Source organism: Rhinoraja longicauda, chromosome 28 (assembly GCF_053455715.1).
Source record: "Rhinoraja longicauda isolate Sanriku21f chromosome 28, sRhiLon1.1, whole genome shotgun sequence".
Taxonomy (NCBI): Eukaryota; Metazoa; Chordata; class Chondrichthyes; order Rajiformes; family Arhynchobatidae; genus Rhinoraja; species Rhinoraja longicauda.
In genome coordinates, this window is record NC_135980.1 from 26,865,365 (window position 1) to 26,925,467 (window position 60,103).

Here is a 60,103-nt window from a genome sequence, read left to right on the forward strand (position 1 = left end):
TTGAAACTTTTTTTTACGCAAATGACCTTCCTGAAACACCTGCGTCCCTGCGTCCCTGCTTTGGGAAACATTTAAAGCGTTTGTGAGAGGATGTATTATTGCTTTTCAAGCGTCTCAAAATAAAAGGAAGCGGGCTGAACAACATGACCTAGAAAGTCAGATAAAACAGTTAGACATAACAAATGCCATCGCTCCCTCTATTGAAATACATAATAAAATTGCAGCTCTCAAATATAAATTAAATTATATCCTCTCAGCTCATATTTTAAGGCTTTTTCAATATACTAAACAAAAGCATTTTGAATTTGGAGATAAACCACAGAAATTGCTAGCACGTCAACTCCGTAAATTAGAAGATGATTCTACAATTCATAAAATTAGATCAGAAAATGGAGATTTGCTTAAACTACCTAAGGATATTAATCAGAGATTTTTGCAATTTTATCAGTCATTATATTCATCAAAAATAACAGATACTTCTGCGCAGATGCAAAACGTTTTGCAGGAATGTAACCTTCCTGGTTTGAATGTGAGTGATAGAAATTTACTGGGCGCAGAAATAACTATGAAAGACGTTGAAGAGACCATTAAATCCATGAAAAATGGGAAGACTCCTGGCCCTGATGGCTTAAATAATGAATTTTATAAAAAATTCAGTGATTTGATCTCTCCACGTTTGCAAACTGTATATAGTCACGCCTTTAAACAACAGAGATTACCACAAACTCTGACTGAATCAACAATAATCCTTATTCCTAAAAAAGATAAGGATTCTGAAGACCCTGGTTCGTATAGGGCGATAGCTCTTTTAAATACTGATCAGAAGATATTAGCGAAAATCTTAGCTCAGAGATTAAGTCTATTTATAGATAAATTGATACACCCCGATCAATCAGGCTTTATAGCCAAACGATATTCATTTTTCAACTTGAGACGCTTGTTCAATATAATTTATTCAAATAGACTATTAAATGAAGATTTAGCAATCATTTCGCTAGATGCTGAAAAAGCATTTGATCAAGTAGAATGGCCCTATCTTTTCTCAGTGATGGAAAAATTTCAACTAGGTGAAAATTTTTGTTCATGGGTGAAACTTTTATATACATCCCCAACAGCTAGAATATTAACTAATCAAATGTTGTCATCTAAATTTCATTTATCTAGGGGTTGTAGACAAGGATGTCCACTATCACCACTTCTATTTGCCCTTATTATAGAACCACTTGCTGAGAGTATTAGATCAAATTCAGATATTCATGGCTATAACACTAAACATACAACCAATAAAATTTCTTTATATGCGGATGATGTATTAATATATATTACAAAGCCAGAAATTAGCATTCCGAATTTATTAAATCTCATAACTCAATTTGGTTCATTTTCAGGTTATAGAATTAACTGGTACAAAAGTGAAATTATGCCAATAATGGAGCATAATCCGGCCATACTTCAACAATTTCCTTTTAAAATTGCCTATGAAAAGTTTAAATATCTTGGAATTTACGTGACTAGGAAATATACTTCTTTATTTAAATTAAATTTTCCTCCTTTACTCACTAAATTACACAGAAATATCCAATTTTGGAAAACACTTCCTATATCATTAGTTGGTCGTAGTAATGCTATAAAGATGATCTTTCTTCCACAGCTACTATATTTATTTCAAGCACTTCCGATCTATCTTCCAAAAAAGTTTTTTTTTTAAATGGATTCAATTGTTACTAATTTTATTTGGGACTACAAGACTCATAGAATAAATAAAAGACATCTATGTAAGTCTAAAATTAATGGAGGAATTGCTTTACCTAATTTTTTATTTTATTATTGGGCGGTTAATATTAAAAATATAACCTGCTGGTTGGATGATTCTGATCAACAACCGGATTGGTTAAAGATGGAGAAAGAGGATTGTTTACCATTCGATATTGGTGCGATCCTCTTAGCTCCAATAAATTTAAATAAAAAAACATATGGAGGTAATCCCATTATACACAGTGTTATCCGTACCTGGAAACAATTAAAGCTTACGTTAAAATTGAGTAAATTATCTGTTTTCCTTCCTATTGCGAATAATCCTTCTTTTAAACCGTCTGTCTTAGATAGAGGCTTTGCTCAATGGAAAAGTTATGGAATTAAAAGGGTGGGAGATCTTTATCATAAGGGAACTTTTCTTTCTTTTCAGGATTTACAGCAGAAGTACGGATTACATGTTAATAATTATTTTAGATATTTACAACTTAGAGATTATGTAAAATCACACATGCAAGAATATAAGTTTAGAGGTCCAGAAACACTTGATGTATGCCTGAATCGACATTATAATTCAAATAAATTAATATCCTTTATTTATAATACTCTCCTTGACACTGACATTCCGTCATCAGAATCTTATAGACGAGCATGGGAGGACGAATTGAATCAATTTATAAGGCAAGATATATGGGATGAAAGTTTACAACATATACATCAATGTTCATTGAATACTAGACATTCCTTAATACAATTTAAAATAATACATAGATTACATTATTCGAAGACGAAATTAAATAGGATTTTTCCTAGTATGTCTCCTATTTGTGATAAATGTCAATTTCAAGAAGCTAATTTAACTCATATTTTCGTAACTTGTATAAAAATGCAAAACTTCTGGTTGGAGATTTTAAAAATAGTTTCTAAAGTTATTAATAAAAAATTAGATATGGATCCAAAATTAATTATATTAGGATTATCAGAACATACTACAAATTTTACAGCAAGTCAGGTACATTTTCTTGATTACAGTTTAATAACTGCGAAAAAATTAATACTTAAATTTTGGAAAAAACCAATAACCCCCACAATTAAAATGTGGACTACGGAAATGACAGAGACCCTGCATTTGGAAAAAATAAGGTTTGCCTTAATCGACAAACCTGAGTTGTTTTTAAAAATATGGTCTCCATTTATTGAATTTTTAGAAAAGTAAATGGGTTTGGCACAGGACTAAAATAAAAAATTTATATTAAAAGTTGAAACTTGAGTTAGGGGTTGGATGTACAACTGTGGTTATTGTCTCCCGGATCTACTCCCTTTAATTTTTATTGTTATATCTTTTTTTTTTAACCCTCTTATTCTCTCTCCCCAAGTCTATAGTTTTTTAAAATTTTTTACTTTCTCTCTTCAAAAATTTAAAAATTGAAGCTATGTAAGAACTTTGTAACAAATGTGTTTTTTTTATTTCTACTTGTACATATGCTTTTCAAAACTCTCAACCTGGGATATTTTACTGTGTTTAAGTCTACCACCGTTCTATCCCAGAGGAATTGAACTCGTTTGGTGTTCTGTTTCAACAAAATGTTCATTGTTAATTAAGTGACCATGCCGGCAGATTGCAGCTAATTGGATGCCCCATTCTCACCTGAGGTGCCCAGGCCGCGGCGCCCGCCAAGTTCAGCGGGACCCCCTTATCCGGGGTTACATCCACTCCCGAGTGGTGTTGGAGAGGGACCACCCTGGGGGGTTTCCGGGACCGCTGGGCACCGCGGGGGATTGGATGTATCCTGGATGGGGATTGTAATATAATTGTATAATAGTTTCAATTGGTATATTTGTTTGTATAGTATTCTGGTGGTGGGTTCTGTTTTGGTTTTATTGTATTGTATATATTATTTTAATATTTGAATACACATTTTTGATTTAAAAAAAAAAGCTTGTTACCAACCTGGGCCTGGCCAAGATGGCCGTCCGCGAGTCACGGCGCCAGGCGGAAGAGGGCTCTGCTCGAGCCAGCTGCCTGCCCCTTCTCCAGGGTTACGTCTGCGCCCGGGTGGTGTTAGGGAGACTACGCACTGTCCACGAGCACCCTGGGGGATTTCCGGGACCGCTGGGCACCGCGGTGGGTTGAATGTCAGAGAGTTGTGAATCTGTGGAATTCTCTGCCTCAGAAGGCAGTGGAGGCCAATTCTCTGAATGGCCTCCTCCTGCACCTATTGTCTATTGTCCAGTGAATGCATCCGTGACAAGTCTATTTAGTATATTTGTTTGTCTTATATTATGGTGGTGGGTTCTGTTTTGTTTTATTGTATTGTAAATATTATTTTTAATAATTGAATAATTTTTTTGATTAAACAAAAAAAAAAGTTAGTCGGGACCCGAGAACCCCCCGAAGGCTCGTCGGTCGGTCGGTCGGTCGGCCGGTGTAACCGGGGAGGAAGCTGGAGACGTCGGACGTGAGGGGCAAGGGGCCGGTGGGAGGGTGAACCGGGGGGTAATACCTCCAGCACCTTCAAGAATCGACTGCAGGAGGCGCCCAAGGGACACAGAGATGGCGAGGAGAGGAGAGGAGAGGAGAGGAGAGGAGAGGAGAGGAGAGGAGAGGAGAGGAGAGGAGAGGAGAGGAGAGGAGAGGAGAGGAGAGGAGAGGAGAGGAGAGGAGAGGAGAGGAGAGGAGAGGAGAGGAGAGGAGAGGAGAGGAGAGGCGAGGAGAGGCGAGGAGAGGCGAGGGACATCGGTTCAGGGGGAACCGCTCCAGTACATCGAGCACGCGGACCGACCGGACTTTGGACTTTGAATGATGGCGCGCCTGCATGTGTAATATTTGCAAAAGGAATTTCACTGTGCAGTTGCATACAAATAAAGCAACAGTGAACTATTGAGCGGAGATCAACCAGCTCATAACTCCAGCCCACGAGAAATGAAAGCATTCATTGTCCATCTGAACAACATTTTACTCTATGGAACAGGGATACATGAGCCTGTATTGGTTTGTAATCACTCTGCTCCGTAGAGTGAATGGTTGAGGTTACTGTTAATTTGGACCCAGGTGGCCACCGAGAATGAAGACCCAACGAGCTGCCGTGGCCCGTGAAGGAGGGTCCTGGCGGACCGCTGCCTACATGGGGGGGAGCTCAGCCCTGGAGACCGGAGAGCTGAGGAGGAGGGAGCCGCTGGACGTGAGGAGTGGGCCGGTGGGAGAGGGAGCAGGGTATTGTCTCCAGTGAGCCTCAAGGTCGGCTGCAGGAGGCGCTCCCACCCTGGGACACGGGGGGGGGGGGTCCTGGGGTTTACCCGAACTGGGGGTGCTCCAATACTCCAGTTTAATTTAGAGATCCAGTGCAGAAACAGGCCCTTTGGCTGACCTTCAATAGACAATAGGTGCAGGAGTAGCACTGCCATTCAATGTGATCATGGCTGATCATTCTCAATCAGTACCCCGTTCCTGTCTTCTCACCATACCCCCTGACCCCGCTATCCTTAAGATCTCTATCTAGCTCTCTCTTGAATGCATTCAGAGAATTGGCCTCCACTGCCTTCTGAGGCAGAGAATTCCACAGATTCACAACTCTCTGATTGAAAAAGTTTTTTCTCATCTCAGTTCTAAATGGCCTACCCCTTATTCTTAAACTGTGGCCCCTTGTTCTGGACTCCCCCAACATTGGGAACATGTTTCCTGCCTCTAACGTGTCCAACCCCTTAATAATCTTATACGTTTCGATAAGATCTTCGAAACCCGTGCACACACACACGATCCTACACACAATTTACAAATTTTACCGAAGCCTGCACGTCTTTGGAGTGTGGGAGGAAACCGAAACACCCGGAGCAAACCCATGCGGTCACTGGGAGAACGTACAGACTCCGTACAGACAGTGCCTGTTGTCAGGATCGAACCCGGGACTCTGGTGCTGAAAGGCAGCAACTCTACCGCTGCGCCACCGTGTCGGCCGGGCAGTGGACTGGACATTGGACTGCTTCGTTCTTCTTTGTAAATGGCGCCACATTATGGCGGCAGTGCAGTGCAGTCGTGACAATATAGAAGTAGTCAGCCATTACTCAGTCTAGCTTGATTTCATTCGGAAAATACCACTTTGCAACACAATCGATGAGTAATTGGAGAGGTGACGCTTAGTGATTAGATGGATTGAGGTCCAGGAAGAGTTTAGTTCTGCCAGCGCCCCAGTGGGGGTTTCCTCATCTCATGACTGGGTACATCTGCCCCCTGCTCTAATCAGTAATAAACACCAGCTATTCTGAGTAATGACAGAGTGGAGGATGAACAAGATGGAGCCTGTCATTTTCAAGTGACTCCCACAAGGGTGAATATTAAAAAGGTATTGGAGAGATTGGGTAAACTCGTAATGAAGAAATCATTCAGATATTCTGGGAGGCAGCGGTAAAGTTGCTGCCTTGCAGTGCAAGAGACCCGGGTTCGATCCTGACTCCGGGTGCTGTCTCTACAGAGTGTGTACGTTCTCCCTGTGACCGCGTGGGCTTTCTCTCACACTCCAAAGACGTACAGGTTTGTAGGTTAATTGGTGTGGGTAAAATTGTAACCAGTGTGTAGGATAGTGCTGGTCGGGCCGAATGGCCTGGTTCTGCACTGTATCTCTAAACTAAACTAAACTCTCGGTAGATAAGATGCATAGATATTTTATTGTCACATGTACAGTAAAGGTACAGTGAAATTCTTGTTTTTTTTGTTGCATACACAGTACACAAGAGTCGCCAGAAGGTACCACAGTTCCCTTATCCCTGTAAATTTCCCCGGTGTGGGACGAATAAAGGAATGTATTATTATTAAATATTGTTGCTCCCGTCTTGGTAATGCTCTTTGTAATTAAGGTATGTACCACTTTTATAACAATGATCTTTGATCGTCTGTATTGTCACTTTCAAGGTTGTCATTGAAGCAATCCATCTGGTCTCAGTGGGGACCTTTCTACAGGGACTGAAGAAGGGTCCCACCCAAAACGTCGCCTACTCTTTTTCTCCAGAGGTGCTGCCTGACCCACTGAGTTACTCTAGCATTTGGTATAAACTAGCAATCTCTGCTCCATCCTCTTTATTCCATGCATTCCCAGTTCTCTGCATCATGAGTTTCAGAGCCTGTTTCCAACTCTATGACTATCTACGTCTCTAGTGACTACTCCACCACCAAAAAGACAAGAACAGAAGACACATAAAGAACATCGTACCTACAGGTGCCTCTTGAAATCATTCACCGGTCCCTTATCCGACACAAGGATGCTGTAGTACCATTATTCCTTTCTTCTCCCATCCCATTTTTGCTACCTCAGTCATTGACAGCGGGTCGACCGTGGTCCCAAGTTTGTTGGTCTCTGCAATTGCCATTGAGAGGTGTGCTCCAAAACTCAAACTTTTTAAATGTGTTGTCTGCAGTGAGTTGTGTTGTTGAACGTCGTTCCCTCCTCATTCCTGGCCCAGTACTCGACTTTATGTCCGAATCACAAACAAACTCACGGGATAGCACTTTCCCCAATTTACACACGGATGTCCTGTTCAATACGAGACCTGGGAGAACTGGTGACGTTATAACATCAACAGTTCACCCCCACCCCTTCATCACTGGCAGCAGCACCGACAATGACCGCAATGGGATCCACCCATTCCGGAAATCCTGGGGGTTAAATGGGATTTAGTGTTGTGTGGTGAATCCGCAGGAGTTGACGGGAATGCGGTTAGGGTCAAATGGAATAAAGAGGATAAGTATTTTGGGGCATGCTGGGCATTTTCAAAACATAGATGAACGGTTCTTGATTAGTACGGGTGTTAAAGGTTTTGGGGAGAAGGCAGGAGAATGGGGTTGAGAAGGAAAGATAAATCAGCCAAGATTGAATGGCGGAGTAGATTCAATGGGCCAAATGGCCTAATTCTGCTCCTATGAGTTGTGAAGTGGATGGTGTCGGAGCGTGGCCACTGTTTGACCTTTGTGTGCTGGTCAGATCATCCAATACAATCGCCCAATCTTAAATCTCCATTCCAATTGTAACAGTATTTTGCATTATGGCGTTTGTCTCTGCACTGTGTGTTGTACTAGTGACCAGCTTAATTGTACTCATGTGCAGTATATCCGAATTAAGTGGATATCACGCACGCAAAAGCTTTTCACTGTACCTCAGTACATGAGACAATAACAAGCAAGTCATGAATATTTGGTGGTCAGCACAGATTCGGGGCGGGAGCTTTGTTGTCTTGTCAGAAGTGCAAAAACTTTAGCCACAACTTCAGAATCGTGTACAGGCAGAGATGAATTCATTTTGGCACCCTGGGCAGCACGGATGTTGTATGCCGAAGGGCCTTTATCCTCTGGTGTACTGTTCTTTGTTAAGATGTATTTGGAAACAGGTTAAAATCGCATTTAGAATGGAAGCAGGGACTACTGCTCGCCTCAAAACACTCAATAGACAATAGGTGCAGGAGGAGGCCATTCGGCCCTTCGAGCCAGCACCGCTATTCAATGTGATCATGGATGATCATTCTCAATCAGTACCCCGTTCCTGCCTTTTCCCCATACCCCCTGACTCCGCTATCCTTAGGAGCTCTATCTAGCTCTCTCTTGAATGCATTCAGAGAATTGGCCTCCGCTGCCTTCTGAGGCAGAGAATTCCACAGATTCACAACTCTCTGACTGAAAAAGTTATTCCTCATCTCAGTTCTAAATGGCCTACTCCTTATTCTTAAACTGTGGCCCCTTGTTCTGGACTCCCCACCATTGGGAACACGTTTCCTCCCTTTATTAACACCAACAACAGACTAACTGCTGATGCATCCGTAGCTGCTGATGGGATCGACGCAAGTACATGTGCCACAGCGAGTGAGAGAAACAGATTTTGTGCACATTTGCTTTAATTTTTTTGTACAGTATATCCAGATTATAAATTTCACATGTTAGAAACTGTCACTCTTTCCAACTCGTTCACTTTCAAAGGTGATGGTTTTGCAAGTGCCACCTCTGGTGCACCTGCTGGGATGGCGAGGTCAGGGGCGAGTCACATCACCACTCCGTGTGCTACATGCACGGTGATCGAGTCAAGTGAAGCAATACCACAAAACTCCACTACTGATAAATAACACAACACAATGGTAAAGCTAAGTAAAGAAACGGCACGGAACAGGGGTCTGAACAAGCACTTTCAGTACAATACTGCAAATCAAAAGCTGTAGGAGATTCAATATTATGGTGGTGTCCCTCTCTGTTCCAAATTCAGGTTCGTGCTGTGATTTCTTGTTCCCTCACCCCTCAACCAAGGTGGCTCTCGGATTCGGCAACCCTTCCCCACCCCCGTCCCACATACACACAGGGCCACCTACTCCCTCCTGCTTTAATGCATCTGTCAGAGTTTACCTTGGGCACTTGGTATTAGAGACAGAGTGGTGGGATTTGAAGGACAACGAGTTCCCCGGGAAACCAACTTGTGGCGGAGAAAGCTACCACTGGTGGTGAGACTGTAAGCACGTGTTTCGTAAACGGTTTCACCGCAAAACGTCCCGGGTGTGCAGCATGAACCTCGGGCAGACGCACGCTCTTGGCCAGCCTGGTCCGACTGCTGGGAAAAAAAACTCGATCGTTTCTCTCTTCCACGTCCTTCGTTTTGTTCTCTCCCGCGATGGTGTGGAGCACGAGGGAGTGAGGGTGGCCATTGCTGGGTTAACACTGGTTTTGGCGGCGTTAAACTGAACCCCGCCGTTCACACTGCAGAAGCCTGTTGCACCCAATGCCCGGGCGGACACCGACCGGCTGGACATCTGCGACTTCCCAAATTCCTAACCCCAAACTTTCTTGCGTCCAAGTCAGATACTTACCTGAGGCCAAAGTGTGCAACAGTGAACGCCAGGGATTATTACCGCAATGTGGGTTGCAGGGAAGAAAAGCTAACACTGGGTGATGGGAATAGGGACTGCCCTAATCCATCGTGAGAAACATTGATATCTAAATAGGAGAATTCTTTAAGACACACTTTTAAAAATTTAGAAAATGAAACAAGTGCATTATAGATCTCCTATAAAATAGTCCATCCTCTGACATCAAAGGGATTAAATGTATACAACTGGATCCAACCAGAAACACCAACAACTTATGGATCCAGACACATTATTGGATATCTTAAATTATCCAAATGGAGCAGTGTATTCTGCTGTCACACGGTGGGGTGCAGGTCTATTAAATTACCAGAGTTCCACACACACACTGTTACCAGGTTTCCGGGCACAGCGAGTTCCACGTACACCAAGTTACCTGGCATGGTAAGTTATCTGATGAGCTACTAGATTACTAGGTACCAGGTTACCGTGCACACTAAGTTCCCAGTTACCGCAAGTGGTCCGGTCACCATGTACAGTAGGTCGCCAGGGCTACTCAGTATAGTGAGTTACTAGGTTACCAGATACATCGAGTCTCCAGGTTACTGGGTATAGTGATTTACCGGGTTACCATGTATAGCAAGTCACCAGGTATAATGGCTCCAGCACAGTCCTTGTCTGGATAGTTTTTATTATAAACATTCTGCATTTTCAGATCTTTTGACTTCTTGTGGCCTCCTGCCTCTCTCAACCTGTGCTGTGAAGACCATCCTCCACCCTGCAGCAACTCCAACATCACTAGCCCAACATTAACCTGAAACAAAAAGAAGAATCAAATGGGGATTATTTGACAAGTAAACCGTTGCTGGAGGGACGAGGGGAAGAGACGCCAGCACCTCCTCGGTGATTTAGGTGCGAAGCTACACCAAACACAATCTAAACAGCTTAAAAATGAAAACAGCACAGAGCAGAAATTCCGACAAGACAGCTCAGTGTTATACTCTTCACAACTCAAATTCTAAAATTGGTTTTATGATTCATTGTGTAGGAAGTGCTGATGCTGGTCTACACTGAAGATAGACACAAAATGCTGGAGCAACCCAGCGGGACAGGCAGCATCTTTGGAGAGAAGGAATGGGTGACGTTTCGGGTCGAGACCTTTTTGGACTGAGAGTCAGAGGGGAGGGAGACTAGAGATATGGAAGGGTAAGGTAGAGAGCTGGAGAGCAGGAGGAATCACAGAGGGGGAGAGAAGGTGCAGCTTTAGTTATTTCAATATTAGTGGGGCCTGCCTTCCACACACTGGGCGAGGAACTGGGGCAGTGCCACTACCCCCACCCTCCCATCCACCACCTCCTCTCATGGTGGGAGCTGGGGTACAGGACCTCAAGGTAATGTCTTGGAATATGGTTCATCTCCTTTCCACATGATATGGGCTGCATTTCTACTTGGAGAGGACAGGTCTGGAGGGATACGAGCCAAATGCAGGCAGGTGGGACTAGTGAAGCTGGGACATGTTGGCAGGCTTGGGCAGGTTGGGCCGAAGGGCCTGTTTCCACGCTGTACGACTCTATGACTTCACCAAATAAGTGGATGGCAGGCTCCACCAACATTAAAATAATTAGTTGCACCTTCTGTGTGTTAACCCAACATTCAAAGACAACATTCTATGACTCTAAATGCACTTCACGTAATGCAGTGAATCACTGGAAGCAGCGCCGGGATGGAAAGCTTGCTCCGATTCCCCTCTGCCATCATCAGGCAAGTGGCAGAATGTAAGGTTATGCCAACGTTTTCACTCCCTCCATTAGAATAGAACAATGAATGAATCCAATAGAGAATTAAAGAGAAGTTTCTCCACTCAGAGAAGTGTAAGAAAATAACTGCAGATGCTGGTACAAATCGAAGGTATTTATTCACAAAATGTTGGAGTAACTCAGCAGGTCAGGCAGCATCTCAGGACTGAAGAAGGGTCTCGACCCGAAACGTCGCCCATTCCTTCTCTCCTGAGATGCTGCCTGACCTGTTGAGTTACTCCAGCTTTTTGTGAATAAATAGTTTAATTTAGCTATCGTTACACCAATGGATTCACAAAACAAGACTTGTATTTCCATGAGATCTTTAGCATTGGGATAAATAATTTATGACTCTGAGCCCCATAAAGGAGATAGTAGAGAAGGTGACAAGAAGCTTGGGAAAACTAGTCTGTTTAAAGGAGTATTCAAGCAGAGGAGTTTAGGAAGGTCTAGGAGGAAAGCCCACGCAGGTCACGGGGAGAACGTACAAACTCTGTACAGACAGCACCCGTAGTCGGTATCACAAAATGCTGGAGTAAGTCAGCAGGTCAGGCAGCATCTCAGGAGAGAAGGAATGGGTGATGTTTCGGGTCGAGACCCTTCTTCAGTCTGAAGAAGGGTCTCGACCCGAAACGTCGCCCATTCCTTCTCTCCTGAGATGCTGCCTGACCTGCTGAGTTACTCCAGCATTTTTTGAAGAAATCCACTCAGAGACGGACGAAAACATGGAATCTGCTCAGTAGAGAGTGTTGAAGTAGAAAACTGCGATGCATTTGAGGCGACTGTGGTGAAATACATTGGTGGAAATGGAACAGCATGGATCTCTGTCTGCAATGAGGTGAAGCAGGACAGGAGGTAGAACATTATCACCAACATTGGCCAGAATCTATGAAACACATCTTTCCATTTCAGGTAAACAAATGGAGATGAAGAAGAGGGACTTCTCAGAGAATCCAGGCAAGGGATTGTCAACATCTCACTTGCTGATAACGTTTGGGTTTTTCTGCATCTCCTACCGCAGACAGGCTGCGACAAACGTACCTAGGACTTGGACAGCAGTTTGCTTCTGAACGCCATCATCATCCGCTTGCGGAAAGTCGCGAATTCGTTATCTCCGTCATCTGGATTTACAGGTCCACCAACTCCCAGCCCAGACCGGTCTGTCGATGTCACACCCCTGTGGAGAGAGATGCACTTTGTAAGATTCCGGGTGGAAACAAAACTACTACTCTGGATCTTAGTGTTATTCGCTGACATATCTGTACTCCAGTAATGTAACCATGTTATACTGTGATAGACACAAAATGCTGGAGTAACTCAGCGGGACAGGCAGAATATCTAGATAGAAGGAATGGGTGACGTTTCGGGTCAAGACCCTTCTTCCGACACGAAACGTCACCCTTTACTTCTATCCAGAGATGCTGCTTGTCCCGCTGAGTTACACCGGGCATTTTGTGTCTATCTTCGGCGTAAGTCAGCATCTGCAGTTCCTTCCTACACTTACACTGTGATAGACTGTCTCTAACAGTACTGCATCCTTTTCACATTTGTTCAAACTGATGGGGGATTCTGAAACTCCAATGGAAGGAATAGACAGACATTCGTACGTTAACACAATCCCACTAAGCCAGACATGTCCAAAGTCCGGCCCGGGGGCCAATCGCGGCCCGAGGTCAGATTTTATACAGCCCGCAGCTTCCGTCTTAAAATGTATTATTTATGGCCCGCCAGCACAGTCTAACAGAATGAATAAATCATACAGGTTCAAAATGAAATTCCTCTTTTCACATCATGGTGGCAGCACCACTCTGTAACTCTGTCTGGCAGTGCGAACCATGCTGTGACCCCTTGCCGCCAATTTCTGCCATGGCCACTGTAAATAAAAAGAGGAAAGTTTGTACTGAGGGCCGCCGCTTCCAGGAAAGATGGAAATTGCAGTATTTTTTCACTGAAAACCGAAACAATTGTGTTTGCCTAATTTGTCAAGAGACTGTTGCCGTATTTAAGGAATTCAATGTAAAGAGGCAAAACATGCGAATGCATACGACAGGCTAACAGGAAGCGATCGTGCTGAAAAAGTAAATCAACTCCATGCTGCCTTGGCCTCACAACAGCGGTTCTTCTCGAGGGCCCTTGAGTCAAATGAAAACATCACCAAAGCAAGCTACGAAGTGGCCACGTTAATCGCTAAACATGGCAAACCGTTTACGGAGGGTGAGTTTATTAAAGACTGTGTCATGCAAATGGTGGAGAACATTTGTCCCGAGAAGAAGCAAGAATTTGCTAATGTTTGCTTGGCTCGTAACACTGTGGCACGGAGAATTGAAGACATATCATCAGATATTAAGAGACAACTGGGTGACAGGGGGATGAATTTAGATTTTTTTCATTAGCCTGTGATGAAAGCACAGATTTATCTGACACCGCTCAGTTACTGATTTTTTTTAGAGGAGTTGACGATTATATGAACGTAGCAGAAGAGCTGCTTGACATTCAAAGCCTTAAAGGCCAAACGAGAGGAACGGATTTATTTGCTTCTGTTTGTTCAGCTGTTGATGACATCAAACTACCATGGAGTAAAGTTAGTGGGATTATTACCGACGGCGCGCCTGCTATGGCTGGTGAACGAAGTGGATTATCCACACTGATCTGTAACAAAGTTAGTGAAGAAGGAGGCAACGCTATTAAACTCCACTGCATAATTCACCAGCAGGTTCTCTGCGCGAAACATTTGAAATTTGATCATGTTATGAAACCGGTGGTAAAGACAATTAACTTCATTCGCCCTAAAGCCCTAAACCACCGCCAGTTTCAGCAGTTCCTGCTCGACATCCAGGCTGTATACGGAGATGTATTATATCACAACGATGTGAGGTGGCTGAGTCCACTGCAGCAATTTTTCTCTCTCCGAGGGGAAATTGGACAATTTTTGACTCAAAAGGGACAATCGATGCAAGAACTTGCAGATACTATATGGCTGGCAGATTTGGCTTTTTTGGTTGACATAACAAAGCATCTGAATGCGCTGAACGTTAGCCTCCAATGTCAAGGCGCAGTGGTGAGCCAGCTATATGCACACATTTAGGCCTTTGGAACCAAGCTGCAACTTTTCCAAAGACACCTGTCACAGACAGAGCCCTGCACCGCACATTTTCCAGCTTTGCGTGAGATCATGGATATCTGTGCGCAAACAAAGAGGTATGCAACAGCCATTGCATCTCTTACAACGCAGTTTAACGAACGCTATCGGGATTTAAGCTATCGTAAAAGGACATGTTGCTCTTCTGTTCCCCCTTCTCCATCGACCCTGATGATGCTCCGTCCGCAACAGCTGGAGCTCATTGAGCTTCAGTGTGACAATGAGTGGCACAGTCGACACCAGCAGCTTTCTCTTGTGAACTTTTACCGGCAGCTGGATAAAGGCCGGTTTCCAGAAATGCGAACATTTGCAAAGAAAATGCTGAGCTTGTTCGGCTCCACATGTTTGTGTGAGCAGACATGTTCAATTATGAACTTCAACCAGAACCGCTTCAGGTCAAGACTCAGTGACTCCCACCTGCGTGATATTTTACGCATCTCAACCACTGCTTTCAAACCAGACCTGGCCTACATACTGAAGTCAAGATCTCAGTATCACCCTTCTCATTAATGTCACTACCTGTTTCTTGGCCATCTGAAATGAATAAATTCTAGTTTCTGAGTATTTTGAATTTGCGTTAGATCTGATATGTCAGCTTTTTCAAATGGTAATAGCTGTCACTATGAAAAGCAAAAAAAATATTTATAAATACAGTACTGCACATGGACTTATGGCATTTATTGTATTTATCTTTTGATAAGATTAAGATTTATCTGCAACTTAAATGTTAACAGACAACATCTAATTTCCCATGATAAGTTACCTAATGCATTTCAATTGGGAGTGTTTGCCATACGGTTGTGTTTGAGTCTACATGGTTCTCAATATTGTTGTCCTCTTAAACAAAATATTTAAAAGTGAGGACTGGCTGGTTGCCCTGTTTAGGTACTCCAGACAGCTTGTTCTTTATGTTATTTGATTCTTTAGATATGAAAGAAAGGCAGAATTGTTTTTAGGTTTTTCACACCTGAATGGCTTACATTTGGGCACATGTTCATTTACAAAATGACTATTGTTGTGTCATTGCAAATAAAATAGTTATATAACTGGATTTGTATGTAACGTTTATGGTTCAAAAAGTCTTGAGACTTTGGGTATTGGCCCTTGGGTATTTTCACATTATCAAATCTGGCCCTCTTTGAAAAATGTTTGGACACCACTGCACTAAGCTGTAACATGAAACATTATCTTTTGTACGTGAAGGGAATGAAGGCAAAAATTGGCAACAAAATCATGCGAGGGATAGATTGGGTAGAAGCAGAGTCTCTTGCCCAGAGTCGGTGAATCGAGGACCAGAGGACATAGGTTCAAGGTGAAGGAGAAAAGATTTAATAGGAATCTGAGGGGTAACTTTTTCACAGAAAGGGTGGCGAGTGTATGGAACAAGCTGCCAGAGGAGATAGCTGAGGCTGGGACTATCCCAACGTTCAAGAAACAATTAGACTGGTACATGGATAGGACAGGTTTGGAGGGATATGGGCCAAATGCAGGCAGGTGGGACTAGTGAGACTGGGACATGTTGGCTGGTGTGGGCAAGTTTAGCTGAAGGGCCTGTTTCCACACTGTACCACTCTATGACTCTATAAAACCTGACCTCACTGACAGGAATGATATTTGTGCTGAGACCCCGAAGGCAATTTTCCACCTCAGGAGTTTTGGCCGAGTTTAAACCAGAACCCAAATGTGAGAGGGTAGAGTCCAATCATGTCCCGTTCAGTCCCGCCACTAGTATACCTGTTGACGGGGTCTCTGATGCCCTGTTTATCTGAGCCCAGTCCCTCTCCATCCTTCCAGCCCATCTTCTGCAGCATCTGGTACCCAAGGTTGTCTGTTGCCAGTTTGTTTCTGGTGTAATTTATATCCTCAGATTTCTGAAAGAGAAGTATTTGCTCAGAATAAATCTTTTGCACAATCAAATGCAGATCAATTTAACCAGCACTAGGGTTGCTCAAGGGGCCATTGGGCAAAATCATCATCTGGTCTCAATCTCACCAACTAAGGTTACTTGTTCACTCTGTGTTGACCTAAGCTGAATTTTGCCAAGGTGGGGGTTGAGTAGGGAATGTTTTTCAACATCTCCAGTGCAGATAGGACCAAACCTACTAGGCTGCTAATCACCACCCATTGTGTAATGAAGTGTAATATTCATGGGCTTGGTCACTGCCCATTCTGGAGTTGAAAGTACAGGAGATGGGATCGAGAATGGAAGTGTCCACTTACAGAGCCATTGAAAGGTGTCTCTTGCTGGATGAATTACACTTGCAAGGACCAATGCATTTAAAAGAAAGAGAGACTGGCTTTTACATTTTAAGATAGTCCAAAATGCTTTACATTCAATTAAATACTTTGGAACTACTGTGAAGAGGCAGCTGTCAATTTGAATAGTGTGTACTCACTTAAAGAGCAGAGTGATAATTGCCATCTTGTCTGCTTTTAAACATGATGGATAAATATCAACTCAGCATATTGGAGATGCACCCATGTCTTTATTTCTGAATAGTACTGTAGCAGATGTACTTTAACAGTGCTGTGTCCTTTTAGAATCCCACTGAGGGTATCAACATGGATTACATGCTGTCTCTGCGATGGGTTATAAACTCTCAATATTCTTCTTCAGAACCAAGAACTTGTGAATAACAGTATAACAGTATAACAGTATAACAGAGCTTTATTTGTCATTCGGTACCAAGGTACCGAACGAAACTACATAGCAGTGATACAAAAAAGAACACAAGACACATAACCCCAACACAAACGTCCATCACAGTGACTCCAAACACCCCCTCACTGTGATGGAGGCAACAAAACTTCCACTCTTCCCCACGCCCACGGACAGACAGCTCGTCCCCGACCGACCCGCACAGTCCCCGCAAGGGGATGGAAGTCCCCGCGGCCGAGTAGCACCGGGCGCTGAAACGTCTCGCGGCCGAGCCGGGCGATGGAAGGCCCCGCGACCAAGCCTTGCGCAGCTAAGTCCCGTGGCCGAGAAGCAATCCAATTAACAATAATCCCATCAAGTCTCCACTGGGTCTATAGAAGGTAATGCTGGTGGATAATGGTAGTCACAATTTCAATGCATTTCTACATGCCACTGCAATATGTTTCCTTTTTATCCAGCTCCCCTTTGAATCGACAATTGGTTGGTGATTCGTCTGCCAACTGGAAGCAATCTCTTTCCCCCATGATATCACAGATCCTCTTGCAACCTTCATTCCAAGGAGAACAATTCTGGCTTCTCCATTTTATCCACTTAACTAATGTCCTGAAAATATTTTGGTATATCTCTTCTGCACTCATCCTAAAGCATTTACCTAATTCCAAATTGTGATACCCAGCCGTGTGCAGAATGTTGCAGTTGAAGGCTGAACCACTGTTCATAACGTTTTGTCATGACTTCCTTTCTTTCATGTGCTACATCTCTATGCATACCGGTCACCGTCTTAACCTGTCTTGCCACTTTCAACAAATATACGCCTATGCCCCCAAATCTCCCCACATCTCTGCTGCACCCTGTTTAGTATTGTGCCCCCTATCACCTCTCCTTATTCTTGTTACCAAAAACATGCTTCTCATTTCTCAACGTTAAGTTTCCCTAATGTTGGGTTCCCTGGTCTGAAGAAGGGTCTCGACCCATAACGTCACCCATTCCTTCTCTGCAGAGATGCTGCCCGTCCCGCTGAGTTTCTCCAGCTTTCGGTGTCGATCATCATTAAGTTTCCCCTTTCATCTATCGGTCTATTCTACTAACCATATCTCCTTGATGTCTATAATGATCCTCCGAGATATATATCATCTGAAAATCTAAGCTGCCCTGTGCACTCAAGCATTTAATATATATAAATGAGAGTGGTGGTCCTTGCACTAACTCATGGGGAACTCTACTGTATATTTTCCTTCAACCCTAAAAACAACCTTTTATTAATACCCTATTTCTTCTAATAAGCCAATTTATTTCCATAAATAGAACCCTTTTTATTTGATGGACCTCACTTTTGATAACGTCTATTATTTGGAACCTTATCTAATGCCAAATGAATTAATTTTCCCTCATCCACCATCTGTCACTTCAGAAAAAAATCTAACAAGTTAGTTGGATACAACTTGCCTTTAACACGGACATTGGCTTTCTCTTGGCTCTTTTCACTTCTCAAAGTGAATGCCATTTCTGTCATTATTATTTCCAGAACATACCCCAACATCAAGGCTAAACTGATTGGACTGGGTTTATTGCTGTACAGGTGCTCCCCGGTTTACGATGTTTCGACTTGCGATGGTGCAGACGGCAGCAACCCTTAGCGAGCCGCCGTTCGCTTCCGGCCACGTGATCGCGTGTATTACAATGCATTCCGACTTACAACGCTTTCGGTTTCCGATGGGTTTCGCGGAACGGAAACCCGCTGAAGAGCGCCTGTATCTTTCTTTAACAAGGGGTGTAATATTTGCTACTTTTCACTCCTCAAATACTATCCTGAAAATTTATGTTTGGTAGATTGTGCCTGCTGCCCCTGTAATTACTTCCCTCAACTCCTCGAGCAACCTCAGGTGCATCCCACCTGGATCAAGCGATTTATGTGCAGCTAACCTTTGTGGTGCCTCGGTCAATTTTCTGCCCACCCCTAATCTCAACTGCATCTTCATTTGATGTAACCCTAGCAATACTGTCTTCCTTCGAGAAGCTTGTTGTAAAATATTCATTTACTGCCTCCACAAATAATTTCCTTTTATGCCTTAACGCCCAATTATTTTCCTGTTCACATCCCTACAGAATATTTTTGGATTCCTTTTTATGTTCGTTGCTAAATTTTCTTTTCTTGCTTCATGCCTCCCCGATTCCTTTCTTACTTCCTCTCTATTAAGATTCTGCAATCAGCCCAGATCTCATTTGTGATGGAAACCTGGCATCTCTTGGATGGTCTTTGTTCTATTTTACTCTCTATCTTTTTATTATCCAGAGAGTTCCTTCCCTACTCTTCACCAACGCACGATCGGGGAAGCATCTCCACTTTAAACACCTCCCATTCAATCAGTTTGTCCGGCAAATTTTAAGTCAAAATTTACTTGGGCCAGAAATTGGCCTGTCTCCTATTAACTATTTTTACTTTGGAATTATCTACATCTTTATCTGTAGCTATTCTAAATGTAACGATACCACGACTGTTGTTTTCTGAATAATCCACCACTAATATTGTTCCTCTTCGCTTGGCCTACTTCCCAGAACCAAGTCTTTAACACGTGATTTGGAATAGCATTGAGCAAGAAAGAGTCTCCTCAGCACATTAGAAAACTCTCCTGTTAATAGACAACAGGTGCAGGGGGAGGCCATTCGGCCCTTCGAGCCAGCACCACCATTCAATGTGATCATGGCTGATCATTCTCAATCAGTACCCCGTTCCTGCCTTCTCCCCATACCCCCTGACTCCGCTATCCTTAAGAGCTCTATCTAACTCTCTCTTGAATGCATTCAGAGAATTGGCCTCCACTGCCTTCTGAGGCAGAGAATTCCACAGATTCACAACTCTCTGACTGAAAAAGTTTTTCCTCATCTCAGTTCTAAATGGCCTACCCCTTATTCTTAAACTGTGGCCCCTTATTCTGGACTCCCTCAACATTGGGAACATGTTTCCTGCCTCTAACGTGTCCAACCCCATAATAATCTTATACGTTTCGATAAGATCTCCTCTCATCCTTCTAAATTCCAGTGTATACAAGCCTAGTTGCTCCAGTCTTTCAACATATGATAATCCCGCCATTCCGGGAATTAACCTAGTAAACCTATGCTGCACGCCCTCAATAGCAAGAATATCCTTCCTCAAATTTGGAGACCAAAACTGCACACAGTACTCCAGGTGCGGTCTCACGAGGGCCCTGTACAACTGCAGAAGGACCTCTTTGCTCCTATACTCAACTCCTCTTGTTATGAAGGCCAACATTCCATTGGCTTTCTTCACTGCCTGCTGTACCTGCATGCTTCCTTTCAGTGACTATTCTTCATCCTTAATATTTTTACTATCGCAGCTTATACTTAGAAAGCTGAAGATCCCCGTTGAAGTCATTGTGAAACGATGAATTTTGCTCATCTCAGCCGTTTCCATGTAACTTCGCTCCTCAATATCCTTCCCACTGGTTGAGCAGAATACACAGAACAGTCCCAGTAGTGCAATGGCACCTCAGTTGTTCCACAATTCAAAAGAGAGTATTTCCTTGATTGTTCCACAACATCCTTGCTCTAGCATTTCAAATAACCCCAGGCATCTCAAACAAAACTGTTTCTTCCCCTTTCTTCACTCATTCTGTATTGTATTGGAGAATCTCTGGAGATACCTTCCGAGTCAATGGAAAGCATTGTTGCCCATTGAGCTGAAATTAATGAGTTCAGTTCTAGACTTAGAGAGGATGGGAGAAATGTGAAAAACTTTTCAAAAACTAGTTGGGTTGGGTGCACATATGAAGCAATTACATTTTCAAAACAGCATGGGACAATGCATGCATGGTAAAAGTTTCTAAAAACAATTATTACAAAATAAATTGTAAACTTAAAATAACTCTTTGATGAATGGCCACTGTGCTGAAGGTTTAAAAGGTTAGTTATTCTTAGAGAATGCCTATATGCACGGTCATACATGATTAGTCTATAACCTTACCGGCTTTTTCTTCGGTTTGTATGTTGGTTTGTCATACCCGATTCGCTTTAGCTCTCGAACTGAAATAAAAGTGCAGATTTATAAATGTCTTTTACCTGTTGTTTTAGCAAAGATCCAGAATCCAGCCTGCATAATCTAGATCCTAGATTATATTAGAAAATCTCCAGGCAGAATTTCCTGGTACCAAAAAGTGCATGGAATTTGGATCAATTTGAATATATCAGAATATAGATATTTAACATGTATCCATTGTAATTTATATGTTGTATAATATTTTACAAGTAAATAATAATTACGTTAAAAATATATAAATCTTTTCAGAAAACAATAGACAATAGGTGCAGGAGTAGGCCATTCGGTCCTTTGAGCCAGCACTACCATTCAATGTGATCATGGCTGACCATTCTCAATCAGTACCCCGTTCTTGCCTTCTCCCCATACTCCCTAACTCCGTTATCCTTAAGAGCTCTATCTAGCTCTCTCTTGAATGCATTCAGAGAATTGGCCTCCACTGCCTTCTGAGGCAGTGAATTGCACAGATTTACAACTCTCTGACTGAAAAGGTTTTTCCTCATCTCTGTTCTAAATGGCCTACCCCTTATTCTTAGAAACATAGACATAGAACATAGAAAATAGGTGCAGGAGTAGGCCATTCGGCCCTTCGAGCCTGCACCGCCATTCAATATGATCATGGCTGATCATCCAACTCAGTATCCCGTACCTGCCTTCTCTCCAAACCCCCAGATCCCTTTAGCCACAAGGGCCACATCTAACTCCCTCTTAAATATAGCCAATGAACTGGCCTCAACTACCTTCTGTGGCAGAGAATTCCACATGCATCTTTCTACCAGGGAAGCTGATAAGGCAAATGGTGCAAACACCACATTAAGCAGTCATTCCGATTCACATGTTTATAGTGATACACATGGTTTTCTCCCTATTTTCCACTGCTTACCTGGTGATGGGGCAGCCCTGGGACGCACCTTTTTGGGAGGCAGCATGCCCACCTTCAATGTTAGTCCCTTCCTCTTTCTAGCCCGCAGGGCAGACTGTCCGGAGGATCCGGCCTCTGACGCTGGATCCACAGGAGATTCAGACTTCTCTGCCGCTGTGCTGTACTCCTTCACCTTCTCTTTATAATATTTGAAATAGGGACAGTTCTCCTCATACAGAAACCTGTAGGGACCAGAAAACCAAACCACTGTAAAACAACTTGCCCCACGCTGGTTAGTCCTTTTTCTCCTTGCTCCCATTTGGCAGAAGACACAGAAGCTTGAAAGCATTCACCGTCAGACTTGGGAACAGTCTCTTCCTCTCTGTTATCAAGCTTCTGAACAGCTCCATAAGCTGGGGTACCATCCAATTCTCCTCTACCCCAGTCCAGACAGTGGACTGTCTATGAAGCTGAAAATTACATCTTCCCCTTTGCTCCACCTATTATACCAGTTTGACTTGATTCTATTTATGTACAGTATTATCTGATCTTATTAGATAGCATGCAAAACAAAGCTTTTCACTGTACCTCGCTCGGTACATGTGACAATAATAAACCTAAACCTTCCTGTGAAACCACAGCCCTTAACGTACTCCAAAGATGTACAGGTATGTAGGTTAATTGACTGGGTAAATGTAAAAATTGTTCCTAGTGTGTGTAGGATAGTGTTAGTGTGCGGGGATCGCTGGGCGGCACGGACTCGGTGGGCCGAAGGGCCTGTTTCCGCGCTAAAAAAAAATCTAAATCTAAAAAATCTAAAACCCTATAATAGGTACTGGTTGGCTAAAAGGGAATTAGAATCCGTATTCCACCTCACCGAACATTTTCTTTTAAAATTTATGTTTAGGAATTCCATCGCAGGATGTGGATGTCCTTGGCCGGGCCTACCATCGAATGCTCATTACTAGGTGCGCGGTGGAAGGCAGTTTTGAACCACTGAACTGGAGAAAATATAAATAGTGACATTAGGCGGGGTGTTCCAACTTTTAAACCTGGTGACCACGACAGCACAGCAATTTATGTTCAAGTCACTATGGTGTGTTATTTAGAGAGGAATTTGCAGCTGGTGAAGTTCTCAATGTTTGTTGCTCTTGTCATTTGAAGGAAAAGAAATCAGGAGCTTGAGAAGTGTAAGAAAATAGCTGCAGATGCTGGTACAAATCGAAGGTATTTCTTCACAAAATGCTGGAGTAACTCAGCAGGACAGGCAGCATCTCAGGAGAGAAGGAATGGGTGACGTTTCGAGTCGAGACCCTTCTGAAGAAGGGTCTCGACCCGAAACGTCACCCATTCCTTCTCTCCTGAGATGCTGCCTGACCTGCTGAGTTACTCCAGCATTTTGTGAAGAAATAGGAGCTTGAGAAGTGCTATGGAAGGCCATCATTTCTGCGTTACGATTGCACAACCCCCAACTATCCTTCTGGTACCCAGACCAATTCGTATGTATGAGCTCAGACAGCTAAAACTGGCACATTCCTATACCCTGAGCAACACTATAGATCTCACTTTAAGTGCGCAGACACACACACACGCGCGCGGGAATGTGGTTAGATATTTCCAATGAAGAGTGGAGTGGAATGAATTCATTTTCTTTGGTATCAACCGACCTCTTGCACCGAATTCGCAACATATGGGTACTGGAAGGTATAAATTCGGTTTTGCCCTCCTGGTGTACCAATGAGCAACAAGTGGCTGCTCTCTTACCAGAACGTGGGGTTATCCCGGTTATTGTCAATGGCAATCTCTTCCAGCTCTGGGCCACATTCAGCCACAAACTTGGCTAGTTTCTCCGCAGTGGTTCTTGTCTTGATGTCACTGAGAGATTCATCTGCAGGAAACAAGATTATTAATCCCCCAGAAATCAAAATTCACTGCTGGCTCAGGCGCGATTGACCTCTGTTGATCATTACAACATATCCTCAGCCAAATTGGTATGGTACTCTCACACTACATACAGAGGGATAACCAGCTCTCAGAACCTAAATGATCGAAGTATGACTCAGAAACAGATTCGAGAGTGGGTCACGCAGATCCTTGGATCTACCCTTTCATTCATCAAAATAATCATCATCCCATACCTCCTCTTTTCCACTAAATCTCAATCCCCTCGGTCTCTAAGACAAACACATTCTTCATCCTACAAGAAGCAAATTCAGGTATGATTTCAGTGAAGATCCATTCAATTGCATCAAGACATCCTCACGATTTTAGGCCAAGTTCCTTGCAATAAAGATTTACAGACCATTTGCTTTTAAAATTCTGCATTTCATAAGCGGGTTTTTCACCGTATGACAATAATAAATTAATACCAATGGGCACTCGCATGGGCCCTAGCTATGCCTGCCTCTTTGTCGGGTACGTCGAACAATCCCTGTTCCGGGCATACACGGGCCCCATCCCCGAACTCTACCTCCGCTACATCGACGACTGCCTTGGTGCTACCTCTTGCACCCATACAGAACTCACTGACTTCAGACACTTCACTTCCAATTTCCATCCTGCCCTTAAATATACCTGGACTAGTTCCGACATCTCCCTCCCGTTTCTGGACCTCACCATCTCCATCACAGGAGACAGACTAGTGACGGACATTTAGCTCCACTGCAATACCAATACCAATCTCAACTGCAGTTTGGGAATGAGCTATCCTTGGACTCCAGGCTCCTCCTCTACGCTAGTCGCAAGAATTATCATCGCTCTTCATGTTGCTTGCTTCCACAAATGCGAGTGAGACTGAACCAATCTCCATCTGTGCTATAAAACTAAGCATTCCCTTTTCAAGATTCTCATGAAATTATGCTGTATCTCAGAATCATAATATAAGAAGTTATCAGGCTGTGCTATCCACAACATATGGCATCAGTAAAGTTGTTAGAAATGAATAAACTGACAATAGTTTAGTTTATTAGCTGCACAATGGAACTCTCAATTAGAACACAAATATTTTATTTATTATATTATCGGAAGAAGGGTCTCGACCTGAAACGTCATCCATTCGTTCTCTCCAGAGATACTGCCTGTCCCACAGGGTTACTCCAGCATTTTGGGTCTATCTTTATTGTAAACCAAAATTTGCAGTTCCTGCCTACAAATATTTTGTTACTGATCCCCATTTTTGGTCTTGAGCAGATTGTAGTTTTGTGTCTCTGTGAATTTGTTGGGCTGAATTATCTCCTTCTGTTGTTATGAAGTTATGGGTTCCCTCTGAAAGCATTGACTTGCAGTGGGACTCGTGCAATGGTCAAACCTCCAGTACTCAATAATAGACAATATAGACAGTAGACAATAGGTGCAGGAGTAGGCCATTCGGCCCTTCGAGCCAACACCGCCATTCAATGTGATCATGGCTGATCATTCTCAATCAGTACCCCGTTCCTGCCTTCTCCCCATACCCCCTGACTCCGCTATCCTTAAGAGCTCTATCTAGCTCTCTCTTGAATGCATTCAGAGAATTGGCCTAAACTGCCTTCTGAGGCAGAGAATTCCATAGATTCACAACTCTCTGACTGAAAAAGTTTTTCCTCATCTCCGTTCTAAATGGCCTACCCCTTATTCTAAAACTGTGGCCCCTTGTTCTAGACTCCCCCAACATTGGGAACATGTTTCCTGCCTCTAACGTGTCCAACCCCTTAATAATCTTACATGTTTCGATAAGATCCCCTCTCATCCTTCTAAATTCCAGCGTATACAAGCCTAGTCGCTCCAGTCTTTCAACATATTCTGGGAATTAACCTAGTAAAGCTACGCTGCACGCCCTCAATAGCAAGAATATCCTTCCTCAAATTTGGAGACCAAAACTGCACACAGTACTCCAGGTGCGGTCTCACTAGGGCCCTGTACAACTGCAGAAGGACCTCTTTGCTCCTATACTCAACTCCTCTTGTTATGAAGGCCAACATTCCATTGGCTTTCTTCACTGCCTACTCCCTTGAAGTGAGCATTCTACATCTGCAAGTAGCGAGTAACTGTGATGGATGTTCATGCTAAAATGTATTTTGTGTGCCCTGTTGCTTTTTATTGTTATGACTGTATGGCAAATGAAGTTCCTCGTACGTTGCAAAACATACTTGGCTAATAAAGTATTATTGTGATTGTTATTATAGTGATTGTGGATGCCCACTCTTAATGATGGTCCAAAAATCTTTGTTTGGATTCCATATGGGTGGATAGCAGCAAAGCAGAAACGAGTCTGGATGTGAAACAGCACCCTAGTAGTAGTTAGTATATGGAAAAATTGGTCTCATGTGAAAGATAATTGAATTTATCTGGGGTTTTTTTAGGTTCCTTCCCTTGAATAAAGCAGCACATTTTATACACCGAGAAAAGTAAATCTTATAGCCTATTTCAGAGCGTCAGCACAAGGAGTTCTTCTTTGTAACTCGTTTCTCAAACTGATAAAATTCCCACTCAATAGACAATAGACAATAGGTGCAGGAGGAGGCCATTCGGCCCTTCGCGCCATTCAATGTGATCATGGCTGATCATTCTCAATCAGTGCCCCGTTCCAGCCTTCTCCCCATAACCCCTGACTCCGCTATCCTTAAGAGCTCTATCTAGCTCTCTCATTATCTAAACGTTCCACATTAGCCTTAAGGGGCTTTTGAACATCACAGATTTGAACACGGTATAAATTTGAGAATACAGTATATATTTAATGATTAAATATAGTGCAAATATATACTTAATATAGTGCACTTAATAGGTGTACTTGCTGGTTTTTGTTGAACCAAGCAAGAAAAATTCTAATCTTGGTATTTTATACTTTTGCAAATCCAAAATCTCCAAAAATAGCCTCCCTCACTCCCTGAATGTGACAATTTATGCTATCTATAGTCTTCCAAACAAAAGGCTTGTTGTTAATTAAATTACTGCTAAATCTGCCATCTTGTTATCAATGTTTTCCCTTATGTTGCATATAATTACAAATCTTCCGTGAAATTCTAATCACTGGTCTGTTTTTAATTTGGAACCATGCTATACCAATCAATCTCCTGTTTCTAATCAAGTTTAACTCCAAATGATATATACCCAAATGTTCTTTTGAGAACTGCAGCTGTAACTGTGCTGCCTGCCCTTATTATCAATTAATTAAATACATGGCACGGTATCCGATGATATGTCAGTAGCCTACTCACCAGCTCTTTGAACTTTACAATTAAGCTTCATGCTTACAGGCAAAGGCGACAACTTAATATATAACACCTTTAACGTCGCAAAAGGTGTTATATATTCCAGAGTATTTCGCTCGGGAATCCATTGCAACCCCTCTCTCTCCGTCCCTCCTCACTCTAGTTGTCGTACTAGTTTCACTGTCGTCCTGTTGCGTTTCATTGTTTGTGTAACTCGTTATCACCTAGCCCACAGCAAACAATGGACCATTGTGGGCTCCACCTTCCCTTGATCATCAATACCTTTTTGCATATCTTTCATTCATTTGGTCTATAATCTCACTGCATCACCAATTATATCTCTCATTTCCCTTTCCCGACTCTCAGTCTGAAGAAGGGTCTGGAACCAAAATGTCACCCATTCCTTTTCTCCAGAGATGCTGCCTGCCCCGTTAAATTAATCGAGCTTTTTGTGTCTATCTTTGGTTTAAACTAGCATCTTCCTACACATTCCAGAGCGCATGACAGTTGAAATGATTAAAAATCTGAAATACAAGCAAATCAAAAATCGTATAATTTTAAGATTTCAAGGCAATGTGATCAATCCTTTCCTTACAACAACTGTTATTCCTACCTTTGTCTGCATTTGCACAGGACGTGGCAGTCTCAACCTGCACAAGGAACTCAGGTTGGAAATCCTCTGCTATGTTATCCACTCCCTCCAATGATGTTTCGCACTCTGACTCAGCTTGGTTTGACTTGGAAGTGTTTTCCAGACAAAGCTGTGCCAGTTTCTGCTTGTAATATTTGAACTCGTTGCTTTCTGCATCTTGCAAAAACCTTCAAAATAAACAATTAAAAAAAAAAAAAACATCAATTTTTTCTGTTTTTCTTACCATTTCCTGGGTCAGACTCTAAACAAAACGGAGAGAGTAGGCAACTATTAGCCAACACCGTACAACTTAGAGGTCCCCATTCACATAATCCTCCCACTTGTCTAAATGTTTCTTAAATGCTGTAGTGGTACCTGCCTTAACTACTTCGTCTGGCAGCTTGTTCTAGATAACTACACCCTTTGTAAAAAAAGTTGCCCCTCAGATTCCCATTAAATCTTTCCCCCTTGCCTTAAACATGTCCTCTAGTGCTCGATTCCCCTATGCTGGACAAAAGACGGTGCATTTACGCTATCTATTCCTCTCATGATTTTATACACTTCTAGGAGATCACCCTTCCACCTCCTGTGCACAAAAGAATAAAGTCCTAGCCTGCTTAACCTCTCCCTATAGCTCTGGCCCTTGACTCAATAGACAATAAACAATAGGTGCAGGAGGAGGCCATTCGAGCCAGCACCGCCATTCAATGTGATCATGGCTGATCATTCTCAATCAGTACCCCGTTCCTGCCTTCTCCCCATACCCCTGACTCCGCTATCCTTAAGAGCTCTATCTAGCTCTCTCTTGAATGCATTCAGAGAATTGGCCTCCACTGCCTTCTGAGACAGAAAATTCCACAGATACACATTCACAACTCTCTGACTCAGCACCATCTTCGTAAATCGTTACTGTATACAATGCACTCACCTATAATTGGGGTCCTCTTTCTTATACTGGATGACTGCTCTCTCTGCTGCCTCACCCTTCTCAGCGACAAATATTGCCAGTTTATCAATGACGTTCTTGACCTGTGGGTCTTCTGGGGGACAGATGCTCTCTCCATCTGCTGATGTCTCATCCTCTGCGACACTCTTGTCATTGCCTTCAGCAGATGCTGAACCTGTATCTGTCTTCCATTTACCGCTGTCATCGGGAGCCAAAGGACCTGTGTCGGGCTGCGTGGCAGATTTGGCGTCTGCCGAATGGGAAACTTGAAAAAACACAACAGTTCAAGCCAGGGGTATATGTAACAATGAGCCAATGGCAGAGCTAAAAGAGAGTCTCAAAACAGCAAAATCAAGACAACGGAATTTGGATGGGAAATGTCTTGGCTCTACTTTAAAAAAAAAAAGGATCTAAAATGATACAACGGCCTCACTCCTCAGGCATGCGGCCTGCTGCTTCCAAAACAGCAGGTGCAAAAGACCAACCACTCCCAGACCGCTGATAATGCGTCCAAATCAGCCACTGCTGAAGGTCGCAAGTATCAGCAAGGCCATAAACTTGGCAGTAAAGGGATGAAAGCTGTTCATTGACAACCATAGCCTTGTAGCATTGTCCGATTATTGTATTTAATTTTAAAAAAAATCTATATCATCTTCAAGATATCATGCGATGGGATATTGAAAAAAATATTTAAATAAGGCCTTCATTGATGGCAATTGTGTATTGTTATCACAAATTAAATTTAAACTCTGTAGCATTTGTTTTGTTTTTTTAAATTGCAAGTAGTCAGGAAATTATTTGGGTTACTTACTTTTTGAAGGCTTGATTGCTGCATCGTTTGTTGATTGTTCCTCTTTGACCGTGAACTTATTGGAACTAGATACCTGGCTATGTACAGGAGGGAGGTAGATATGCTCCACTCGGCTCCTCAGCTCATTTGTGTATTTGTTCCCAAACAGCTCATTGTTTTCCAGGTTTGTGAAATAGTCGTAGCTTGGAGCTACTGACACTAGTCCGGTCTTGTTCAAGAGATTCTTCCTTCTTTCTTGGCTGACAAACGCAAAGGTTTGCCCGATAAATACCATTGACTGTCGGCATGCCGTGATCACCTGCTCTAAAACGCTGGCAAGTTCGTTAGGGGTCTGTGAGCTTTGCACCTTGGAGCTTAACTCGTGGTTAATGCCTGCTACAGAAAGTGGGCCGACACATTCTAGCAGTCTGTTCTGAATCTCTTGCAAAAGAGGATCTTCGTGGTGTACAAGATCATCCAGCTCTTTCCTACATGTAATGATATTCTTTCTTCTCAGCAGAGATACAAAAGAGTTATCTATCATGGGGCATGTGAGGCCCAGATGAGCTACTGATGTTGACTGGCAGATATCCTGATCCTGGTCTGACATCAAGCAGCGGAAAGCTGACGTTACCTTAGAGTAGGTATCTGTGTTGGAATCAAACTTTTTTTTTGTGGAATGGTCAGAAGCAACATTATGAAAACCAGCCCATTTTATTAATTGCTGCCCCAATTCCATTTGATTACCTGCAGAAGAGATATTTCCCAGTGACTGCAAATGAGAAGATTCTGGGGACACATTTCTGTAGTTGGCCATTGGCACGTTGGATGCAGTAGACCCTGCTAAACCAGCAGGGGCTGTCCCTAGAAGACCAGGGGGTGACCCTAGGAAGATAGGGGCTGTTCCTGGAAGGCCAGGGGCCACTCCCAAGAGCCCGGGAGCTATCCCTAGAAGGCCAGGTGCTATCCCTAGAAGACCAGGTGCGTTGCCAAGAAGGCCGGGTGCTCTCCCTAGAAGACCACGTCGTGCTGGAAGTTTTGGACGCTTAAGTAAAGGTGCTCTTGCACCTCTTGGAGGACCATGTAAAGAACGACCTCTTTTGGAAACATCTGCGCTTTTGTGACTGTAGCTTTGCTGGTTTAAGTGAGGTTTATAATCCTCATGGAACCCTGATGTAGGCGTTTCGGTCTGGTAAGCAGAAGAATCCATTTGAGAGGAGTCCCTTGATGGGTTGCTCCAGGATGTGTGAGAGGGGTCATTTTTATTAGCTGCCATACGTCGAGCATTATCTATAACATTACTTAATAACTTGTATAACTCTGCATCAGGTGCCTTTACAGGACTTCTAGGTGGGGGGTTTGATCCCTGATCCCCAGTCTCATGGCCAGGGCTCCAGGATCGCCGGTGTGATTCTGAATGCCCTGACTTATCAGCGGGATTTTGGGATCTGTTATATGAACCATGACCATCTCTGCCATCAGGACTTTGGGATCTCCCGTAGAATTGATAATCTCTCGAGTCATCAACTGAACTCTGAGACTGCCAATTATTTGGGCTTCTGTACAATTCTGGTCGATCTCTGGACTCCACGGGGCTCACTGATCTCCGGTAGATCCCAGATCCTCTCCTGGCATCGCTGTCACCTGCATTTGCTTGTCTTCCAAATAATCCTGGGTCCCCACCAGGATCAGTGGGATTCCTTAATTCGTTGTACTGTGAATGGCGATCATCTCTGTCGTCATGATCCAAGAAATTATCTCTGGCTGAAGTGGAGTAGGCAGCATCATCGTAATATCTTCTATTGTGTTTGGAATGCATTTCTGCCTGATTGGACACATTCCTCCATCTCTCCGACCTGTGAGATGGAGATTCATAGTCATCATAGGCCAGCTCATCATACTGTGAATTTTCTTCATAAGATTCCCTGGGAAATCGCCTGGGTGCATAGTTGAGCATTTCTTCAATGGCAGAGGGAAGAAAGGAAGAAAAAAAGTGTTTAGCTTTTTTATTAAAATAGGAAAAACTCTTAAAAAATGCTGCAATCTATATTTCATGTAAAAGCTAAATGTATTAGAGATCAGTCGGGCATGCTGATAATATCACCAAGATCAGGAAGACATGATGGTTTTTTAAAAACCACAAAATGTGACTGACTGCTTTTGGTAAATCTGACACAATGCGAGAGATGCAAGCAAGACAAACAGGATCAGTTGTGCTATCAATGGGGACAGGCTGTACTCCAGAGGACACCAAGCAATAAGCATTCAAAAGAGAGGGTCACACCTTTAGTCCACTGGGCTCAGGCATGTTTGGTGAACGGAAGTGTGAAGTGTCCTGGCATGATCCCGTTTGCTCAGACAGATGAATGCAGCTTGGAGAACATCAACTTTAGACCAAGATATCCTGGAGTATACCGAGCCGAGATACACTGGCCATGTACCTAGGACTAATTTCAGCAGGCGAGATCCTGTTGTAAATCGCTCTCTCCTCCGGAATTTCCACAGGCAGCATCGAATAAGTCCCGATGCAGAGTGCACGTTTTTCCATCTCCAACACAATGATGTAGCTCAAGTTATTCTCTGACTAAAAGCAGAACATGTTGCTCATGAAAATCATCTTCCAAACCAATCCATGCACGCAGGAGTTAAGAGAATCTCAAGGTCTTCCAAAGATGGCCAAATTCAGCCTCCATAAGGTCTCACCGTCCTTGGAATCTCTCCTGGATCCACAAGAAAAACCAAATATATTCTCAGCGACATCAATGTAGTACAAATAAGACTTGCACCTTGCAAGACTAACCGAAAGAATAAAATCCCAGTCAGACACATCCTTTGTGAGTGGCACCAAGAGCAAGTTAATTTATGTTTGCTTGGTGCCTTTCACTACCTCAGGATTTCTCAAGGCACTTTTCAGCTAATTAAGTACTTTTGATGATGATACTGTGGTAATGCAGGAAAAACTGCCCAGCGAGGCCTCAATAACAATAATGTAATAAACACCAGATACTTTTTCATTGATGTTGGCAGAGGGATAAATGGCCAGAACACCAGAGAACCGCTCTGGGAATCTTTTAAAATGGCCTCTGTATGAAATCCAACTAGATCATTCCAAAAGCCAAAATTTCTGTCAAGGGGGACGGACGGACTACTCTTGGCAGGTTCAAGTTTAATGCGAGGAAGAAGTGTACAATATCGAACAAGCAAGATAAGCAAGTCAGATGAAGATATATGCAAACATGACAATGACAGATGTGACCAGCTCATTCCTGGAGCGAGGTGTGCTTTGGGCATACCCAGGCATCCTCCATCCGATGATTAAAATAGACAAATTCAAATAGAGCTTTTCCTAATCTCAGGATATTCCACAGTGATATTCGCAGCCAATAAAACACTTAATATAACCGCTTTCTGTAATGTAGAAAATGTGGTACGCATTTTGCTTGCAGCATTGGTTGGATCAGCAATCTTCCTTAATTTTTCAAAATGACCATACTTACATTAAGTAAATTCCCGGTGGCCGAGCACTTCAACTCCCCCTCCCGTTCCCAGTCTGGCCTTTCTGTCATGGGCCTCCTCCAGTGCCATAGTGAGGCCCACCGGAAATTGGAGGAACAGCACCTCATATTTCGCCTGGGCAGCCTGCAGCCCAGTGGTATGAACATCGACTTCTCCCACTTTAGATAGTTCCTCTGTCCCTCTCTTCCCCTCCCCCTTCCCAGATCTCCCTCTATCTTCCTGTCTCCACCTATATCCTTCCTTTGTCCCGCCCCCCTGACATCAGTCTGAAGAAGAGTCTCGACCCGAAACGTCACCCATTCCTTCTCTCCTGAGATGCTGCCTGACCTGCTGAGTTACTCCAGCATTTTGTGAATAAATACTTACATTAAGGCTGATTCCACTGTAATAAGTTACTTGCCACCCAATTGTAAGCAACCTGTATTATAATTGTAATATGTTGCTACTTTTCCAAGGATGTCATCTGTTTTGTGAAATATTTGTGTTATGATTATAAATCCACCTGCCTAACTGAATCTCGGTAATACTGAAGGTGTAAAGCAGTTGGGTACAGAGTAACCACTATGAGAACAAGGCCAGCCATCCTCAGCCTGCCATTCAAAGCAAGTTACGTGCGTGAGATAGGACCAGTAAAATGAGACCGAGAGGGATCATCCAAATTGGGTCATACATGGTAAGATATAAAAGTTATGGTTGACACATAACATCACTGCATTCAAGGAGGAATGAATCAACTTATTTGTGCACTATTTGTTTTCAAACAGAAAAAAACCCCATCAGTTAGGAATTACTAGGATTGCTGTCCGTAATGAAAAGATAGGCTTTAAATGCAGAAAGGTGCTGACTGCAATCCCTTTTCAATGGTGACTGGTATGACATCTGAAAAGCATAGGAAATAGAAGGTAGGAAAGGGAAATGGAGAAGAGAAGGAATGTGTGTGGGGGAGACAGAATATTTATATGTGAGTGAGAAAGAGAGAGCGGGAATGAGAGAGAGGGAGAGGACATGCATTTACAGGAATATTCCTTAACTGAAGAGCATATACGAGTTAAAACCGCTTCATCATTGCTAAAGGAAAAAGGTCAGGATCACAAATCAAGGGTAAAGGAATCCTTGTGAATGTTAATAAGGAATCCGTATGAATGTGCAAGGTAACAAACCTCATTTACTTAATTTGTCTCATTTGTCTAAAGGAAAATGTATTATACTGGAGTCCGTTGTTTGGCCCAATATATCTGTGCCAGCAGCTGGGAAAATGCTGCACAATCTAATCCCATGTTCCAGTGCTAGGTCTGCTCTGTAGGTCATGACTCTCAAATTCACATTGAGGCAAGTTTTAAATACGACAAATGTTCTTGCCTCCAACATCCCACCAGGTAAGAGTTCCTGACTCCTTTCCAAATGGGAAAGCATCCTATTTGCGTTTCCAATTATTGACCCGACGTTTGAAAATGTGTACATGCACTTAGGTCCCTTTGTTCTTTCATACCACTGAATATCCTTCCATTTATTATACATTCCCATACATTGAAGCATCTCTTCACATACATTTCTTCACACTGCTCCATGTTAAACTTGCCACTACCAAATTTAACCCCCGCGCATCCCCTTTCAACTTTCCCCTTCTGACCGTAAAGCTATGCCTTCTAACCTTTGCCATTTCCAACCTGGGAAAAAGGTTCTGACCATCTACTCTATGCCCCTCATAATTTTATATACTTCTCTCAAATTTACCCTTGGCCTCTGATGTAGCAGAGAAAACAATCAAAATGTGTCCATCCTCTCCTTATACCTGATATCTTCTAATCCAGGAATCATAAACCTTAGCAGATTAACAATTTGAGGACAGTTAGACTTGGAAAGTGGTGGGAGGAGGGAAAAGGAATGCTTCAAAATCCCCAGGTAATAGAACATGAATCTTTTTAAGATCATTCAGTCCAGCTCTTTTAATGATTAGATTTTCAATGTAATGGTCTTGCATGAGCATAAAAATCGTACAATCAAAGAATGGTATAGAAGTATACCATTCCACTTATTGAGTGTGCATTTGCACTTCAGTACAACAACTTAGTGAACCATTCTCCACCCCCATTTTCCCTTGTATCTTATATATTCCCTTATATATTTATTTCCAAGTATTTATAATTCATTTCTGTATCGGCTTCCACTACCACATGCAGCAGCATGTTACAAATCCTGAACACTCTTTATGAAAGGTTGTTTCTCTTTGCATTTCAACGTCAAATTCCCATCCAATTTTTAAAAAAGTGATGAGTGTTTCTCTACCAAGCTTTCAGGCGCATAATTCCATCTATATGCAAACAACCCATTACTTCATTTCTGGTCTGATCATTGTACTAACTGCATTAAGTACGGACATCCTGAATGTTGGTCTCATTGCTAAGGGAACTGGGTCTTGCCTTCTTAATTTATTTTATTCAAGTCCTTCATGGTTATCAACATCAACTAAACTCCATTGCCCCCCAAAGAAAACAAGCCCAGTCTACTCAACCTACATAATCCTAAAATGTTTTGGTCCTTCCAACATCCTTGTAAATCTAGTATAAACACATCTTTCCTGAAATGTGATGACTATACAATAATTAAGCTGTGGCCTAAGATTGTTGCGTACTGTAGCATAACCTCACTGGTCTTACAATTTTCAGCATAAAAGTTTATTTAAATTCCAATCAAAAACTTTCAGGAAAATGATTCCTGCTTTTAAAAAAAAGATATTTACTCAACAGGTACTAGGTACCAAATAGGGTATTTTCCTCTTCAGCAGGCTGATCCCCGAGGTTGAAATCAGCAGAGGAGTTATTATAAAAGGCTCAACAGAAGCTGCCTTCACTGATGTGCTATGGCCTGCAATAAGCAGAATTAACTAATACTAAATAATACGTTTGACGAGGCAAGGGTTTGTTCAAATGTAGGTTTCATTTAGATTTCTAAATAAAGTCCAACATTTCTACACGTTTTTAAAACAAAAACACAAAATTGGCAAGTATGATACTTTTCCCTTTTCATCCAAATTTTTGAACAAAACATCATAGTGAGAGGATTTGAGTATAGGAGCAAGGAGCTCCTATTGCAGTTGTGCAGGGTCCTGGTGAGACACAATACGGAGTATTGTGTGCAGTTTTGGTCTCCTAATTTGAGGAAGGGCACACCAGGTCAATTCCCGGGATGGCGGGACTGACATATGATGAAAGAATGGGTTGACTGGGCTTATATTCACTGGAATTTAGACGGATGAGAGGGGATCTTATAGAAACAAAAAAAATTATTAAGGGATTGGACAGGCTACATGCAGGAAAAATGTTCCCGATGTTGGTGGAGTCTAGAACCGGGGGTCACAGTTTAAGAATAAGGGGCAGGCCATTTAGGACTGAGATGAGGAAAAACTTTTTCACCCAGAGTTGTGAATCTGTGGAATTCTCTGCCAATTCACTGGAGTGGAGGCCAATTCAGTGGAGGCCAATTCACTGGATGTTTTCAAGAGAGTAGGATGATCAGCCATAATCATATTGAATGGCGGTGCTGGCTTGAAGGGCCGAATGGCCTACTCCTGCACTTATTTTCTATGTTTCTATGTCTTCAAGATAACACTTCATTTTCAAACGGTCACAGGCATCAATAATGTAATTAATTCCCTTTAGAGAAATCGACATCTCAATCAAGATCTGCAGAATGATACCCAAGTAAGCCTGATATAAAATGTTTGCCACACCTTTCCATATACTATAACTAGATTCACTATCATAAAAATATCAATATGCTTCAGATAAATTTCACTTATTTGAATTTATATTATAGGAGCAGAATTAGGCCATTTGGCCCATCAAGTCTACCCCACTGTTCAATCATGACTGATCTCTCTTTCCCCCTCAACCTCATTCTTCTGCCTTCACCCCATAACCCCTGACACTCGTACTAACGTACCCGCAATTCGAGCACTAATGATAGAGATGCAATTTTTATAACCCAAATAAGTTAAAATGTGCACGTACAAGTTTATTAGCATTGTAATTTACAATTTAAAGGCACATGTGCTGGGGGTCATTTTCATTAACCACCGTTGCTGAGGAAACATCACATTCCACAGGGACAAACAAGATAATCTGCCCATGTATAAACTTCCTTCAACAGGAATGGAAGAAAATCATCTGGATAGCTTAAAAGAAAGGGTTCTCTGCGATGAAAATACACAACCCTGATGGGTGCTGTTGCGTCTAGCTTACATCATCGGCTATAATTGCTTTATGGTGCCGCTAATTGCTTTACTGTTCTGAAACAGGTTATTTGTCTGGCAGTGTTTTTCCTTCATAACATCTCACCTCTCTTCATCTAGCCCCATCAGTACATCTTTCATTGACTTTCTCCCATATGTATTGATACATCTTTCCCTCCAATGCATGGTTTATTTGCCTCAAATATTCCATGTGAGTGAGTGGTGGTCAACCTATGCTCTCAGTGAAGTGTAATGGCACTTTTCAAATTTTCAATTTGCATTTCATAATATTACTTTGGGCTCGCTGCTGTGCCCGGTGAAGCAATTTATAGCTGTATAACATTGAGAAAAAGAATAAACCCACATCAACAGCAAAACCTGCAATTCCATAATTTCTATATTGATTTTAAGCCTTGCAATTCACACAGTACATTTGAACGTGGGATATTTTTGCACAAAGAACGTTGTATAAATCAGGCTTTCATTGGTACTGGGTGTGATTTGAATGAGATCAACAAAAACAGTGTCTCAAGAGTATTTTTTCACATAAAACAGTTGCAAAAGATACAAACCTAATTAAGACATGATTTACCTTATTAAAGAACTAGATGAATCTGGGTATTGTTTATGCTTGAAGTTATGGCTATAATGGAAATCCTTTTAGCCTAAAGAGACATTTACTAATGCAGAATGATTGTGCAGCTTAAGATCCTTTAACAGAACACATCACAGATTTTGACTGTAATGGAAGTAAAATCTACAGATTAATAAAAAATGTCAATCATTGATCAATAATAGGTGTTAAACAGAACCAGAGAAAGGATCAGCCTCCAAAAACTCAAACAGAATCTACCATATACACAATTTCATCGCAGAAAAATTTTCATATGTACATCTATACTAATGCTATACATATATGCTAATAGTCTTGAGAGGCTACTAGGATTTTTACTGTTCTGTTAACTCAATTAAATCCCAGTAGGGCCATCATTGGAAAGTGTTTTAATAAAATGCTTATTAACCCAGAGATGTTACTGTGTTGAGTTGGGATCGGGCATCATTCGAGTTGCAATAGACCCCGAATGGGAATGAAATCAGCAGTGCTCTCAAAATTACCTGGATTACCTTGAGTGTTCAGGAACTGAACTTTTCCTGAATGCATCTATAGGCAACTTTCATCTACAGGTAAAAGATGCTTAAATAATAGTTTTCGGAGAAGCAATTAACGTTTTGTTAATCTAACGGACTTGGGAGGAGGGGAAAATGCTGCTCCATGCAAGAGGTTGCTTTTCTGCAATATTTCCAATCACAGCGGGCAATATAGCAGGGCTATGCTAGACTCTTCTGCAAACGGTCCCAGTTACCTCCCAGTTACCTCGGACAGCGCTGGCACCCACTCCGAGGGGGGGAGGGAGAGAGGGAGGGGGGAGAGAGGGAGGGGGGGGGGAGAGGGAGGGGGGGGAGAGAGAGGGGGGGGAGAGAGAGGGGGGGGAGAGAGAGGGGGGGGGGGGAGAGAGAGAGGGGGGGAGAGAGGGGGGGGGAGAGAGAGGGGGGAGAGAGAGGGGGGAGAGAGAGGGGGAGAGAGAGAGGGGGAGAGAGAGAGGGGGAGAGAGAGGGGGGGAGAGAGAGGAGGGGAGAGAGAGGGGGGAGAGAGAGGGGGGAGAGAGAGGGGGGAGAGAGAGGGGGGGAGAGAGAGGAGGGGGGAGAGAGAGGAGGGGGGAGAGAGAGGAGGGGGGAGAGAGAGGGGGGAGAGAGAGGGGGGGGAGAGAGAGGGGGGGGAGAGAGAGGGGGGGAGAGAGTGGAGGGGGAGAGAGTGGAGGGGGAGAGAAGAGAGGGGGGGAGAGAGAGAGGGGGGGAGAGAGAGAGGGGGGGGAGAGAGAGAGGGGGGGAGAGAGAGAGGGAGGGGAGAGAGAGGGGGGGGAGGGAGAGGGGGGGAAGGGAGAGGGGGGGAGAGAGAGGGGGGAGGGAGAGGAGAGAGAGGGGTTAGAGAGAGAGGGGGAGAGAGAGGGGGGTATAGAGAGAGGGGGAGAGAGAGGGGGGGGAGAGAGAGGAGGGGAGAGAGAGGAGGGGAGAGAGGAGGGGAGAGAGGAGGGGGAGAGAGAGAGGGGAGGGGGGGGAGAGAGAGGGGGGAAGAGAGAGGGGGGAGGGGGGGGAGAGAGGGGGGTATCGGGCCTTATTAACCGCAGGGTCCCGAAGATCGAGGGGGTTTCCCGGCTCCCCCAGGTCAAACCAGCTGGGCTTGGCCTCTGATCTCCATCCCATCTCATCCTCAACCTCCATCTCATCTCCCCACCCACCCACTCACCCCCCCGGACACAGGGCCTCGGTTGCCCCTGGTAACCACCTCCAGGCCCAGCTCGTTGGCGTTGCCAGCCAGAGCCGCTTCACAAAGCTGCCGGGAGAGCGAAGTCACCCGCGACTCGGTCCGCAGCTGAGTTAAGCCTGTCACGAGGAGTCGTGCGGCGAACATGAAGCCCGATCTTGCCCCGGCGCTCCCCCCCCCCCACCTCAGCCCCACAAACCTGGACAAAACCTCTCCTCCATTGCTGCCACTCGCCTCACTTCCGTTGCCACCGGAAGCGCCCCCTTAGCACATTCTGCAATAACTTTCCCCCCTCAAATGAACATCTTCAAACCACTATCTCTGCCCCCCCGACTGCACACGCATGTGTGTGTGTGTGTGCGCTGAACATACATGACACGTGTTCTCAGGAGACTGAACTCTGGCGGTCGCCGCATTAAAACACAAATCTTGCGGGTTTTAATTTCCCAAATTCTGCCTTTGGGAGACGGACGTCTGTTTGGACTACAACCCCCGTCGCACCTTGCGCGGGCGGCCGGGGGGAACTTCCGGCCGTGTGACCGTTGCCGGGCAGTTAACCGGCAGTGACATCAGTGGGACATGAAGCGATGGCGATGGAGGGCGATTCAGGTTGGTCTTCAGGCGGTTGTTTGTTTGTTTGGGGAGGGAGGGAGGGAGGGAGAAGGAGAAGGCTTAATGGAGCCAGAGTGGGAACAGTGAGGGGGAAAGGATACCACGGTTATTGGCTGGAATTCAGGTCCTTGCCAATCCCCTCAAAATGCAGGCAATTCGATGAACCACCACAGTTATGGAGACTGGAGGGAGGGAGGTGTTGATGCAGTTTGTCATCCAAACAAGGCATTATTTAATCTTTTTCCATTTACTTCGTGTTCTTTTCCCCTCAGCACTACCTTTGCTGAACCCCATGTTGTTGATTGGGAACTGGGAATAGATCAGGTTTAATCTTTTTCATTTACTTTGTGTTATTTTCCCCTCAGCTCTACCTTTGCTGAACCCCATGAATGTTGTTGATTGGGATCTGGTCCTGTCCTCTCTTCCCTCTTTCAGAATAGATCTTTTTCATTATTTCATGTTCTTTTCCCCTCAGCACTACCTTTGCTGAACCCCATGTTGTTGATTGGGAACTGGTCCTGTCCTCTGTTCCCTCTTTCAGAGTAGATCAGGTTTTGGTTTTGCGAAATAAAAATTATCTTGTTTCGTGCATGTGCATTTAGGACTAGAAAACAGCCTACTTGTCAATAGACAATAGGTGCAGGAGTAGGCCATTCGGCCCTTCGAGCCAGCACCGCCATTCAATGTGATCATGGCTGATCATTCTCAATCAGTACCCCGTTCCTGCTTTCTCCCCATACCCCCTGACTCCGCTTTCCTTAAGAGCTCTATCTAGCTCTCTCTTGAATGTATTCAGAGAATTGGCCTCCACTGCCCTCTGAGGCAGAGAATTCCACAGATTCACAACTCTCTGACTGAAAAAGTTTTTCCTCATCTCTGTTCTAAATGGCCTACCCCTTATTCTTAAACTGTGGCCCCTGGTTCTGGACTCCCCCAACATTGGGAACATGTTTCCTGCCTCTAATGTGTCCAACCCCTTAATAATCTTTCTACATCTTGCTGGTGATTAGTAGGCAACTTGATTGGCATGGATGAATTGAGCCAAAGGGCCTATTACTGACCTGCGTAACTCAATTACTCTATTCTCTCCCCCCACCCTTACACTTCCCTGAAATCCCTTGTTTATAATTGAAGAAGACAGAGTATTCCAAACCTGTATTTTTCAAAGAATAGTGTTCTTGTTTATGTGTTTGAAGGTTACATATTTTGCTGAAGCAGCACTTGTTTCTGCATGGAATGAAACAATGAATCTCTTAGTGTTGAGTTTAAAGGTTACATACCCAGATTGGCAGTAGCCTGTTTTTGTACTTTACTGCAATTGGATGTCATGTTACATTTATTTCTTTAGTAGTAGGATGCAGGATACTTGTTTTATAGGCCAATGCCTATTGTGCCAATGCTTGCATGTTGAAAGGCTGTATGATTAGCCCAAAGCCCCTAATCAAAACTTTGTAATTTTGTTTTCCTTTCAGTCTTATCTAATTCTCTTAAGTTCCTCTTTAATCTGCTTCCAGAGCCTTTTGAGCAGTGCATTCCAGATAACAACTGTTAAATTTAATCTCCTTCAGTTGACAATGGGTATATGGAATGAGTTGCCGGATGAGATAGTTGAGGCAGAAGCTATAACAACATTTAAAAGGTGTTCCGACCGGTTCATGGATAGGATAGGATGGGCCAAATGCAGGCAGGTGGGACTACTAGAGATGGACACCTTGGTCCACATGGGCATGTTGGGCTGAGGGGCCTGTTTCCATTTTGTATGACTGAGTTATTTTGTCATCAACTTCAATTCTGTGTCCTTTGACTTCTGACACTCTTCAACTTGAAGACATTATGAAAACAATATAACATTTTGAACTTTTCTATGAGCTCTGGTTTTAAAGATTCTCTCCTCCAAGTAAAATAGTCACAATAGTTCCAGCCCTTCATCCCTGCTAATATCCCAGTGACACTGCACCTATTTATTCCAAGGCAACCACTTTCTTCCAAAAATGTAATGCCTCAAATTGAACACAGTCCTCCAACTGAGGCATAACCAATGTTTTATAAAATTGTTGCTGCAGTTACTTAAGCCCTGCTGCATCAGATTTCAAGATGTCAAGATCAATTTATTGTCACATGTACCAATTAAAGTACAGTGAAATTTGAGTTACCAGTTAAGACCTATTCGTAAAGTCTTTGACTATGAATGAAATAACCCTTACGGCGTTTTAGCAGTATATTGAGAGTGCCAAGTGGGCTCCTGGGGCGCGGGGGGAAGAATCATCTTTTGCTCTGTTCCTTGCACACAGTTACTGCAAATCTGTACTGAGTGTGCATAACAACCTAGGAACTTTACAACCTTTCAGAATACTGTGCAGTGTTACATCCCTTGTTCTCTGGTTTACCTTGATCTCTCATACACAAAACGTTAGCAACCCAAGGACATCTGAAATACTATTGCCACAAGCTATCACCTACTATATCTTATTCATTTATCACCATGTTCTTGAGCATGATTAAGCAATAGAAAATACTAATTTTCAAATTATTCTGTGGTCTTATTTGTTCTCTTTGTAATCACCTGAAGCCCCAAAGGTCTTAGATCTACACAGTCGTACAATTAAGGCCTTTTGTGCTTATGTGAATTTAATCATTTCCATCTTTGGAACCTGAAAGCAAAGCCACCAATGTTCTAGGATCTGTATTTCTCTTTCAAAGGTCCTGCCCCCTCCCCTGTCATCAGTCTGAAGAAGGGTCTCGACCCAAAACGTCACCCATTCCTTCTCTCCTGAGATGCTGCCTGACCTGCTGAGTGACTCCAGCATTTTGTGAAATAGGAACAATGAAGTGATCGGTTACAATGAAAACCTACAGCAGCATCACAGACACGAGGGCTCAGACAACACATGAAACAAAAATTACATGTCATTTACACAAATTGCGCAAAACAATAAAATGGAGAATAAAAGGCTGTTCAAGGAAAAAAAAAATGAATCTTTCGCTATGTTTTGCGTTTTGCAGGAAAGATTGGTGGGGCTATTAAGTCCAGTGGTGAGCGATCCTTTAGTCTGGAGCGTCTTGGTTCTTCCAACCGACCAAATAAACTGTACGTGAATCTCATGAAACAAGAGGAGCTAATAGCGCAGAAGAAACGGGAGATTGAAGCCAAAATGGAGAAGGCAAAGAAGGACAGCTTCACAAAGCTGCAAGCAGCACCTGTTCAGTAAGTGCCAATTAATGCTTCCAATTGGCAGTGTTCCGTTAACTTCACTTCTCACAAGTTTATGTCCTTTGAGATGAAAGATCTGAGTACTATGAATGGAGCATTCATGAGATTTGTTACATTTGGATAACGAGTCGGCATGAATAGAAAGAAGACTGACTAACTAATAGAAACAGGCAAGAGGATAAATGGGTTACTTTCATTTTGACCAGCTCTAAATTGTGGCTTGTTACAGGGATCTGTGCTGAAGCCTTGACAATTTACAATCTATACCAAGGACAGAAGAAGGAACTGTGTTTTGGAGGAAAATGTGGTGTCAACTTTATTGCAAAGTCAATTGGGAGGAGGTCATGGTGAGCCTGTAAAGGGATAGATATGTTATGATCCGGCAAGAAATGGCAGGTCGAATATATTGAAGGTGAATGTGAAGTTATCCACTTTGGTGGGAAAAATAGGAAAAAGAGAAAATTGTTTACATGGAGAGAATTCTGTGCTGAGAAATCTTGGTGTCGTACATGAAATAAAATTAATATTATTGCACAGCAAGTAATTAAGAAATAAATGATATGTTGGCATTTATTGCAAGGGTAATTGAATACAGAAGAGGGGAAATCTGGAATGGAATACTTTATTGTCACGTGACAAAGCACAGTGAAATTCCTTGCTTGCATCCCCCAGGTATGCAAATAGTTGGCACATTCGGCACTGACAAAGTTACAAAGTACCCCTGCCAGCTCCTCTTTTGTTCGCCTAGTCCTACATTTTTTTATTATATATTCAAATCCTTCTGCATTAAAAGCCAATATACCATTCTCCTACCAAATAAGCTGTTGCACCCAACAGTTGACATTCAGCCCAATGTTTGCTCAATTTTGCAGCACGTTTTTGGAGCAACCTGTTGAAGTTGGATATTCTTATATCGAGCCCTTGTTTATTTTTGCTCTGCTGATTTGTGTGGAATTCATTCATGTTCTAACTATACTCTACAGGGACAATGACCAAAAGAACATGCCCAACAAATTTGCCAATGACGGGAGCTTCTTGCAGGCGTTCCTGAAGATGCAGAAGGAGAAATCAAGTACAGGTGAGGAGAATTTTTGGAGTGCCGACGGTGAAACAGTTCACCGCGTAGAGTTCTGAGCCATGCCGAAAGATCAACAGTTAGGATGCTCTTGCCACTACAGTGCCCTAGTTTACTTCACAGCAGGTCAGACAGCATCTGTGAAGATCTTTCAAATAAATAGTTTGGGAGGCTTTGGGTCTGATGTGCAGTGGTGGGTTGAAATTCCAGCAGGAGGTCACAAGGAGTGTTGATCTGATTGTTTCTTCACCAGGCAGGGGTGTTAATTGGAGACAAGAACCGATATAGGTATAGACCGTCAATTGCTCAAGCAATTTGTTACTCTCCGCCATTATTGTTGCTTCAATCGAAGACAGCAACTATTGTTCATAGGTGGAGTGCATAGTTTAAGAATGAACAAGAGAATTAGTTGTAAAATCATAGTGAGACATTTTCATAGTTGTGTTGGGAATTGGTGGATTTTATACCTGGATTATGGACCAGGTTAGAAGTTTAACTCTCATGCAGTGGCTGTGGATGTGGGTAAATTGGCAATTTTCAATGCAACTTCTCAGTTCGTGCTTTGATTGCAGTAACTGGCTCATTGATACCAGGCACTTTGTTTGAATCCACAAAGGGGGACCAACTGGTAATGGCAACAACTCCACCAGCCCTTCCGGGGCCCAGTCGCAAAAGAGACAGATTCTAATCGGCAAACGACCGGGCCTGGGAGTGAGTTCCTTGGGCAGCACATTAGGCCAAATGAAGAACTACACCCACGCCAAGCAAACCCCCGTTGCTAGCCGTCCCAGCGTCTTCCAGTCACCAGACCAAGACGACGACGATGAGGAGGAGGACGACGACGATCTTGAACAGTGGGCGGAAGTAAAAGGTAAGTTGCACTATCTATAATACTACATTAGAATTTAGCTGCTGCCACTGCACTGTGTAAGGACACTGGATGAAATTTGTGAGGGTTGGAAATATGCAAGGCTTGCAGTGAGGACAGTTTTATTTCTATTTCTCTTGAGGTTATTGACTTGTGCCGCACTTCAAGTCAACGGACAGTGATTTGACTTCGCGCAAGGTGGGGATACCAGTTAGGATCCCACTCACGCCAGCTGATCTCTCGTTTTCCATAGCATTCAGTTATTTTTCCACACTGGTGCTCCGACAAGTACAAAATCAGTTGCCTTGTTTCCAAAATGGCGATAAGACTACGCTTCAGAAATATTTCAATAATTGTACAACTTTTTCTTGTATTCTGACGTTCTTCTTGAAGATATGTATATAACCACTGTTGGCGTTCATTTCCTGCACTATGGTTGCAGCCTGTATTGTCTGCTACAACTTACAATGGTTTCTTCAGTAGTCGCCCCCAGCAAGGGCAGCAATCTCACGCAATTGCTGCCACTAGCAAATTCACATGCATCATGAAAGGGAAACATGTCACACACCCTGAATCAATGTCGGGCCAATCTCTGGAACATCCTACCAAATTTCATTATGGGAGTCACTACATAAACTCACTATTGCCCTCTCAAATTGGGGTAAGTAGCGATATTGGATTTATCTGTCGTGCCAATGTCCTGTGGCCTGGGACTCTCTTCCACACAGTTACTTGTGAAAGCTGGTGGGGACTATCAGATTGCACTGAAATTTTATTTGCTGTTAAACTATGGTGAGCGGACAATTGCAGTACCTAGTTAACCCACCAGCACCTTCTCCCTGTAACCGTATGGGTTTTCTCTGGGTGCTCCCATTTCTTCCTACATTCGAAAGACGTGCAGGTTTGTAGGTTAATTAGCTTTTGTGAAGATTGTCCCTAGTGTATAGGGTAGAAATAGCATACGGGGTGATTGCTGGGCAGCACGGACACGACGGGCTGAAGGGCCTGTTTCCATGGTACATCTCTGAACTAAACTAAAACTGAAATAATAGTTATCCTTCAGCCAACATCATCAAGGCTATTTATTCATCCATCATCACATTGCTGTTTATGGGATTTATTGTGCACAGATTGGCCGCTGCATTTCTTTCCTTACAAGCATGAAAACTGTTTACTTTACGGTCTGGAGTATTTTGAGACTTCTTGGAGCCTTGATAGACACAGTGGAAATGTGGTGCTAAATATGAATTGGGGGGGTTTTCAGCTGGGTGGCACATTTTAAAAAAATAAATCCATTTGTGGTAATTTCCTCTGGGTTTACTGGTGTAGAAAGTGCATGGATCTGACAGATTGGTTGTGAAATTAGTATCAGAGTAGCAGCTCTGTAATGAAAGCCTCAGCTATGATATGGAGCAAGAAAGCCCATCTTGAGAGAGTGTTTTGTGCTGTATATGGAGGGAAGTGAGAGACCTTTACATTTGCCTTTGTTACAAATGCATATTGAAATGGAGTGATAATGATAATTTGTTCTCGATATTGGCTACCTCCTGCTTTTAACCCATCCTCTTCCTGTGTCCTGCTCTCACACATCCACGTTTGTAGACCTTGTTTGGCTGTTGACTGTTGGGTGTGTGAGTTGAACTCGAGTACTGATAGCCTGCTTAAAGTTTCACCCCCAGAGGAACCGGAGGTGAGGAGCGTCGCTGAGAAGCTGGCGAAATATGTTGCAGATGGGGGCCACGAGGTTGAGAAGCTTGCCATCCAGAACAACAGGGACAACCCTGCTTTCTCGTGAGTATAGACAGTCTCTCAGTTCAGCTGAAAGAAATCGAGTGCAGGACTGCATTGGTGTCAGTGTTTAGGGGCGGCACAGTGGTTCAGCAATAGAGTTGCTGCCTTACAGCGCCGGAGGCCTGGGTTCGATCCCGACTACGGGTGCTGTCTGTACGGAGTCTGTACGTTCTCCCCGTGACCGCGTGGGTTTTCTCCTGTACTCCAAAGACATACAGGTTTGTAGGTTAATTGGCTTCGGTAAAATTGTCCCTAGTGTGCAGGGTAGTGTTAGTGATTACTGGTTGGCGTGGGCCAAATGGTCTGTTTCCCTGCTGTATCTCCAAAGAAAAGTTTAAAATTCCTGCCACTGCTTTATCAATGTTGACTATGAAAGAGCCAATGTTTATTGATCATGTCTGTGTTAATGCCAGAGCTCGTATATACAGTTTCCTGGCAACTCTCCAAACCTCCCTTACGGTAGCATGGCGAAACTGGCCTCTGATTTAGTCACAAAATGCTGGAGTAACTCAGCAGGTCAGGCAGCATCTCGGGAGAGAAGGAATGGGTGACGTTTCGGGTCGAAACCCTTTTGGGTCTCGACCCGAAACGTCACCCATTCCTTCTCTCCCGAGATGCTGCCTGACCTGCTGAGTTACTCCAGCATTTTGTGAATAAATCGATTTGTACCAGCATCTGCAGTTATTTTCTTATCCTCTGATTTAGTCAGTCTGGAGAGCCGAAAGGAAGGGGTATATGTGGCTAAACTGGGTGCAGCTCCCATCGTCCATTCTGTGTGACTGCGCGTTGGGTGTGTGGGAATTCCCTAATGACGTCTGTTGTTTCCTTTTGCAGCTTCTTGTATGATCGCAACAGCCGGGCTTTTCTTTATTACAAGAAAAAAGTTGCTGAAATCAAACGAGAAAGACTGCTCAGTCAGTCGGCACCCAAGTCCCCGGCACCAACCTCCACCCCCTCGGCATCTGTCATAAAAGGTAGGACAATCAGAAAGGGGTCTAACCTTTCACTTTCGGATTTACCTTGTACGCAAAGTTAAAGTCGGGATTGGAGTTTAGACCAACCTTGTCTTTGACCCCATGGAGTTGAATTGAAATCTAGATCCAGCGGCCTAGTTGACCTCTCTTTGAATTAGCAGAGCTTGGCGCAATCTACAATGCGAGTCCAGTAACTGATGAGCACAAATCTTCTCTGATTGAACCTGCAGATAGACACAAAGTGCTGGAGTAACTCCGGGTCAAGCAGAATCTGGAGAAAAAGAATAGGCGACGTTTCAGGTTGGAACTTCAAAAAGGAGTCCGAAGAAGGGTTCCGATCCGAAACGTCACCTATTCCTTTTTCTCCAGAGATGCCGCCTGTCCCGCTGAGTTACTCCACCGTTTTGTGTATAGCTTCAGTATAAACTAGCATCTACAGTTCCTTCCCACACTGATTGAACCTGTGTTAGATCTCCTTGGACGGGGATGAGCTCTGCATGATCTTTGTGTGCCATCAGGATGAAGGTAGAAGTGAATCACTGCAGCTTTGACACTTCAGTATCGTGCAATCAATGTGTAAAATCGTTATATTCCACTGTCTTGAACATGAAAATGTACAAACACATGCTCTCTGATTACAATCTCTATTTGTGGACTGATATATTTGCAGAAACTTGGAGCGTGGGACAGCATGTGGATTTAATGCGATTTGTCCATTTTTTTTGTTTAATTTATATGAGATCGTGCAATAAAAAAATAAGGCCATTCAGCCCCTCATGTCTGTGTCAGTTCTTTCTTCAAGTTATCCAGTTGGTCATATTCTCTTCTGTATCTTTGTGCCCTATATTTTCCTTGCCATTGGAAAAATGTATCCAATTCTCTTTAGGGAACTTGATTTCAACCTGCTTCCACTGTGCTTTTGTACAATTAATTCCAGGTTAGCCTGCCGTATATTAAAAAAATCCTATTGCCCCTGAGTATTTCACCAATTAATCTTAAATCTTCAATTTGATTATTGACCTTTCTGCGGGTAGAAATAATTTCTCCCAATTTATACTGGCGAAACCATTTGTGATTTAGCACACATCTATTAAACCTCTTAATTTCTCTGCTCAAAGGAGAACAATCCTAAATTTTCTAGACTTGATTTTAGCTAGAATTGCATAGCATATACAGCTTACAAATCCGACTACATTCTATCTTTGTACTGCCCCCTCCCCTGACATCAGTCTGAAGAAGGGGCTTGACCCGAAACGTCACAAAAAAAGACCCATTCCTTCTCTCCAGAGATGCTGCCTGACCCGCTGAGTTACTCCAGCACTTTGTGTCTGCCTCCGATTTAAACCAGCATCTGCCGGGTTTTTTTCCTGCACCTCTTACAAATAGGAGAGATTGGTTCATACCCAATTGGTTATACAGGTGATTATGTTTCACTGATACCCCTTTTCGACTCTTCTCTGTCAACTTATCACATTTTGTTCTATTCTGGTCTCCCTCATGCATCTAAATGCATCAAAAAATATTTGCCTCATTCACCCTCTAATGGCAAGTTCACCCTCTAATGATAACGTTTCTCCCAATTTCATTATTTAATTATGTTCATGGTGATTGTTTGTTATATTGCTTTCGAACTGAGTGTACGGATCCTGAAGGATTGCTCTGATGTGATTATACTGTGACAGTAGTGTAAGAAAATAACTGCAGATGCTGGTACAAATCGAAGGTTTTTATTCACAAAATGCAGGAGTAACTCAGCAGGTCAGGCAGCATTCCTTCTCTCCTGAGATGCTGAGTTACTCCAGCATTTTGGGAATAAATACTGTAACATTATCTCTGCAATTGAAGGGCAGTATTTCAGAATGGAAAACAATCAAAGCCGAGTGAGTGGCTTGAGAGCTGGATCTGTGGCTCCCATGAAACCACTTGTGCGTGTGCTTTAACTAATGCTCTCCCTGTATCCCACTCTTACCCATCCACACCTATAGACCTTGTTTGGCTGTTGACTGTTGGGTGTGTGAGTTGAACTCAAGTACTGATAGCCTGCTTAAAGTTTCACCCCCAGACGACCCGGAGCTCCGGAGTGTGATTGAGAAGTTGGCAAAGTTTGTGGCGGACGGGGGTCCAGATGTGGAAAAGATGGCCGTTCAGGATAATCAGGACAACCCTGCCTTCTGGTGAGCAATATTTCATTATCATGTCTTGTTCCCAAAGCTGGTCGCCATTTTAACCATATGTGCCAATATGTATTGTCCTTCATAAGCTCCTAAAAAACTTTCTGCAATGGATTTTTCACCATCAAACTGAATATCTTGTTAGAGAGGAGGAGAAATAGCCCTGCTAAGTTACTCCAGCATTTTGTGTCTATCTTGAATATCTTGTTATGTGGGTTGGTGTCTAATTTTGTTTGATCAGCCCCTGAAATTATCTTGTGATGTCTTAATACATTAAAGATGATTAGCGTCAAGTGAACAGCATTTCCTGACTTAGACTTTACTTTTAGACTTTAGTGATACGGCGCGGAGACAGGCCATTCAGCCCACCGAGTCCGCTCCAACCACCAATCACCATACCCCAACACTATCCCACACACTAGGGACAATTTACAACATTACCTAAGCCAATTAACCTGTATGTCTTTAGAATGTGGGAGAAAACCGGAGCACCCGGAGAAAACCCACATGGTCACAGGGAGAACGTACAAACTCCGTACAGTCAGCACCCGTAGTCTGGATCGAACCCGGGTCTCTGGCACTGTGAGGCAGCAAGTCCACCGCTGCATCACTGGAAATGGTCATTCCGGGCTGGTTCTTACCAGTAACCTTTCTGACTCCTCTTTCACTCCATAGGTTTCTGTATGAGCAGAATAGCGATGCTTATCGATACTACAGGGACACAGTCGAAGTCTTCTGTAAAGTGAAAGCTATCGCGCAGAAAGCTGTTCAAGCAAGCTTGATGACAGTGCCGACTGCAGCCGAACAGAAGAGGAAAGGCTCTCCTGACTCCACTTCTAACGACTTGCCCACTGAGCCTGCAGCCGCGCCGCCATCTTCATCTTTGCTTAAAAAGAGAAAGAAGAGCCGGTGGGGCCCAGAGGACGACAAGATTGAACTTCCTCCTCCTGAATTGGCTTATCCCATGCAAGTGCCTGGCTTAACAAGTAAGTTCAACTCAATCCTTCCCCTGGCTTAATAAGTAAGTTCTGCGAATGCGCTAGTGATCTTAGGCGGCACGGTGGCGCAGCGGTAGAGTTGCTGCCTTACAGCGAATGCAGCGCCGGAGACTCGGGTTCGATCCTGACTACGGGTGCTGTCTGTACGCAGAGTGTATGTTCTCCTCGTGACCTGCGTGGCTTTTCTCCGAGATCTTCGGTTTCCTCCCACACTCCAAAGACGTACAGGTATGTAGGTTAATTGGCTGGGCAAATGTCAAAATTATCCCTAGTGGGTGTAGGATAGTGTTAATATGCGGGGATCGCTGGGCGGCGCGGACCCGGTGGGCCGAAGGACCTGTTTCTGCACTGTATCTCTAAATCTAAAAATATAAATCTTACTGGTACCAGACATCGGGGAAAGACGAGGAGTCTGGAGGTTCAACTAGCATTCGTTGAGTAAATTGCCAATTTGATCAAAGAAGCGGTGGCGTGTTGGTGTACATGGGATGAAGGTGAGTAGGTGGGATTTTGTCCAGGTAGTGGAGTTAATCTGCAAGTGATGGAATGATTCAGCCAAAGGGCGTTTTCATGTTACAAAACATTAACAGTATTTTGTCACCTGTCATAGTATATTGACAGCCGACAATGGTAGCAGAGTGTGTAGGATAGCGCTGGTGGATGCGGATCGCTGGTTGGACGTTGTGGGCTTCACCTTCCCTCGATTATCGTTGCCCTTTGCACATCTTCCATTCATTTGCCCTAAATACCGTCTGTACCTCTCATTCCCCTTTTCCCCTGACTCGTTCAGTCTGAAGAGTGGTCTCGCCCTCGACCCGAAGGGTCTCGCCTATTCCTTCTCTCCAGAGATGCTGCCTGACCCGCTGAGTTACTCCAGCTTTTTGAGTATCTTTGGTCTATCTCCGGCCTCACGGCGCCGGAGACCCGGGTTTGAACCTGACTACGAGCGGTCTCTGTATGGGCTTTGTATGTTCTCTCTGTGACCGCCTGGGTTTTCTCCAGGCGATCTGTTTTCCTCCCACAGTCCAAAAAAGTACAGGTTTGTAGATTAATTGTCTTCTGTAAATTGTCCTTAGTGTGTAGGATATTGCTAGTGCATGGGGTGGTCACTGTTCGTTGCGGACTTGGTGGGCCAAAGGCACTATTTTTACGCTGAATAATAGGTGGGGGTAGAAAAGAAGACAAAAACAGAGGCGAGGGGGAAATGCGCGGCCGGTGGAAGTGGGAGGGGGGAGGGTTGGGTGGAGATGGTTGCTGGAAGGAACATAAGCTGTAGCAGTGGTAGACTCTGATAAACAAGGGAGGCGTTACATGACAGTGGGAATAACTGTGCTCGAGTTGGCTCCTTTGTGTCATATCTACATTGCCGTGGTGTTGACACATTGAAGTAATGCACCTTCTCTGCGTGTGTTTGATTGCAGCTCAGGAGTTGAAGGGGCTCGGCTATCAGAAAGGTAAGCCAGTCGGATTGGTGGGTGTCACCGAGCTCAGCGATGCACAGAAGAAGCAGATAAAGGAACAGCAGGAGGTAAATAAATGGCAGCAGCATGATCGTTTAGTGGCAGGGTGCGGCTGTGGGCAGTGCTGCCTCGCTGTGAGGCGGTTTCGCTGCGGGGCGGTTTAGCTGCGGGGCGGTTTAGCTGCGGGGCGGTCTCGCTGCGGGGCGGTCTCGCTGCGGGGCGGTCTCGCTGCGGGGCGGTCTCGCTGCGGGGCGGTCTCGCTGCGGGGGGGTCTCGCTGCGGGGCGGTCTCGCTGCGGGGCGGTCTCCGGCATTTCTGCAGCAGTGGTTGGAGCTGTCTGCCTCTGGACCTTCTCATTCTGTCCTGCATTGCTCCTGAACAGCAGCACTGTCGGGGAAAGGCCTGTGATTAAATACTCCTTGTTTTTTTCCCCTCGGATGCTGACCTTCCCCGCTGTGCTTACTCCCGTGATAATTATTTAAAGAAATAAAACTTTGGCAGCAAAAATGGAAACAAACGTTAAACTAATGAATGGCACTGGAGGTAGATAGCTAACGTGCTTTGAGTGGGGGGGGGGAATCCAGGGACGTGGATCGTTTACAGCAGACATTCTGTAATCGTGGGCACTGTGAAGGCAACATGCAGACAGTGGATTATGATATATAGAGGGGTAAAAACAAGCGTAGGTAAATGGAATTACTGTGTTTAGCACAGAGAATAGGAGAGAGGGAGGCTGAGAAATAGTTGTGAGTGGGAGCATAGATTGATAGACAGTTTGGTGTATTATAGCATTAATAACTTCATGGAGATAAGAGCTGAAGGAAGGAGCAGAGATGTACACGACAGATGCTGGGAGCCTGGCACTGAGAGAGCCACAGATCACGATGCAGAGGAATACAGATATATTCTGAGAGAGGGTCTGACGAAGGGTCTCGGCCCAAAACATCACCTATTCCTTTTCTCCAGAGGTGCTGTCTGACCCCCTGAGTTACTTCAGCATTTTGTGTCTATCTTGGATAGATTCTGAGGTGCAGTAAGAAAGAGAGAGATTGTCAAACTGACAGACTAAGTAACTAGGCAGAGGAAGGAATAGGAGACCCAACCAATTTGCACACGGCCGAAAACGACATGGTGTTCATTACAAAGTGAGGCTGAAGGATCGACAGGAAAAATAAGGCAGACACAACATGCTGGAGTAACTCAGCGGGACAGGCAGCATCTCTGGGGAGGAGGAATGGGTGATGTTTCGGGTCGAGACCCTCCTCCTCCTCTCCAGAGATGCTGCCTGTCCCGCTGAGTTACTCCAGCATTTTGTGTCTTATCTACAATTTAAACCAGTATCTGCAGTTCTTTCCTGGACTGGAAAAATAATATATTCAAGCTGTATTTACAGAGGAGGGCAAGGTGGAGCTATGTAGTGATGCTCAGGCAGGGGTTTTCGAGATTTTGTGGTACTTCACAGTTGAAGAACTCGAGTAGGCAGTGGGGGTTGGGGAAGGGTTGGTGGCATTGCAGCTGGCTCTGAACGTACCAGGGAGCTGAAGTGATTTCCGGATGGTTTGCAGATGCAGCAGATGTACGACATGATCATGCAGCACAAGCAAGCCATGCACGAGATGCAGATGATGTGGGAGAAAGCTATGCAGGATCACCGGCACGAGTACGACAGCGACGAGGAGATCGATGGTGACGCGGGGACCTGGGAGCATCGCCTGCGGCACATGGAGATGGAGAAGACCAGAGGTAAATGTGGGGCCGCAGTCAATACAGTGCTGCAATGGAGTCTTCCTCAGAAGGCTCGGGAGGTTTGACAACCAGTCCCCCAACAACTCTCACCAACTTCTACAGATGCGCCATAAAAAGCACTTTATGGAGGCAGTCTGCAGCAGCTCAATACATGTGCTGGTTGCATGTACCCCCCCCCCCCTCTGGCTGGACACCAGTCCTCCAGCAGAGCCATTCAAAATGTCTGACGACCACCTCCGATACGCTCGAGTTTGTTAACTGAACCATCACACCTAGAAACTGAAAGGCAAGTGACCTTGTGGCCTCTAGATTCACACTGTTGACTGTGGCTGATAAGTCCCCGAATCACGTTTACTGTGTGCTTCTTGGTTTACAACTTTGCCACCCAGTAGTAACCTGCAGGTTAAAAAACAAATAGTGTAAGATCTATTGGGAGAGAAAAAAAAATGCAACCCTTTTCATAACCTCACAAAGTACTGAAAATATGTGAAATCCTTTTTGAGGTGTCATACCACAGGATATACAGCAACCAATTTCCACAAAGTGAGCCTCTACAAACAGCAATACGATAATGAACAATTTGTCAGGAACAATGAACTGTACGGAGTTTGTATGTTTTCCCTGTGACCACGTTCGTTTTCTCCAGGTGCTCCGGTTTCCCTCCACACTCCCAAGGAGTACAGGAATGTAGGTTAATTGGTTTCGGTAAAAATTGTAACTTGTCCCTGGTGTGCAGGATAGTCCTAGTGTACGGGGTGATGGGACTTTACTGGCTTTACCCCCCTTACATTAAACGTTATTCCCTTATCATGTATCCATACAATGTAAATGGCTCCATTGTAATCATGTATTGACTTTCCACTGACTGGCTAGCACGCAACTATTTCTTCTTGCGTTTGAGGCAGCAGAAGTTATGTAACGGCCTCCAGGCGCTGTAGCCAGTGCAATGTGCTGTTGTCGAGGGCCGTGAGGTCTACCCCTCCACCAGGGGGACGGAGGACAGTGCAGTCGAAAATGCCGTGCTGCGCTGTTTGCTGGTCTGCTCCACACATGCAGGCTGCTGATGGACGCAACCCCCAACGATGCATGTTGGCGTTGAACCGGCCGACCCCTGTGCGGAGCCGGTTCAGGGCGACCCACTCTTTGCGGGGCGTGTCCGAGCCGGGTGGGGCTGTGGTGTTCGGTGCAACAGTGAATTGAGGAGGTGGCGATGTCTGTTCCCAGCTGGTTCTCCAGGCTCCTAGCACACAACAAAAGCTTTTCACTGTATCTCGGTACACGTGACAATAAACTAAACTGAACTGAAGTCCAAACAACCAATTTTCTTTTTATCCTGTGGCCTGTATCGAGCTAATATCACAATGAAGCATTCCTGTCTCTTTCCACCTTCCAAACAATTCCTTGAGATGATTCACGTCCATTAAAGTTTGTGAATGCTTATTTTGATATGTTCTTCCATCCAAGCTTGGTTGCAAGTGCTGTAATCATTCTCTGACTCTTGGGGAGTGATGGGTTGGGATGACGGGGTGAGGTGGTGAAGATGCAGTGTGGTCCTTCTCTGAAACATCTAGTAACGTTGTATAGACACACAAAGCTGGAGTAACTCAGCGGGTTAGACAGCATCTCTGGAGAAAAGGGATAGGTGACGTATCGGGTCAAGATCCTTCTTCACTCCAATCGTTCTCGACCCGAAACCTCATCTATCCCTTTTCTCCAGAGATGCTGTCTGACCCGCTGAGTTACTCCAGCTTTGTGTGTCGTATCATTGGTTTAAGCCAGCATCGGCAGTTCATTCCTACACATAGTAACATTGTATACTGGTCTTTAAACCATTAACAATCTGTCTTGTTATTTGGTAGAGTGGGCAGAACAACTGACAGAAATGGGTCGAGGGAAACATTTTATTGGAGACTTTCTTCCTCCTGATGAATTGGACAAATTCATGGAGACATTCAAAGCTCTAAAAGTAAGTCAGATTGTCTGGAAATACTTCTTAAGGTAGATTGTCTATTGCTACTTTAGGTAGCTCTTTTGCATCCCTAATAACGGACACCATTCCTCCCCTAATGATCCGTGTATTGTCACCATGTGGTGGTGGAGAAGCTTGTGTGGTCCTGAGAGCGATGCTGTCTGGAGCTGTACTCCTGGTGGGGTCACCCCATGGCGGTAAGGTCAAGGGGGAGGTCCCTGACAAAGAGCAATCCAACCAAGACCTCAACGGAGGACGATGGCTGACTTTAGTGGAGCATCACAACGGCTGGGAAGGCGGATGAAGGCTGCAGCAGAAAAGGGTCCCCGGTCGTCTTGGACTCCACGCCACTGGATCCTGACCCAGATCTGTCAAGGACCGTGTGGTGGCTGTCTGTGCACCAGTCTCCCCACGTTAAACAAAGCCACGCACAGGCGTCCTAAAGGACAGTCATATTCGCTTCTAGTGGCCGCCGATGATGCTGATCTGTTATAATGAGAATAAATATTGCTCTCCTTGAATCCCTATCATTCTGTGTGTGAATGCTTCAGTGTGTCCTGTCCATTTTCTGCAGGAAGGCAGGGAGCCTGATTATTCCGACTACAAGGATTTCAAAATTACCGTGGAGAACATCGGTTACCAAATGTTGATGAAAATGGGCTGGAAGGAAGGTGATGGTCTGGGCTCTGAAGGTCAAGGCATCAGAGCTCCAGTCCCCAGGTACAGAATAAATGGTGGCACATCTCTGCTCTGATCTGTGAAGTATTCACCCTGTATTGTCCCCCTGAGTTTAAATGGCATTCTGCCTGAGCTGGGGAACGGGCAGAGCTGTGTGATTCCAGCACTTGTTCAACCAGGACATTCCTTTCTATCCTTCAACGTCCTTGCCTGAACTGGAGTTTAGAAGGATGAGATGCGATCCAATAGAGACGTATAAAATTATGGAAGGGCTGGACAAGCTAGATGCAGGAAAAAATGTTCCCAATGTTGGAGTCCAGAACCAAAGAATAAAGGGGAGGCCATTTAAAACTGAGGTGAGAAGGAACTTTTTCACCCAGAGAGTTGTGAATCTGTGGAATTCTCTGCCACAGAAGGCAGTGTAGGCCAAGTCATTGGATGAGTTTAAAAGAGTTAGATAGAACTCTAGGGGCTAGTGGAATCAAGGAGTATGGGGAGAAGGCAGGCACAGTTTACTGATTGTGGATGATCAGCCATGATCACAATGAATGGCGGTGCTGGCTCGAAGGGCTAAATGGCCTCCTCACCTATTTTCTATGTTTCTATGAGCTATAGGGAGAGGTTGAGCAGGCTATGAGTTTATTCCATGGAGTGCAGGAGGATGAGGGGTGATCTTATAGAAGTGTACAAAATCATGAGAGGAATAGATCGGGTAAACGTCTTTTGCCCAGAATGGGGGAATCAAGAAACAGGGGACATAGGTTTAAGGTGAGAGGGGAAAGATTTAATAGGAACTTGAGGAGTAACTTTTTGACACCAAAAGCGGGTGGCTGTATGAAGGAGCTGCTCGAGGCAGATACTATCGCAATGGTAAAAGAAGCATTTAGGATGGGTTTAGTCCGAGGACAGGATGGGTTTAGAGGGAGATGGACCAAACTCAGGCAGGTGGGACCAGTGTAGATGGGGCATGTTGGTAGGCATGGGCAAGTTGGGCCGAAGGGCCTGACACTATCTTGGCCTTCGCTGCTGCAGGGAGAACAGCTTCATCTCCTCCCCGGACTGAAGTCTTGTGTCTCTGGAACCAGAAATAAAACGATCAAAGAGTAATATGGTGTGAAGCATTTTGGTGATGGTGGGTTTATTTTTGCCGTACGTACAGAGGCACCACGGCGGTAGACGGGGCTGGGTTTGGTGTTGATCGCCCGGCAGACCTGAGTAAGGATGATGATGAATATGAGGCATTCCGCAAACGGATGATGCTGGCCTACAGGTTCAGGCCCAACCCACTGGTAGGTGATGACTGGAACACACACACTGTCCGCTCTCAGTGTCGGACCTGTGTCTGCAGTACACCACTTGCTGCACAGAGTTAATTCAACATCCTCTGTGAAAATCATCCTCTACAAATCCTCTGTAAAAGTGATCTAAACAATGAACTGTTTAGATCATTCCCCCCCCCCCCTCTTTCTCGTAGCTATAAGGTGAGAATGGGAAAGTTCAATGGAGATGTGCTGTGCAATGAGGGGAGGGGGGGCCTGGAACATATTGTCAGGGGTGGTGGTGGTGGAGGCAGATAGGGCAGTGGCGTTTAACATAGACACATGGCAGGGCAGGGAATGGAGGGGCAGGGAATGGAGGGACATGGATGGTGTACAGGCAGATGAGATCGGTTCAACTCGGCGGCGTGTTTGGCACTGTTCTAAGTTGCTATAAATGTGCTGCCTTTCTGTGCCTGACAACAGCAGCCTAATTGACCAGTGCAGCAGGCTTGAGCGGCTGAATAGCTTTTTCCTGTGACTAGTTTAGTTTAGAGATACAGCGCGGGAAACAGGCCCTTTGGCCCACCGGGTCCGCGCCGACCAGCGATCCCCGCACACGAACACCATCCCACACCCACTAGCGACAATCTTAACATTTACCAAGCCAATTAACTTACAAACCTGTACGTCTTTGGAGTGCGGGAGGAAACCGAAGATCTCAGAGAAAACCCACGCAGGTCACGAGGAGAACGTACAAACTCCGTGCAGACGGCGCCCGTAGTCGGGATCGAACCCGGGTCTCTGGCGCTGTGAGGTAGAAACTCTACCGCTGTGCCCGGTTTTTGTTGAAAATAACATTTGACTTTTTCTTTTATTTCAGAATAACCCAAGGAGACCTTATTACTGACTTGCTCACACTGCTGGAAGAGACTTTACTATTCAATCGTTGGCTGTGATGTTTAGTTTGTTTCAACAGCACAACAGTCAGTTGAACATACTTACGTGGGATGAATCCAAGAGTTGGTTTTCCTTCATTAAACTGTTAGAACTCTCTGTATCACTGATATTAGGTCACCCATACTCATTTCCATGCTCTGCAAGGAGCCTATTCCCCTCATCAGGAGGCTGGCTAGGGTGTTGCAGGAAAAGTAATTAAATTAAAATTTCCTGAGTTATTAGGAAAAAAACTGCAGATGCTGGTTAAAATCGAAGGCAGACACAGAATGCCGGAGTAACTCAGCGGGACAGGCAGCGTCTCGGGAGAGAAGTGAATGGGTGACCTTTCGGGTCGAGACCCTTCAGACTGATGTCAGGGGAGGGGGAGGGACAAAGTCCCCTCCCCTGACATCAGTCTGAAGAAGGGTCTCGTCCCGAAACGTCACCCATTCCTTCCCTCCCGAGGCGCTGCCTGTCCCGCTGAGTTACTCCGGCATTTTGTGTCGACTTTCCCGGGTTCTTGTTCTGTTCCCAGCAGATGGAACTGCTGCTGCGCTGTGGGATGCAAAAGTTTGGGAGAGATTTTCGGATGTACTGAGACATTGGTGGGGGGGGAGGATTGAGCCTGGTTCTGTCG

The 60,103-nt window shown here is 44.2% G+C and overlaps 2 protein-coding genes across 7 annotated transcripts; one reads left to right on the top strand and one right to left on the bottom strand.

Moving 5' to 3' along the window:
* Positions 1-8,619: 8,619 nt before the first annotated feature.
* On the bottom strand, positions 8,620-40,199 carry LOC144607403 (SURP and G-patch domain-containing protein 2-like). 6 transcript variants are annotated; one of them, XM_078424236.1, is made up of 11 exons: positions 39,918-39,964; positions 31,933-32,368; positions 29,670-31,607; positions 28,841-29,123; positions 27,895-28,100; positions 23,857-23,980; positions 22,114-22,334; positions 21,159-21,217; positions 16,252-16,388; positions 12,420-12,555; positions 8,620-10,396 (listed from the first exon to the last, which is right to left on the bottom strand). In XM_078424236.1, the coding sequence occupies exons 3-10, from the start codon at positions 31,603-31,605 to the stop codon at positions 12,420-12,422; spliced, it is 3,102 nt and encodes a 1,033-aa protein (XP_078280362.1). In that variant the 5' UTR covers positions 31,606-31,607; positions 31,933-32,368; positions 39,918-39,964; the 3' UTR covers positions 8,620-10,396. The 6 variants fall into 6 exon arrangements, with proteins under 6 accessions (XP_078280362.1, XP_078280363.1, XP_078280361.1 ...); XM_078424237.1 differs by lacking the exons at positions 31,933-32,368; positions 39,918-39,964 and adding an exon at positions 40,091-40,199; XM_078424235.1 differs by lacking the exon at positions 31,933-32,368 and having other exon boundaries at positions 28,841-29,108; positions 39,918-39,967.
* An 88-nt stretch (positions 40,200-40,287) lies between these two features.
* sugp1 (SURP and G patch domain containing 1) lies at positions 40,288-59,854 on the top strand. The gene is made up of 14 exons (XM_078423795.1): positions 40,288-40,327; positions 43,334-43,535; positions 44,525-44,619; positions 45,233-45,487; positions 47,152-47,275; positions 48,110-48,249; positions 50,300-50,423; positions 51,096-51,406; positions 52,840-52,946; positions 54,444-54,621; positions 56,484-56,590; positions 57,168-57,313; positions 58,431-58,560; positions 59,411-59,854. Exons 1-14 carry the CDS (start codon positions 40,306-40,308, stop codon positions 59,435-59,437), a joined length of 1,968 nt encoding a protein of 655 aa, XP_078279921.1. The 5' UTR covers positions 40,288-40,305; the 3' UTR covers positions 59,438-59,854.
* The last annotated feature ends 249 nt before the right edge of the window (positions 59,855-60,103 follow it).

Bases quoted from the DNA above. Each gene is read 5' to 3' on its own strand.
- LOC144607403 (XM_078424234.1), bottom strand. From the start codon at position 39,939: ATGGAGGAGAGGTTTTGTCCAG. The intron at 21,218-22,113 runs GTAAGCAGTGGA...CTTTTATTTCAG, and splicing joins CAGGGCTGCCCCATCACCAG to TTCGAGAGCTAAAGCGAATC. The intron at 16,389-21,158 runs GTAAGGTTATAG...CTTCTCTTTCAG, and splicing joins ACAAACCGAAGAAAAAGCCG to AAATCTGAGGATATAAATTA.
- sugp1 (XM_078423795.1), top strand. From the start codon at position 40,306: ATGGCGATGGAGGGCGATTCAG. The intron at 40,328-43,333 runs GTTGGTCTTCAG...TGCGTTTTGCAG, and splicing joins GGCGATGGAGGGCGATTCAG to GAAAGATTGGTGGGGCTATT. The intron at 58,561-59,410 runs GTAGGTGATGAC...CTTTTATTTCAG, and splicing joins GGTTCAGGCCCAACCCACTG to AATAACCCAAGGAGACCTTA.